At 44.8% G+C, this 71,899-nt stretch overlaps 1 long non-coding RNA gene across 2 annotated transcripts; it reads left to right on the plus strand.

Annotated features, from left to right (window-relative positions):
- The first annotated feature begins 5,713 nt into the window (after positions 1 to 5,713).
- Positions 5,714 to 54,470, plus strand: LOC140603340 (uncharacterized). 2 transcript variants are annotated; one of them, XR_012006317.1, is made up of 3 exons: positions 5,714 to 6,188; positions 25,000 to 28,067; positions 53,194 to 54,470. It is a non-coding gene; the product is annotated as an uncharacterized lncRNA (long non-coding RNA). The 2 variants fall into 2 exon arrangements; XR_012006316.1 differs by lacking the exon at positions 5,714 to 6,188 and adding an exon at positions 6,223 to 6,457.
- Positions 54,471 to 71,899: the final 17,429 nt, after the last annotated feature.

Here is a 71,899-nt window from a genome sequence, read left to right on the forward strand (position 1 = left end):
CTTCAAGGGCATTGAGCTCTCTTCTCATTCTAATAGGGGCTTCCAGCCCTTGGCTTCGGCTCAGTTTTTATTCTATTCTGGGGCATTCTAGGACATTAAGCTGTAAATTTTTGTTTTTTTCCTGTAACTGAAGTCATGTAAATTTCAGCTCTTCTTCACAGGGGACTGGGATTGCTGGACTTGTGCAAATGCTGAACTTAAAGTGGAATGGCCATAATGTTCTCGGCCTCCCCACGTCCCGTCCCATACTTTCTAGCTCCTGCCGCCCTCCCCGGAGCTCCTAAGAGAGCAATTGCAAATGACCTCAGCGTGGCAGCCTGTGTTGGGGGACAAACCCAGGGATTTGGGATCAGGAAGACCTGGAGATTGGGCATCTCGGCTATGCAGCGTGATTTGATGCTGCAGACTCTTATTCCCTAAGGCTATCTTGACAACTGACTTTGTACATAGAAAAGTTCTCCTTTGCCTTTAAAAGATGAGGAGCAATCAAAGCGTTTTTTTCTCTGCCCATCTGATTGCTCAGATTCCAATCTGAGACATATTGACTGTTAATATGGATAATGTACTATCCGAGGTAGTATTGTTAAAATATTCTGACACTAGTAATTCAGAGGGATGAGGCTTTCTCAACTATTTCTTCACAGCTCAGTCACTCATCAGAAAATGCATCTTTATGGATTTGGAAATAACTGAGAGACATTATTACCAATGGTCCTATTATTGTGTGAAGGATTCTTCCCTGAGTTTCTTCCCCTGTTTCAACTGACACTGAAACACTGTGAACTCTTTGGAAGACAAATGTCAAGGAGATAAATGTTATGCCTTGCTAATTTTAAATGCACTTGCAATATGGTGTCTATTATAATAGAAGTATTTTTAGGTGATTTTTGCTATTCATTATGCTTTCCTGCTTTTCAGGTTGAGGAAGCATTGTACGTGTTCATAAGTGTTTTTCTTTTCTTCTGATATAAAATTTTTACTTTGTTCCTAACGAAGGAACTCCTTAAGAATAAGGCAAATGTTAACTATTCTTGAAATGTCTTCACACTTGGAGTCTGATTTATTTAATTTTCAAAATAAATCTTATTTATTAGAAAATAAAACAAAGATTTGTAGGGAAATTGAGAAGATACTAAGAGAATTCTCATGCACTTGCACTCAATATTTCCAATTATGGATATGTTATATTAGTACGGTTCAAATATTAGCTAATGAATCAATATTAAAATATTTGCATTAACCAGGGACAATACTTTATTCAGATTTCCATAGTTTTTGCTGAGTTACCATTCCTCATATCACACTCCATTTGTCCTCCTGTTTCCTTAGGCTCCTCTGGATTGTGACAGTCTTTCAGCCTTTCCTTGTTGTCGTTTAACTGGAACGCTTTGAGAAGTAGAGTAATTTGTAAAATTTCCCTCAGTTGGGACATGTCTGTTGTTTATCTCATGATTGAACTGTTTTTGTGGATTATATACAGAGATATATTGCTATTTTTATTATATAAAGGAGAGATACTATCAACATAATTTATCAGTCTTGGTATCGATCTGATCATTTTGCTGATGTAGTGTTTGTCAGCTTTCTCCGTAGTAAAGTGATTCTTTATTGTTCTTCTTCTTCTTATTATTATTATTATTATTATTACTATTTCATTATCATTATTTTTTTAAGTTTCTCATAATATATTTTGTAGAAGGAAGTTACTATGTGTATTGCACACATAAGAGTGGGAAGCTATGCTCATGAACTTGAGGGTGGAATGTCTGCACAAATTGTTTGAAATTCTTCTACATGGGTGATTTCTCTTCATTCTGGGTTTGTTTGTGTCTTTTTCAAAGACTTTATTTAATTAATTGAGAGAGGAGAGAAAAACCATGAGCAAGACGGGCAGAGAGAGAGGGAGAAGTAGGTTCCCTGCTGAACAGGGAGCCTTCCTTGGACCTGTATCATGATCTGAGCCTAAGTCAGAAGCTTAACTGACTGAGCCACCCAGGTGCCACTTTTTCTTCCTTCTTTTTTTTTTCTTAATAATAAATTTATTTTTTTATGTGTGTTCAATTTGCCCACATACAGAATAACACCCAGTGCTCATCCCGTCAAGTGCCCCCCTCAGTGCCCATCACACATTCACCCCCACCCCAGCCCTCCTCCCCTACCATCACCCCTAGTTCGTTTCCCAGAGTTAGGAGTCTTTTTATTAAATTTTTATTTATTTGTGATAGTCACAGAGAGAGAGAGAGAATGAGGCAGAGACACAGGCAGAGGGAGAAGCAGGCTCCATGCACCGGGACCCCGACGTGGGATTTGATCCCGGGTCTCCAGGATCGTGCCCTGGGCCAAAGGCAGGCGCCAAACCGCTGCGCCACCCAGGGATCCCAAGTTAGGAGTCTTTATGTTCTGTCTCCCTTTCTGATATTTCCCACACATTCCTTCTCCCTTCCCTTATATTCCCTTTCACTATTATTTATATTCCCCAAGTGAATGAGAACATACAATGTTTGTCCTTCTCCGATTGAGTTACTTCACTCAGCATAATACCGTCAAGTTACATCCACCTTGAAGCAAATGGTGGGTATTTGTCATTTATAATGGCTGATCAAGGCCCACCTTTTCTCTCTCTTCATCTTCTGAGTCTACTATGATATGAATGTTATTGCTTTAATAAGTGGCTGAGTTCCCAAGTCTGCCTCTGTGGTCCATAACCTTCCTTGTTTTTAAGGCTTCCACTTGGGACTGCATCTCAGTTATAGCATTTTTAACGTTGGCTTGACTAGATTTTAGTTCTTTTATTTCTACAGTAAGGGATTCTCTAGTTTTCTTCTGTGCTCTTTTTCCAGCCCAGCTGCTATCTTTATAATCATTGTTTTAAACTGTATTTAGACATCATATATGTGAATAGATGAACTTCCTGGCTTTGAGTACTACCTCATGTTATTTTATGAAGGTGAATTTCTCCATCTTATTATTTTTTTTCCAAAAAAGAAAGAAGGAAGAAAAAGAAAAACCAAGAAAAACAATAAAAACTGCCCTCCTAAAAGAACACCAGATTATTTTGGCCTGCTTGTTAAAAGATTCTAAATCCCAAAATAAGAAACACAATTAAAGTACCATGAAACTAAACATAAGAAACATATAAGGTACGTACATAAAAATTAAAATAAGGCAATTTATAAAATAGAATCAAAGAAAATACATGAAAATAAAGCACAAAGTACAAAGGAAGCTAGACCCTACTTTCCAGGCAGAGCTAAAGCTCTGCAGCCTCTGTGGTCCAACAGCTTGGTGGCAGCGAGTGGTCTGTGTGGGGTCTGGGAATGGGCCATGGCGCTGATTGTCAGGTGCACATCTGCCTGAGAGATGCACCTGCGGGGTCAGAGGTGGTGTGGGCTTTAGCGCCTCTGGCCTCCAGCGGGTCGCACTGTGCTGATCCCTGAGACTCAGCGCTGATGGGAGGGATACGGGTGGGGACGCTGGGTCCTCTTGCTCTGGGGCTGAGCATCCTGCCCCCCAGTCTGCAGGCCCACCACAGAAGAGCCGCGAAACCCCTGGGTCTCTGCCGCTTCTCTTAGAACCCTGCTTTCACTCTGCCTTCATCCAAGTTTCTTTTGGTTTTGTTTTTTTATCTCAGACTGTTGTGCCCAAGATTGCGAATATGAGAAACCACCGAGAAGTCGACACGAATGCAAACACACGAGGGTTAGTTTACAAGATCGAGCTTGTGTCCAAGTATACCCGACACAGCAGAGTAGGGACTTGGACCCCAAGGTGGGTTTTTGCTTAGTTTTAAGGGCTAGTCTCGGGGACCTCCAGAAGGGCTGGAGCTATTCCTCAAGTTCTGTTTACATTTTGATATGGGGCCTTCAAGGGCATTGAGCTCTGTTCTCATGCTAATAGGGCCTTCCTGTCCTAGTCCTGGGCTCAGTTTTGATTCTATTGTGGGGCTTTCTAGGACATTAAACTGTAAACAGCAAAGGTTCCACACCTGGAAGGGGGACGTCACACTCTCCCTATATGCTGAAGATGCGGTACTAGAAGCATGAAACCCGAGAGCCTCCACCAAAACCTGTTAGAACTAAGGAGTGCGTTCAGTAAAGTCACGGGACACAAACTTACCCTAAGAACAGAGTAGCCTTGCTGTGTCCCGACAATGAGCACTCAGGAAGGAAATGAAGGATATGACTCCCTTCTCCATTCTCAATTAATAATGAGACTGAACCAAAGGAGCACAAGACTTGTGCACTGAGCCATACCAGGCTCTGGGAGGCCATCCTAGGCTCATGGGGTGGGAGCCTCATCTTGTGAAAATGTCCGCAGTTCCTGAATCCACCCTCAGATTCAATGTCATTCCTATCAAAATCATGGTGGCAGATCCTATAAATAGGAAAAAAAAACCCATAACATCCATCCGCCCCCACAAATGACCCTGGACAGCAAATCAGTATTGGAGAGCCTGAGAGAGCGGGACGCAGCACTTTCCTATTTCAAATGATGTCACACAGACACAGGATAAAGCAGTGTGGTTCTCGGGCCCCCAGCTGGCTCCGTTGATTAAGCATCCAACTCCTGACCTCACCTCTGGTCCTGATCTCAGGGGTCCTGAGTTCTACCCTGGGCTGGGCCATGGACGAGGCATGGAGCCTATTTCGACAAACCAGACCCACAGTGGGTGGTCCCGGTATAAGCTGAATGAGCAAAACTGAGAGTCTAGAAGGAAATGTGCTCTGATACAAATGATTTTTTAACTTAAATTAATTTAAACCCAATTAATTAATGTATAGTGTGTTATACTTTCAGAGGAAGAATTCAGGGATTCACCAGTTGGAGATAACAGCAGTGCACGTGACAACACCTCCCCTGTTATCCCCAAACTCCAGCGGCCCTCAGTTTGTTTCCTTTCATTAAGAGTCTGTATTTCCTGCATCTGTTTTTATCATATTTGTTTTTCCTTCCCTTTACAGTTGTTATCTGCTTTGCTTCTTTAATTCCACCTATGAATGACACCACACGGTCATTCTCTTTCCCGACTGATTTATTTCACTTAACATGATCCCTCTAGTTCTATCCACGTCATTGCAAATGGCAAGATTTCCTTCTCTTTGATAGCTGAGTACCATTCCTCTCTCTATGACCATCATCTATCTCCAATCCTCTTTATCCATCATCTGCCTGAGGGCACCAAGACTCCTCCCACAGTGTGGCTACTGTGGACCCGGCTGCTGTGGACACTGGGTGCAGTTGTCTGACGTCTCACTGCATCTGTATCTTCGGAGTGAGCTCCAGGCCATACACCTGCTGGTCGCAGGACGGCTCTATTTGTAACATCCTGAGGAGCCTCCACACTGTCCAGGGTGGCTGCACTAGCCCGCAGTCCCACCCACAGTGGAAGAGGGTTGAGTGAGTTTTGCAGGATGTGGTAAAAGTCTGGTCCACATTTCATTTCGTGTCCTGTGGGCTCCAATTCCTTGTCCTTAGGTATTTCTGGGGAAACCGGGTGTTGGGCTCCGTTTCAGTGAGATGTTTCCGATGTTAACAGGCCACAGCTGGAGCCTGGATGAGGCAGGTGCGGCCTCTGGAGCACCCGACTCCTCCTGCATGGCCTCCTGCAGCACCTGAGTGTCCTGCAGGGGGTACCCGAGCCCAGGCCCCACCCAGGGGTGCGCATGCGCAGTAGTCTTCCTCTGCCTTCACTAACAGGAGCCAGCCTGTGCTGGGGAGGCCTGAGGAGGACATGGGGACGTGTCCACGCTGATGAATCCCAGCCTCCTCAGGACCCGCGGGAAGTCTCAGGGGGAAATTGGGCCGCGTTCACACTGACAGGAGCCCTGGTCTCCTCAGGACCAGCGCTGAAGTTCAGGAAGATGTGGGCCCGCATCCACGCTGCCAGGAGCCCTGGGCCACCTCAGGTCCCGCGGGGAGGCTTCAGGAAATTGTGGGCCTGCATCTACGCTGACAAGAGCCCCTGAGCCGCCCCAGGACCCACGGGGACACTTCAGGAAGATGTGGCACCACTTCCACTCTGGCAGGAGCTCCCGGCGCCCTCAGGATATAAGTTGAGGCTTCTGGAAGCTGGGTGCCCCATTCACGGTGACAGGACCCCCATCCTCCTCAGCATCTGCACTTTGGCTTCGGGACGTATGGGGATGCGTCTATGCTGACAGGAGCCTACAGCCTCCTCAGGATTCGCGGTGAGTTTTCTGGGGGACATGGGGCCATGCCCAGGCTGACAGGAGCCCCGGCCTCCTGAGGACCTGCTGTGAGGGTTCCAGAGGATGTGAGGCATAGTCCACAGTGATAGGAGAATAGGCGTCCTCAGGACCTGCTGACTATGACTCAGGAACATGTGGGGCCACGTCCGCACTCACATGAGCCTGGATTATTCAGGACCCCGTGGAGGACTCTGGAGGCGCCATTGGGGGCCACGTCCACATCAGAAGGGACTACTCACAACCATAGGGTAAGTGAATGGGTAGAATAAATGGTAGGGTCAGGGGAGGGGAGGCAGTTGATGGTTAGGCTTAGGTTAGATGTTAGGAGTTATGATTATGCTTATGGTTACGGATTAGAGGTTAGGTGAGGCATAAGTGTAAGGGTCAGTAGTTAAGAGTTAGGATGGGGGTTAGGGTTAGGGACAGGATTTAGAGTTAGGGTTAGGGTTTAGGCTCTAGGGATTAGGGCAGGAGGTTTGGAGTTGGGGTTAGGGTTATGGTTAGAGTTAGGGTTGGGCTTAGGTTTGCATTTAAGGTTAGGGGTTAGGATGTGAGTTAGGGTTAGGGTTAAGGGTTAGGGGTTAGAGTTAAAGAAGGGCTAGGTTTAGGGTTAGGGCGAGGGTTAGGGTTAGGATAGGGATTAGGGCTAGGGTTAGGGTTAGTGTTTGGTTAGGGGTTAGGTTTAGGGTCAGGTCATGGTCAGGGTATGGATTTGGAAAGGGGTAAGAAATACGGTTAGGGAGTGGGAAAAGGGTTAGTTTTAGGGTACAGGTTAGGGTACAGTTTGGGATATGGGATAGAATTAGTATTAGAGTGTTAGGGTTAGGGTACTGGGTAAGGTTAGGAATAGGATTTGAGTACATTAAGTTAAGGTTAGGATTAGAGGGTAGGCTTAGGGTTAGATTTAAGGTAGGGGTCAGGCTTAAGGGTTTAGGATAGGTTTAGGAGTTAGGGTGAGGGTTGGCAGGAACATTAAGTGAATATGTTTCGGTCTTGGGGTTTGTGTTTGGCTTTTAATTAGTGATAGTTCTTGTTTAAGGGTTAGGTTAAAGTTAGGATTAAGTGTAGGGTTAGGGTTATGTCTGTGTATGGTTAGAGTTTGGGTCTTGGCATGTGCCTGCACTGGGACTCCTAGTGTCTTGGGCAGTTTAGTTTTATGCACTCTATTTAGGTTTTGGGTTCAAAGATAGCATGACTCCACCAAGTCAGTGGCCTCCCCAGAGAATCAAAATCCAGGCTTCTGCTGGGGTCAGAATAGACAGGGCAGGCTTCTCCCGAGCTGAGCTAAGGAGGGGATTTGTGCCTCTAAATAATCTATTTGGATTTTCAGTTGCCTTTCTGATTTTATCTCTCGTGTGCACATGTTTCATCAATCATACCAATTATCGTTTTAAAATTTTACTTGAATTCCTGTTTGTAAACACAGTATGATATAGTTTCAGGTTTACCACATAGTGATTCAATCCTTGGATACAACTCCTGGTACTGGTCACAGGTGCCCTCCAGTATCCGCATCCCCTGATTCCCCATCTCCCCCACCTTCCTTTGGTGTTGATTAGCTTATTCTCTGTGGTTAAGAGTGTGTATCTTGGTTTGCTTCTCTCATCCCCCCTCTGCCCCTTTGCCAGTTTGTTTGTTTTTTTAAAATTCACATGTGAATGCCATTGTATGGTATTTGGTATCTTTCTCTGACTGACTGAGTTCATTTGGCATAAGTCCTTTACACTTTTCCCACGTCATTTTAAATGGCTTCATTTCATCCCTTCTGATGACCCAGTGATGTCACAGTGTGTATATTTAGCACATCGTCTCTGCCCATTCTTCTGTTGATGGACATCTGGGCTGTATCCACTGATTGGCTTTTGTTGATAACACTGCTAGAAACACTGGGCTGCGTGTTCCTCTTCCAATCTACTAAACTACTTTTGTATCCTCGTGGAAAATACCTAGCTGTGCAATTTTGGAATCGTAGGGTAGCTCTATTTTTAACTTCTTTTTATTTTATTTTTATTTATGATAGTCACAGAGAGAGAGGCAGAGACGCAGGCAGAGGGAGAAGCTGGTTCCATGCACCAGGAGTCCGACGTGCGATTCGAACCCGGGTGTCCAGGATTGTGCCATAGGCCAAAGGCAGGTGCCAAACAACTGTGCCACCCAGGGATCCCCTATTTTTAACTTGTCGAGGACCCTCCAAACTGTTTTCCACAGTGGCTGCACCTGTTCGCATGCACACCAGGAGTGTAACAGGGCTCCCTCTTCTGCATAGCCTCACCAACACCTGTTGTTTCTTGTGTTGTTAATTTTAGCCATTCTGATGGCTGTCAGGTGACATCTCATTGTGGTTTGCATTTCCCTGATGATGGGTGACGCTGAGTGTCTCTCCGTGTGTCTGGTGGCCATCTGGATGTCTTGTCAGAGACAAAGTCCATTCACCTCTTCTGCCCATCTGTAGTTGGATAATTTGTATTTAGGATGCTGAGATTTATATTTGCTTTATGTATTTTGCATACTAACTGTTTATTGGATGTGTTGTTTACAAATATCTCCTTTCATTTTGTATGTTGCCTTTTAGCTTTGGTTGTTTCCTTCACTTTGCAGAAGCTTTTAAATTTGATGAAGTCCCAATAGTATTTTTGCTTTTGTTTCCCTCACGTCAGAGGCATATCTAGAAAGAAGACCCAATGGCCAATATCAAAGATGTTGCTGCCTATCTTTTCTTCTTTGTATATGGTTTCAGGTCTCACATTTAGGTCTTTCATCCATTTTGAATTTATTTTATATATATATGGTGTAAGAAAGTGGTCCAGTTTGATTCTTCTGCATTTGGCTACCTGGTTTTCCCAACACCATTTGTTCTTATCCTGGGGTCAGTGTTAGGGTTTGTTGAAGAGACTGTCTTTGTGCCATTGGATATTCCTTCCTGCCTTGTTGTCGATTAATGCATCATAGAGTTACAGGTTTGTATCTTGTTTTGGCTTTCCATTCTGTTCTATTGATCTAAGCATCTCCTGTTGGGAGATTCTTGATTGATGATTCAATTTCTTTGCTGGTTATCTGCCTGTTCAAGTTTTTTATTTCTTCTTTTTCATTTTTGCTATCTTATATATTTCTAGGAATTGATCTATTTCTTCCAGGTTCGAGGTTGCTGGCATATAATTTTTCATAATGTTCTCTTATAATCGTTTGTATTTCTGTAGTGTTGGTTGTTATTTCTCTTTTCTCATTTGTGATTTTATTTGGGTCCTTTCTCATTTTTTATATTTTTTCTTTTTTAAATATTTTATTTATGTATTCATGTGAGACACAGAAAGGCAGAGGTAAAGGCAGAGGGAAAATGAGGCTCCAGCTGGCCCTGATGGTGGACATGATTCCCCTGGACCCCGGGATCATGATCTGAGCCAAAGCAGATGCTCAACCCCTGATACACCAAGGTACCTTGCTGATTCAATTCCTTTGCAAATTATGGGTCTGCTCACATTTTCTATTTCTTCCCATTTCAGTTTTGCTCATTAGCACATTTCTAGGTATTTGTCCATTTCTTACAGGTCCCCCAGTTTGTTAGTGTATAATCATTCATAGTATTCCCTTATAATTGTCTAATTTTTCTGGTGTTGATTGTGATCTCTTCTCTCATTTGTGATTTTATTTATTAAGTCTTTTCTCTTTTCTCATTGATAAGGCTGGCTAGGGCTTGATCCATTTTCTTAATTATTTTGAAGAACCATCTCTTTGTTTCATTATTCCATTCTACTGCTCTGTTGTTTCTGTATTGTTTATTTCTGCTCTCACCTTTTTTTCCCCTTATTCTGTAGTCTTTAGGCTTTTTTTGCTATTCTTTTCCAGACTCTTTAGGTGTAGTGTTAGGTAGTGTATTGGAGACTTCTTGTTTCTTGAGGTAGGCCTGTATTGCTATTCTACTTCCCCCTTAGGACTGCCTTTTCTACATCCTAGAAGTTTGGAGAAACATGTTTTCATTTTAATTTGTTTTAAATTTCCTCTTTAATTTCCTGTTTGCTCCATTCATTCTCTAGTAGGATGTTCATAATCTCCACGTATTTTTGGTCTGTCCAAATTTTTTCTTACTGTTGACTTCGAGTTTCATAGCGTCGTGGTCGAAAATGTACAGGGTGTGATATCAACCTTCTTGTACCTGTTGTACCTGTTGAGGGCTGATTTGTGGCCCATGATATGACCTGTTCTGGAGAATGTCCCATGTGCACTTGAAAGGAATGTGTATTCTGCTTTAGGTTGAAATGTTCAGACTATATCTGTTGAGTCCCTGTGGTCCAGTGTGTCAAGGCTATTGTTCCCCTGTTGATTTAATGCATAGATGATCGGTCCATTGATGTAAGTGGGTGTTAACATCTCCTGTCATTGTATTATTATCAGTGAGTTCCTGTATGTTTGTTGTTAATTGGTTTGTATATTTAGGTACTCCCATGTTGGCAGCATAAATATTTATTTGTTGGAACTTTTTTTTAAAATAAATTTATTTTTTATTGGTGTTCAATTGACCAACATACAGAATAACACCCAGTGCTCATCCCGGCAAGTGTCCCCCTCAGTGCCCGTCACCCATTCACCCCCAACCCCCGCCCTCCTCCCCTTCCAGCACCCCTAGTTCATTTCCCAGAGTTAGGAGTCTTTATGTTCTGTCTCCCTTTCTGATATTTCCCACAGGTTTCTTCTACATTCCCTTATATTCCCTTTCACTATTATTTATATTCCCCAAATGAATGAGAACATACACTGTCGTTCTCCGATTGACTTACTGCACTCAGCATAATACCCTCCAGTTCTATCCACGTTGAAGCAAATGGTGGGTATTTGTCGTTTCTAATGGCTGATTAATATTCTATTGTATACATAAACCACATCTTCTTTATCCATTCATGTTTAATGGACACCAGGCTCCTTCCACAGTTTGGCCATTGTGGACATTCCTGCTATAAACATCGGGGTGCAGGTGACCCGGCATTTCATTGCATCTGAATCTTTGGGTAAATCCCCAACAGTGCAATTGCTTGATTGTAGGGAAGGTGTGTTTTTTCTTTTTTTTTTCTTTTTTTAATTTATTTATGATAGCCACACTGAGAGAGAGAGAGATAGGGGGGGGCAGAGACATAGGCAGAGGGGAAGCAGACTCCATGCACTGGGAGCCCGACGTGGGATTCGATCCCGGGTCTCCAGGATCGCGCCCTGGGCCAAAGACAGGCGGCAAATTGCTGCGCCACCCAGGGATACCTTAGTTCTAATTTCAAGGCATTATGGTCTGAGAATATGCAGGGGACAATCCCAATCATTTGGTATCGGTTCAGACCCGATTTGTGACCCAGTATGTGGTCGATTCTGGAGAAAGTTCCGTGTGCACTTGAGAAGAATGTGTATTCAGTTGAGTTTGGATATACAGATCTGTAGATTTCTGTGAAATCCATCTGGTCCAGTGTATGATTTAAAGGTATCGTTTCTTTGGAGATGTTTTGCTTAGAAGACCTATCGAGGGTAGAAAGAGCTAGATTGAGGGGATCCCTGGGTGGCTCAGCGGTTTAGCGCCTGCCTTCAACCCAGGGTGTGATCCTGGAGTCCCAGGATCAAGTCCCACATCGGGCTCCTTGCGTGGAGCCTGCTTCTCCCTCTGCCTGTGTCTCTGCCTCTCTCTCTCTCTGTGTCTATCATGAATAAATAAAATCTTTTAAAAAAAAGAGCTAGATTGAAGTAACCAAGTGTAAGTGTATTATTATCTAAGTATTTCTTCACTTTGTTTATTAATTGGTTTAAATATTTGGCAGCTCCCACATTCGGGGCATTTATATTGAGGATTGTTAAGTCCTCTTATTGGATAGATCGTTTAAGTATGATTTAGTGTCCCTCTTCATCTTTCACTACAGTCTTCGGGGTAAATTTTAGATTATCAGGTATAAGAATGGCTACCCCTGCTCTCTTTTGAGGACCCTTTGAATGGTAAATTTTTCTCCAACATTTCATTTTCAGGTTGTAGGTGTCCTTCTGTCTAATATGAGTCTCTTGTAGACAGCAAATAGATGGGTCCTGCTTTTTTATCCAGTCTGAAACCCTACGCCTTTTGATGGGGTCATTAAGCCTGTTCACGTTCAGAGTTACTATCGACAGATATGAGTTTAGTGTCATCATGATATCTTTTCAGCTCTTGTTTTGTGGATTGTTCCACTGAACTTCTTCTTAAAGGGGAATTTTAAGAGTCCCCCATAAAATTTCTTGCAGAGCTGGTTTGGAGGTCACATATTCTTTCAGTTCCTGCCTGTCTTGGAAGCTCTTTATCTCTCCTTCCATTTTAAATGAGAGCCTTGCTGGATAAAGTATTCTTGGTTGCATGTTCTTCTCATGGAGGACCCTGAATATATCCTGCCAGCCCTTTCTGGGCTGCCAGGTCACTGTGGAGAGGTCTGTTGTTACCCTAGTGCTCCTTCCCATAAAGGTCAGGATTTTCTTGTCTCTTGCTGCTTTAAGGATCTTCTCTTTATCTTTGGAATTTCAAGCTTCACGATTAAATGTCGAGGTGTTGGACAGTTTTTATTGATTTTAGGGGGGATCTATTTCCTGGATCTGAATGCCTGTTTCCCTTCCCAGATTAGGAATGTTTTCAGTTAGGATTTGTTCAAATACATATTCTGGCCCTCTGTCTATTTTGGCACCATCGGTAACCCCAATTCCACGTAGGGTTTTCTTCCTCAGGCTGTCGTTTATTTCCCTTAATCTGTCTTCCTTGTCTTTTAATTGTCTGTCTCTTTTTTCCTCAGTTTCTCTCTTTGCCATCAACTTGTCTTCTATGTCACTCATTCGTTCTTCCACCTCGTTATCCCTCGTCGTTAGGACTTCTAGTTTGGATTGCATCTCATTCAATTGATTTTTCATTTCGGCCTGATTGGATCTAAATTCTGCAGTCATGAAGTCTCTTGAGTCCTTTATGCTTTTTTCTAGAGCCACCAGTAGCTATATAATAGTGTTTCTGAATTTGCTTTCTGACATTGAATTGTAATCCAGATTTTGTAACTGTGGGAGAGACGACTGTTTCTGATTCTTTCTTTTGAGGTGAGGTTTTCCTTCGAGTCATTTTGCTGAGTGCAGAGTGGCCAAGACAAATTGTATTGGGAAAAGGAGAAAAAGAGAGGAGAGAAGGAAGGAAAGAAAAGAGAAAAACGAAAAAGAATAAAGGAAAAAAGAAGGAAAAAAGAGAATAAAAAGAGAAAGAAAAAGAAAGAAAGGGAGGAAGTGGAGGGCGAAGCAATCATAAATAAAAAAAACATGGGGGGTATCTTCTGATTCTGTATACTTTAAGTTCCTTGACTTCCCCTGGAACTTGTCCGTCTAGCCGGTCTTCTGGGGTAGGGGCATGTTGTGCTGATTTTCAGGTGTTAGCACGTGGGGGAGCTGCTCTGTCCCCTGCCTGGTGCAGGGCTCAGTGGGGGTAGTTTACCCCGTGAGGCCCCAGGAGGAACAACCCCAGTGTCAGCGACCAGCTCTGGAATCCTGTATTCAGCCCCCGCAGTAACATGGGAGCAGTCCATCTGCAAGTCCTGGAGGCTCTGGGGCTGGGCCGCTGATCTGCTCAGCTCTGGACAGGAGCGTCCTTGGTGTCCTAGGCCCTCTGGGCCTCTGTCTGTCCCGGGGGAGACCGAATCCTGGGCTGTGTCCGGCGCCCTGTGCTCCGGGGCCTGCACTGTTGGATTCTCGCTCCCAGCTGTACAGCCACCTCACTGTGGAGCCACCGCCCGAGCTCCTCCAAGTTGCTCCCAGAGCTCCAAATCCCCCTCTGAATGGAGCCTCTTCCGTTGCAGGAGGCGCCGCTGCCAAGCTGCTCCTGGGCCGTGCAAACACCTCTGTGCAGAGCTGCCACCTGAGCCCCTCAGAGCTGCTCCCCAGTCAATGCATGTGCCCTGCAGCCCTTAGGGAGCTCGCTGCACTCTCCTGGGAGTGCATGTTTCTATTAGTGTCCCAGGGTGCCCTAGGGCATCCCCGCCTTCCTGGGGTCCTGCTCTGACTCCTTGAAGGGGCCATTCTGCCCTGGAAGATTGGTGAAGCTCCTCCTTCTCCCAGGACAGAGCTCTTCTGCCCTGTGAGCACTCACCCCGGCCATAGCCAGGCTCCTCACAGGGCCCCTCACCCTTGGATGCCTTTTGTTTCTTTATTTCTTTTTCCTGTCTTCCTACTTTTATAGAATCACGAACTTTTCCACTGTAGCATTCAAACTGGTCTCTGTTTAAATCTCAGGCTGAATTCGTAGATTTCCAGGATGATTTGAAGGTTATCTAGGTAATTTCGTGGGGACAGGTGATTTGGGGACCCTACAATTCCGCCATCTTGCCCCTCCTCCTGTATGTTGCCTTTTAGCTTTGGTTGTTTTCTTCATTGTGCGGAAGCTTTTCAATTTGATGAAGTCCCAATAGTATTTTTGCTTTTGTTTCCCTCACCTCAGAGGCATATCTAGAAAGAACATCCAATGGCCAATGTCAAAGATGTTGCTGCCTATCTTTTCTTCTTTGTATGGTTTCAGGTCTCACATTTAGGCCTTTCATCCATTTTGAATTTATTTTTTATATACATGGTGTAAGAAAGTGGTCCAGTTTGATTCTTCTGCATGTGGTTGCCTGGTTTTCCCAACACCATTTGTTCTTATCCTGGGGTCAGGGTTAGGGTTTGTTGAGGAGACTGTCTTTGTTCCTTTGGATATTCCTTCCTGCCTTGTTGTCGATTAATGGATCATAGAGTTACAGGTTTGTATCTTGTTTCAGATTTCCATTCTGTACTATTGATCTAAGCGTCTCCTGTTGGGAGATTCTTTTTTTTTTTATGATAGTCACACACACAGAGAGAGAGAGAGAGAGAGAGAGGCAGAGACACAGGCAGAGGGAGAAGCAGGCTCCATGTACCGGGAGCCCGACGTGGGATTCAATCCTGAGTCTCCAGGATCACGCCCTGGGCCAAGGCAGGCGCCAAACTGCTGTGCCACCCAGGGATCCCCCTGTTGGGAGATTCTTGATTGTTGATTCAATTTATTTGCTGGTATTCTGTCTGCTCAAGTTTCTTATTTCTTCCTTTATCATTTTTGCTATGTTATATATTTCCAGGAATTGATCTATTTCTTCCAGGTTCTAGGTTGCTGGCATATAATTTTTCTTTTTTTTGGCATATAATTTTTCATAATGTTTTCTTACAATCGTTTGTATTTCTGTAGTGTTGGTTGTTATTTCTCTTTTCTCATTTGTGATTTTATTTGGGTCCTTTCTCATCTTTTTATCTTTTTCTTTTTTAAAGATTTTATTTATAGATTCATGAGAGACACAGAGAGGCAGAGGGATAGGCAGAGGGAAAATGAGGCTCCATGCGGGGAGCCTGATGTGCGACTTGATCTCCCAGGTCCCTGGGATCATGACCTGAGCCAAAGCAGATGCTCAACCCCTGAGGCACACAGGTGCCTTGCTGATTCAATTCCTTTGCTAGTTATGGGTCTATTCACATTTTCTATTTCTTCCTATTTCAGTTTTGCTCGTTTGCACATTTCTGGGGATTTGTCCATTTCTTCCAGGTCTCCCAGTTTGTTAGCGTATAATTTCTTTGTATTCCCTTATAATTGTCTAATTTTTCTGATGTTGATTGTGATCTCTCGTCTCTCATTTGTGATTTTATTTATTTAGGTCATTTCTCTTTTCTCATTGATAAGGCTGGCTAGGGCTTGATCTATTTTATTAATTATTTTGAAGAACCAGCTCTTAGTTTTGTTATTCCATTCTACAGTTTTGTGGTTTCTGTACTGTTTATTTCTGGTCTCATCTTTACTTTTTCCCTTATTCTGTAGTCTTTAGGCTTTGTTTGCTATTCCTTTTCCATCTCCTTTAGGTGTAGTGTTAGGTTGTGTATTGGAGACTTCTTGTTTCTTGAGGTAGGCCTGTATTGCTATGTATTTCCCTCTTAGGACTGCCTTTGCTACATCCCAGAGGTTTGGAGAAACATGTTTTCATTTTCATTTGTTTTTTTTTTATTTTTATTTATTTATGATAGTCACAGAGAGAGAAAGAGAGAGAGGCAGAGACACAGGCAGAGGGAGAAGCAGGCTCCATGCACCGGGAGCCCGACGTGGGACTTGATCCCGGGTCTCCAGGATCATGCCCTGGGCCAAAGGCAGGCGCCAAACCACTGCGCCACCCAGGGATCCCCCTCATTTTCATTTGTTTTAAATTTCCTCGTTAATTTCCTGGTTGCTCCATTCATTCTCTAGTAGGATGTTCATAATCTCCACGTATTTTTGGTCTGTCCAATTTTTTTTCTAACTGTCGACTTCAAGTTTCATAGCGTCGTGTTCTGAAAATGTATATGGTGTGATATCAACCTTCTTGTACCTGTTATACCTGTTGAGGGCTGATTTGTGGGCCATGATATGATGTGTTCTGGAGAATGTCCCATGTGCACTTGAAAGGAGTGTGTATTCTGCTTTAGGATGAAATGTTCAGACTATATCTGTTGAGTCCCTGTGCTCCAGTTTGTCAAGGCTATTGTTCCCCTGTTGATTTTCTGCGTAGACGATTGGTCCATTGACATAAGTGGGTGTAAAAATCCCCTTTCATTGTATTATTATCAGTGATTTCCTGTACGTTTGTTGTTAATTGGTTTGTATATTTAGGTACTCCCATGTTGGCAGCATAAATATTTAGTTGTTTGATCTTGATAGAGAGTCTTTTTAATTATGAAAAAATGCCCTTCTTCATCTCTTGTTACACTATTTGTTCTTTCTTTTTTGAAATTTAAATGTTTTATTTATTTATTCGTGAGAGATACACAGAGGAGCAGAGGAAGAAACATAGCAGAGTGAGAGGCAGTCTCCCCTAAGGGAGGCCGATGATGACTGGATCCTGGGATCCCAGGATCACACCCTGAGCTGAAGGCAGATGCTCAAACACTGAGCCAACACGTGTCCCCCAGGGTTTGGTTTCAAATCTCGTTTGTCTGATATAAGTATGGGTCCTCCACCTTTCTTTTGATATCCATTAGCGTGATAGACGATTTTCCATCCCCTGCCTTTCAATCTGTTGGTGTCTATAGGTCTAAGGTGAGCATCTTGTTGGCAGCGTACAGATGGATGTTGTTTTTTTAATAATAATTTTATTTATCAGAGAGACAGAGAGAGAGAGGAGAAAATTATGCAGAGAGAGAAGCAGGCTCCCCACCAGGAGCCCAATATGGGACTCAATCCCAGACTCCAGGATCACACCCTGAGTTAAAGGCAGAGGCTCAACCCCTGAGCCACCCAGGCATCCCGGATCCTGTTTTTTAACTACTCCATACCCTATATCTTTTTTTTTAAAGATTTATTTATTTATTTATTCATGATAGTCACACAGAGGGAGACAGAGAAGCAGAGACACAGGCAGAAGGAGAAGCAGGCTCCATGCACCGGGAGCCCGACGTGGGACTCGATCCAGGGTCTCCAGGATCGTGCCCTGGGCCAATGGCAGGTGCCAAACCGCTGCGCCACCCAGGGATCCCACCCTATATCTTTTTATTGGAGCATTTAGTCCATCATCATTCAGAGTGACTATTCAAAGATATGAACTTTGTGCCTCTGTGTTACTGGAAGAGTTGGTATTTCTGGTGACGTTCTCTGGTCCTTTCTCATATTTGTTGCTTTTGGTCTCTTTCTTCCCCCACTAGAAGAGTCCCTCTTAAAATTCCTTACTGGACTGGTTAAGTGGTCATGAACTCCTTTATATGTTGCCTGTCTGGGAAAATCTTTATCTCTCCTGAATGACACCCTTGCTGAAGAAAGAATTCATACAAATTGGATGGCAATAAAAAGAAATTTAAAAACATAAAGTAAATTCTTGCTAATATAATTGAGGAAAATGTATTTAGGATGAAAACCAGAAGCAGAAAGAGAGGAGGACGGATTTCACCTTCCGTAGCCTTCACAGGGACCTGGTTTCCTTTCCTAGGAGTGGCCCCCCCCTCAGGATGATGCTTCCTGCCCCTCTGCCCTCCTTGTTGGAACACAGCCGGTACAGCTCCAGCACCTCTACAGTCGTGGTTTATAGCGTTTTCCATGTATCCTATTGGGGACCACAGCGTTGTGTATGTAACCATCTGGCTGCTGTCTGACAACATTGGGGGGATTCTGACTTTTGTTGCTTTTGAGGTGTGTGTGTCTCTATCACATGCAGCTATCCCATGCAGCAATCGGATCCTCTGGCTGGGTCACCAAAAAACCCCGAAATGGTTGGCACAAAATCATTTCTGGTCCTGTCTCTGGGCAGTTAGCTGGGCTCTCCTGGCAGTGCCGGGGCTCGCTCGTGCAGTGACTTTCAGCTGGAGGGTCAGCTGAGCTTGAAGTTCCAGCTCGGCCACATTCCCATGTCTGGCAGTGGGTCTGGCCACTCCTGGAAGGTACGTGGGGACTTCAGCTGTGTGTGCCTGGTGGCGCCCCTGCAGGGGCTTGTTGGGGCCAAGGTGATGCCCCCTCCTCTCTCTGGGGGTCTCTACACGCTCCGTGCACAGAGTTCTGGGAGACACAGAAACGGGCTGGCAATGCATTTTGGCACCACAACACTTTATTGACTTTCTACAGCAAACGGGCTCAGAGCCGTGGTTTTGTGTCTTCCCCTGGGGAGGGAGACCTTTCTGTCCTTTAAGGGGAGGGCAAGAATCACACAGGGTGGGGGGGCAGGTGCTGGAGTCCCCCACCTGGGAGCATGTGTGGACTCCGGGTGGGGGCATGTGTCCTGAGGTTTCAGCCTGAGTGATGGTACTGAGGATATCAGAGCTGACCTGAACCTGCAACTCATGGGCTCCTGTGCTGGGTCCCTGAAGGGCAGCTGGATCCCGGCCTTGGAGCCTCTTTGGGCCCCAGCACCTGGAGGAGCCTGCCTCCTGGTGTGGGTGTGGGTGGGGCCCACCAGCTTGCCCCTCCTCTCCCCACACTGGGGTGTCCCAGGATCCCCAGGGCTTCCCTAGATCAGCGACCTGGATCTGTGGGGCACGCCCAGGGCCCTGCAGGCCACATCCAGCTGTGAGAGGGCTTGCTCAGCCTGGGGCCAGAATCCAGGGCTGGCCAGGGCCATGGGGATCTGATTCCATTAGTCTTTGTGTTGAGACTGGTGGGGGCTCAAGTCAACCCAGCCCCCACAGAGCCTGGGCCCAATCAGCCCAGGTACCTCTGGTTTAGGGCCTGGTGTCCTGTGCAGGGTGTCCTGCCCTCTAGGAGTGACATTGGTTGGAGGCAGGGCACAGTGGTTCCTCTGATTCACTCATCTGCTCACACACTGTCAGGGGCTCCCTGCCGTCCCTCCTCCCTGCAACCCCTGGGTACTCTATGGGACACCCGGGATTCTGATGGGAGCAGGGTATCCAGAGAACCCCAGGGAGGCTGATCATGTCCCACAGGGGGCAGCTAGATTGGGTCCTTGCTCGGGGCCGATGGTGTGGTGGTGGATGGTGTGGGGGCATGGGTATGATGGTGCTGGAATGTGGGGAATGGTGTAGGGGGGATGGTGTTGGGGTATACTGTGGTTGGGTATTGTGTGAGGCTGTGTGTGTTTGAGGGGGATGGGGTAGGGGCGATGCCATGGGGGATGATGATGTTAGGGGATGGTGTGGGTCTGGGGAATGGGGGGATGGCGTGGGGGCCGGCAGACAAAGGGCATCCCCTTTCTCTAAGATGCACACAGAGACGTCTACAAATAAAGGCGACCCCATTCTGGGGTTTGTTGTAACACCTGCCCCTGTGGCCCCATGTGGTGAGTGCAGGGCCCTGGCTGTACCAGGGGCATTATCTGGGGGTCATCATAATATGTATGTTTTCAAATTGCAAATTGTCTCAAATTAAATGCACAGAATTTTGAAATATATAAAACACTGAGAGTGGGTGTCACTCTGAACCGTCCGACCCTCATGGGATCGATGTGTGTCCTGCTCCAGCCGCGGACATGCCGTTCAGACCCCAGGTCCGGTTCCTATCCCCCATGTCTCCCACCCCATCCCCTGCTTCTCAGGGGGCCGTCCCTCTCCCCTTTGGTGTTCAGCTCCCATGGGTACCCCTGGAGGCCACATCCTTGTGGCCTCCTCATCCCTGAGGCCCCGGAGGTGTGGTCATCCCCATCACCCTACCATGGAGCTGTGTGTTGTTGGCTGCTATTGCTCCCCCTGGCCTCAGAGGCCCCATTTACCTTACCCAAAAGCCTCTGAGGCCCGGAAGCCCCCTGGCCCAGCAGCCTCACCCGTCCGCCTAGCAGTCCTAAAACATTATGTGGCTGCTGAACTTCCTGATGACGTCCAGGTCTACCTGCGTGATGTCCCTGGAGGAGACCAGGGCATCCTGCTTCATTTCCTGTGGGAAAACCGGGGAGGAGGAGCAGGCGTCAGGAACAGAGACCCGACCTGTCACGAGGTGCCGTGCTGGGCAGGGAGCCCTGGGGCCACCATGGGAGTGTGTCCGGCCGAAACCTCCTTCCTTCCTCTGGGAGGCCAGGGAAGGCAGGAGTGCCCACCGTGCCCGTGGGACCTGTGTGACGGCCTGTGCCCAGCTGTTGTAGGCAGGGAGGTGACTGAGTTTCACCCTGGGTGGGAGGGGATAGGGGTTCAGTCAAGGTGGGAGGGAACATGGAGGTGTTGTGCCCAAGATTGCGAATCCGAGAAACCACTAAGGAGCTGACACCAATGCAAACACACAAGGGTTGATTTCCAAACTCGAGCTTGCGACCAAGTACACCCAACACAGCGGAGCAGGGACTTGGACCCCGAGGTTGGTTTTAACTTAGTTTTAAGGGCTTGTCTTGGGGTCCTCCAAAAGAGCTGGAGCGATTCCTCAAATTCTGTTTACATTTTGATATGGGGCCTTTAAGGGTATTAAGCTCTGCTCTCATTCTAATAGGCACTTCCAACCCTTGGCAGGGGCTCGGTTTCATTCTGTTGTGGGGCTTTCAAAGACATTAAGCTGTAAACTTTGTTTTTTTCCTGTAACTGAAATAATGTAAATTTCAGCTCTTCTTCACAGGGGCCTGGGATGGCTGGACTTGTTCGAACACGGAACTTAAAGTAGAAAGGCCTTCATTTTCTCGGCCTTTTTGCATTCCGTCCCATCCTATCTAGCTCTTTCCCCCTTCCCCGGAGCTCCTAAGAGAGCAAATGACCTCAGCTTGGCAGCGTGTGTTGGGGGACAGGCCCAGGGATTTGGGATCAGGAAGACCTGGCTCGTGGGCGTCCCAGCTGTGCAGCGGGATTCCATGCTGCAGACTCTTATTCCCTAAGGCTATCTTGACAACTGACTTTGTACATAGAAAAGTTCTCCCTTGTCTTTAAAAGATGAGGAGCGAGTCAAAGCGTTTTTACTCTGGCCATCTAATTGCTCAGATTCCAATCTGAGACATATTTCCTGTTAATAAGGATAATTTACTATCCGTAGTACTATGGTTAAAATATTCTGACACGAGTAATTCAGAAGGATGAGGGTTTCTCATCTCTTTCTTCACAGCTCAGTCACTCCTCAGGAAATGCATCTTTATGGATTTGGAAAGAACTGAGAGTCATTATTACCAATGGTCCAATTATTGTGTGAAGGATTCTTCCCTGAGATTCTTCCCGTTTCAACTGACACTGAAACACTGTGAACTCTTTGGAAGACAAATGTCAAGGAAATAAATGTTATGCATTGCTAATTTTAAATTTTTTTTTAATTTTTTATTTATTTATGATAGTCACAGAGAGAGAGAGAGAGAGGCGCAGAGACACAGGCAGAGGGAGAAGCAGGCTCCATGCACCGGGAGCCCGACGTGGGATTCGATCCCGGGTCTCCAGGATCACGCCCTGGGCCAAAGGCAGGCGCCAAACCGCTGCGCCACCCAGGGATCCCTGCATTGCTAATTTTAAATGCACTTGCAATATGGTTTCTATTATACTAGAAGTATTTTTATCTGATTTTTGCTATTTATTATCTGTTCCTGCTTTTCAGGTTGAGGAGGCATTATACGTGTTCATAATTGTCTTTCTTTCCTTCTGATATGAAATTCTTACTTTGTTTCCATCAAAGGAACTCTTTAAGAATAAGGCAAAAGTTAATTCAACGATTCTTAAAATGTCTTCACACTTGGAGCCTGATTCATTTAAGTCGATTTTCATAATAAATCTTATTAATTAGGAAAAAAAACAAAGATTTATAGAGAAATTGAGAAGATATTACAGTGCATTCACATGCACTTGCTCTCAATTTCTCCAATTATTGATATCTTATATTACTACAGTACAAATATTACCTAAGGAATCAAATTTAAAATAGTCGCATTAACCAAAGACCATAGTTTATTCAGATTTCCTTAGTTTTTGCTAAGTTACCATCCCTCATATCACATTCCATTTGTCCTCCTGTTTTCTTAGGCTCCTCTAGATTGTGACAGTCTTTCAGCCTTTCCTTGTTGTTGTTGCACTGGAACACTTTGAGAAGTAGAGTATTTTGTAAACTTTCCCTCAGTTTGGACATGTCTGTCATTTATCTCATAATTGAACTGTTTTGTGGATTATATACAGAGATATACTGCCATTTTCATTATATTATATAAAGGATAGATACTATCAACATGATTTAGCAGTCTTGGTATCAATCTGGTCACCTTGCTGTGGTAGTGTTTGTCAGCTTTCTCCACAGTAAACTGATTCTTTATTATTATTAATTATTATTTTTATTATTATTATTATATTATCAATATTATCAATATTGATCATATATATTGATCAATATATCAATATCAATATAATATATTATCAATATTATTTTAACTTTTTCATATTATATTTTGTAGAAGGAAGTTACTATGTGTATTCCACACTTAAGAGTGGGAAGCTATGCTCATGAACTTGACGGTGCAATGTCTGCACAAATTGTTTAAAATTCTTCTACATGGGAGATTTCTCTTCCTTGTGGGTTTGTTTCTTCTGCAAAGATGTTTTTTATTTATTTGAGAGAGAGAGAGGAGAGAAAAAGCATGAGCGAGAGGGGCAGAGGGAGAGAGAAAAGCATGTTCCCTTCTGAGCCTGCCTTGGGACCTGGATCATGATCTGAGTTTAATGCAGAAGCTTAACTAACTGAGCCACACAAGTGCCACTCCTTTCTTTCTTTCTTTCTTTCTTTCTTTCTTTCTTTCTTTCTTTCTTTCTTTCTTTCGTTTTTTATAATAATTTTATTCTTGAATTGGTGTTCAATTTGCCAACCTACAGAAAAACACCCAGTGCTCATCTCGTCAAGTGTCCCCCTCAGTGCCCATCACACATTCACCCCCACCGCCCGCCCTCCTCTCCTTCCATCACCCTTAGTTCGTTTCCCTAAGTTAGGAGTCTTTATGTTCTGTCTCCCTTTCTGATATTTCCCACACATTTCTTCTCCGTTCCCTTATATTCCCTTTCACTATTATCTATATTCCCCAAATGAATGAGAACATACAATGTTTGTCCTTCTCTGATTGACTTACTTCACTCAGCATAATACCTTCCAGTTACATCCACGTTGAAGCAAATGGTGGTTATTTGTCGTTTCTAATGTCTGAGCAAGGCCCACCTGTTCTCTCTCTTCAGCTTCTGAGTCTCCTAAGATATGAATGTTATTTTTTAATAAGTGGCTGACTTCCCTACGTCTGTCTCTGTGGTCCATAACTTTTCTTGTTTTTATGGCTTCCACGTGGGACTGCATCTCAGTTATAGCATTTTTAACTTGGCCTGACTAGATTTTAGTTGTTTTACTTCTACAGTAAGGGATTCTCTAGTTTTCCTCTGTGCTCTTTATCCAGCCCAGCTGCTATCTTTATAATCATTGTTTTAAAATGTAGTTAGACATCATATATGTGTATTGATGGACTTCCTGGCTGTGAGTACTATCTTATGTTATTTTATGGAGGTGAATTTCTCCATCTCATTATTTCTTCCAGAAAAGAAAGAAGGAAGAAAAAGAAAAACCAAGAAAAACAATAACAACTGCCCTCCCCCCCCACAAGAAAACCAATAGATTATTTTGGCCTGCTTGTTAAAAGATTCTAAATCCCAAAATAGAAACAATTAAGGTGGTCCGTGGGTGGCGCAGCGGTTTAGCGCCTGCCTTTGGCCCAGGGCATGATCCTGTAGACTCTGGATTGAATGCCACGTCGGGCTCCCAGTGCATGGAGCCTGATTCTCCCTCTGCCTCTCTCTCTCTCTCTCTCTCTCTTTTTCTCTCTGTTTGTGACTATCATAAATAAATTGAAAAAAATTAAAAAAAAACACAATGAAGTACCATGAAAGTAAAAATTAGAAATATCTAAGGTACATACATAAAAATTAAAATAAGGCAATTAATAAAAAAAGTCAAAGAAAATGATTGAAAATAGAGCACAAAGTACAAAGGAATCTAGACCCTACTTTCCAGGCAGAGCTGAAGCTCAGCAGCCTCTGTGGTCCGACAACTTGGTGGCAGCGAATGGTCTGTGTGGGTGTGCAGATGGGCCGTGGTGTTGATTGTCAGGTGCACATCTCCCTGGGAGTTGCACCTGCGGGGGCAGAGGCGTGGTGGGCATCAGCGTCTCTGGGCTCCAGCGGACAGCGCTGTGCTGCTCCCTGAGACCCGGCCCTGATGGGCGGGATGTGGGTGGGGACGCTGGGTCCTCTAGCTCTGGGGCTGAGCATCCCGCCCCCCAGTCTGCTGGGGCCTCCACAGAAGAGCCCCCAAGCCTCCGGGTCTCCGCCTCTTCTCTCAGAACCCTGCATTCACTCGACTTGTGTCCGAGCTTCTTTTTTTTTTTTTTTATCTCAGACTGTTGAGCCCAAGATTGCGAATCCGAGAAACCATCGAGAAGCCGACACTGATGCAAACACACAAGGGTTTATTTACAAGCTCGAGCTTGTGTCCAAGTATACCCGACACAGTGGAGCAGGGACTTGGACCCCCAGGTGGGTTTTAGCTTAGTTTTAAGAGCTGGTCTCGGGGAACTCCCGAAGGGTGGATCAATTACTAAAGTTCTGTTTACATTTTGATATGGGGCCTTCAAGGGCATTGAGATCTGTTCTAATAGGACCTTCCTGCCCTTGGCCTGGGCTCAATTTTTATTCTACTGTTGGGCTTGCTGTGTCCTGACAATGAGCACTCAGGAAGGAAATGACGGACATGACTCCCTTCTCAGGAGCATCACAGAGAATAAATAATGAGACTGAACCAAAGGAGCACAAGACTTGTGCACTGAGCCACACCAGGCTCTGGGAGGCCGTCCTGGGCTCGTGGGTTGGGAGCCTCATCTTGTGAAAATGTCGGTAGTTCCTAAGGCACCCTCAATTTCAATGTCATTCCTGTAAAATCATGGTGGCAGATCCTATAAATAGGAAAAAAAAAAAAAAAACCTGTGACATCCATCCGCCCCCACAAATGACCCCGGACAGCAAATCAGTATTGGAGAAGCAGGACAGAGCAGGACGCAGCACTTTCCTATTTCAAACGATGTCACAGAGACACAGGATAAAGCAGTGTTGTCCTCGGGATCCCACCTGGCTCTGTAAGTTAAGTATCCGGCTCCTGACCTCACCTCCGGTCCTGATCACGGGGTCATGAGTTTTAACCCTGGGCTGGTCCATGGATGAGGCCTGATGCCTACTTAAACAAACTAGACCCACGAGGGTTGGTCCCAGCATAAGCTGAAGGAGCAGAACAGAGAGTCCAGAAGGAAACGTGCTCTGATACAACTGATTTTTTAAAATTAATTTAATTTAAACCAAATTAATTAACGTATAGTGTATTATACTTTCAGAGGAAGAATTCAGGGATTCACCAGTTGGAGATAACCGCAGTGGTCGTGACATCACATGCCCTCCTTCATGCTGGTCCCCTGTTATCCCCTCCCCCATCCCCTCCCCTGCAGCAACACTCAGTTTGTTTCCTATAATTAAGAGTCTGTATTTCCTGCATCTGTGTTCATCTTATTTGTTTTTCCTTCCCTTCACAGATGTTCTGTTTTGCTTCTTTAATTCCACCTATGAATGACACCACAGGGTCATTCTGTTTTCCGAATGACCTATTTCACTTAGGATGATCCCTCTAGTTCTATGCATGACATTGCAAATGGCAAGATTTCCTTCTCTTTGATAACTGAGTACCATTCCTTTCTCTATGACCATCATCTATCTCCCATCCTCTTTATCCCTCATCTGCCACAGGGCACCGAGGCTCCTCCCACAGTGTGGCAATGTGGACCCCGCTGCTGTGGACATTGGGTGCAGTTGTCCCACATCTCACTGCATCTGTATCTTCGGAGTGAGCTCCAGGCCATACACCTGCTGGTCGCAGGGCGGCTCTATTTGCAACTTCCTGAGGAGCCTCCACACTGTTTCCAGGGTGCCTGCAGCAGCCCACGGTCCCGCCCACAGTGGAAGAGGGTTGAGTGAGTTTTACAGGACATGGTAAAAGTCTGGTCCACATTTCGTTTCGCGTCCTTTGGGCTCCAATTCTTTCTCCTTAAGTATTTTTGGGGAAGCCGGGTGTTGGGCTCTTTTTCAGACAGATGTTTCCGAAGATAACAGGCCACAGCTAGAGCCTGGAAGGAGGCAGAGGTGGGCCCAGAGACAGGCAAGCTGCCTCCTGCACAGCCTCCTGTAGCGACTGAGCATCCCGCAGTGGGTGCCCAGCCCAGGCACTGCCCAGGGGGCATGCATGTGCAGTAGGCCTCCTTTGCCTGCACTAACAGGAGCCAGCCTGTGCTGGGGAGGCCTGAGGAAGACGTGGGGACATGTCCACGTGGATGAGCCACAGCCTCCTCAGAAACTACGCAGAGTCTTCAGGGGGATATTGGGCAGCGTTCATGATGACAGGAGCCTCAGTCTCTTCAGGACACACGGTGAGGCTTCAGGAAGATGTGGGCCAACATCCACCCTGACAAGAGACCCTGGGCCGCTTCCGGCCCTGCGGGGAGGCTTCAGGAAATTGTGGGCCTGCACCCACCCTGACAGGAGCCCCTGGGCTGCCTCAGGACCCGCGGGGAGGCTTCAGTAAGATGTGGGCCTGCATCCACGCTGACAGGAGCCCCTGGGCCACCTGAGGACATGCCTGGAGGCTTCTGAAAGATGTGGCGCTGTGTCCACTCTGGCAGGAGCTAACTGGTTCCTCAGGTCATAAGTTGAGGCTTCTGGAAGCTGGGGGCAGCATCCACAGTGACAGGAGCCCCAGCCATTCAGAACCTGTGGTGTCGCTTTGGGAGGACGTGGGGCCACGTCCACACAACAGACACTGATGTCCTCAGGACACCCGGTGTAGTCTTCAGGAAATATGGAGATGCGTCCATGCAGACAGAAGACCCCAGCCTTGTCAGAGCCTGTGGTGAGGCCTAAGGAAGATGTGGATGCTGAATCCACACTGACAGGAGTCTCCAGCCTCCTCAGGATGCACTGTGAAGGATCGGGATGATTTGGGGCCACGTCCGTGCTGACAGGAGCTCCCAGGCTCCTCAAGTCTTATGGTGAGGCAGAGGAAAATGTGGGGCCATGTCCTCCTCAGGACCTGCACTTTGGCTTCGGGACACATGAGGCTGCGTCTAGGCTGACAGGAACCCACAGCCTCCTCAGGACCCACTGTGAGTTTTCTGGGGGACGTGGGTCCATGTCCAGGCTGACAGGAGCCTCCAGCATCGTGAGAACCTGCTGTGAGGCTTCCAGAGTATGTGAGGCATAATCCAGGTTGACAGGAGACCCGGGTCCTCAGTACCCGCTGACTATGACTCAGGAACACGTGGGGCCACGTCCCCACTCACAGGAGCCCGGCTTCCTCAGGACCCCCTGGAGGACTCTGGAGGCGCCGTTGGGGGCCACGTCCATGTCAGAAGGGACTCCTCAGAACTCTGGGTAAGTGAATGGGTAGAATGAATGGTAAGACAGGGGAGGGGAGGCAGTTGGTGGTTAGTCTTAGGTTAGATGTTAGGGGTTAGTGATTATGCTTATGGTTATGGATTAAAGGTTAGGGTGAGGGATAAGGGTAAGGTTCAGTTGTTAGGAGTTAGGATCGGGGTTTGGATTAGGGACAGGAGTTAGATTTAGGGTTAGGGTTTAGAATTTAGGGATTAGGGCAGGAGGTTACAAGTTGGGGTTTGGGTTATGGTTAGAGTTAGGTTTAGGCTAGGTTTGCAGTTGGGGTTAGGGGTTAGGGTGTGAGTTAGGGTGCCTCCAGTTAGTTTTAGGGTTCAGAGTTAAAGTTAGGGCCAGGTTTAGGGTCAGGGCGAGGGTTAGTTTTAGGGTAGGGGTTAGGGCTAGGGTTAGGGTTAGTGTTTGATTAGGGGTTATGGTTAGGGTTAGGTCAGGGTCAGGGCATGGTTTTGGAAAAGGGTAAGAGAGGGTTAGGCAGTGGGTTAGGGATTTCTTTTAGGGTAGGGTTAGGGTACACTTTGGGATATGAGATAGGATTAGTATTAGAGGGTTAGGGTTAGGGTACAGGTTAAGGTTAGGAATAGGATTTGAGTACATTAAGATAAGGTTAGGGTTAGAGGTTAGGGTTAGGGTTAGATTTAAGGTAAGGGTCAGGGTTAAGGGTTTAGAATAGGTTTAGGAGTTAGGGTGAGGGTTGGCGTGGAAGGTTCAGTGAATGTGTTTCGGTCTTGGGGTTTGTGTTTGGTTTTTGATTAGTGATATTTCTTGTTTAAGGGTTAGGTTAACATTAGACTTAAGTGGAGGGTTAGGCTTATGTCTGTGTATGGTTAGAGTTTGTGTCTTGGCATGTGCCTGCACTGGGACTCCTAGCATTTGGGCAGTTTAGTTTTATGCACTCTATTTAGGTTTTGAGTTCAAAGATAGCCTGACTCCACCAAGTCAGTGGCCTCCCCAGAGAATCAAAATCCATGCTTCTGCTGGGGTGAGAATAGGCATGGCAGGATTCTCCTGAGCTGAGCTAAGGAGGGGATTTGTGGCTCTAAAGACTCTTTGTTTGGATTTTCAGTTGCCTTTCTGACTTTATCTCTTTTGCGCACATGTTTTCTCTATACTACCAATTATTATTTTAAAGATTTATTTGAATTCCTCTTTATAAACACAGTATGATGTAGTTTCAGGTTTACACATAGTGATTCAACCCTTGAATCCAACGCCTGGTTCTGGTCAGGGGTGACCTCCACTATCCCAATCCCCTGATTCCCCATCCCCCCCTCCTTCCTCTGGTATTTATTAGTTTATTCACTGTGGTTAAAATGTGTTCCTTGGTTTGCATTTCTCATCCCTCCCTTGGCCCCTTTGCCAATTTGTTTGGTTTCTTAAAATTCACATGTGAATGCAATTGTATGGTATTTGGTATCTGTCTTTCTCTGACTGACTGAGTTCATTTAGCATAGGTCCCTTCCACTTCTCCCACGTCATTGTAAATGGATTCCTTTCATCCCTTCTGATGACCGAGTGATGTCGCAGTGTGTATGTTTACCACATCGTCTCTGCCCATTCATCTGTCAATGGACATCTGGGCTGTATACACAGTTTTGCTGTTGTTGATAACGCTGCTACCAACACTAGGCTGTGTGTTCCTCTTCAAATCTACTAAACTACTTTTGTATCCTCAGGGTAAATACCTAGCTGTGCAATTTTGGTATCGTAGGGTAGCTCTATTTTTAACTTCTTTTTTTTAAGTTTTTTTATGATAGTCACAGAGAGAGAGGCAGAGACACAGGCAGAGGGAGATGCAGGCTACATGTACCGGGAGTCTGATGTTGGATTCGATCCCGGGTCTCCAGGATCACGCACTGGGCCAAAGGGAGGTGCCATATGGATTCGCCACCCAGGGATCCCCTATTTTTAACTTCTCGAGGACCCTCCAGACTGTTTTCCACAGTGGCTGCACCTTTATGTATTCATGAGAGACACAGAGAGGCAGAGGTATAGGCAGAGGAAAAATGAGGCTCCATGCGGGGAGCCTGATGTGGGACGTGCTCCCCCAGGACCCCGGGATCATGACCTGAGCCAAAGCACATGCTCAACCACTGAGGCACCCAGGTGCCTTGCTGATTCAATTTCTTTGCTAGTTATGGTTCTGTTCATATTTTCTATTTCTTCCTATTTCAGTTTTGCTCGTTTACACATTTCTAGGGATTTGTCCATTTCTTCCAGTTTTCCCAGTTTGTTAGCGTATAATCTTGCATAGTATTCCCTTATAATTGTCTTATTTTTCTGGTGTTGATTGAGATCTCTCTTCTCTCATTTGTGATTTTATTTATTTAGGTTTTCTCTTTTCTCGTTGATAAGGCTGGCTAGGGCTTGATCCATTTTATTAATTATTTTGAAGAACCAGCTCTTAGTTTCGCTATTCCATTCTACTGTTTTGTTGTTTCTGTATTGTTTATTTCTGCTCTCATCTTTATTTTTTCCCTTCTTCTGTAGGCTTTAGGCTTTGTTTGCTATTCCTTTACCAACTCCTTTAGGTGTAGGGTTAGGTTGTGTATTGGAGACTTCTTGTTTCTTGAGGTAGGCCTGTATTGCTATGTACTTCCCTCTTAGGACTGCCTTTGCTACATCCCAGAGGTTTGGAGAAACATGTTTTCATTTTCATTTGTTTTAAATTTCCTCTTTAATTTCCTGGTTGCTCCATTCATTCTCTAGTAGGATGTTCATAATCTCCACGTATTTTTGGTCTGTCCAAATTTGTTCTTACTGTCGACTTCGAGTTACATAGCCTCATTGTCCAAAAATGTATATGGTGTGATACCAACCTTCTTGTACCTGTTGTACCTGTTGAGGGCTGATTTGTGGGCCATGATATGATCTGTTCTGGAGAATGTCCCATGTGCACAGGAAAGGAATGTGTATTCTGCTTTAGGAATAAATGTTCAGACTATATCTTTGAGTCCCTGTGGTCCAGTGTGTCAAGGCTGTTGTTCCCCTGTTGATTTTCTGCATAGACGATCGGTCCATGACATAAGTGGGTGTTAAAATCCCCTATCATTGTATTATTATCAGTGTGTTCCTGTACTTTTGTTGTTAATTGGTTACTATATTTTGGTACTCCCATGTTGGCAGCATGAATTTTTAGTTGTTTGGTCTTTTTTTTAATAAATTTTTTTATTTTTATTTATTTTTATTTACTTATGATAGGCACACAGTGAGAGAGAGAGAGAGAGAGAGGCAGAGACACAGACAGAGGGAGAGGGAGAAGCAGGCTCCATGCACTGAGAGCCTGATGTGGGACTCGATCCCGGGTCTCCAGGATCGCGCCCTGGGCCAAAGGCAGGCACCAAACTGCTGCGCCACCCAGGGATCCCAAATTTATTTTTTATTGGTGTTCAATTGACCAACATACAGAATAACACCCAGTGCTCATCCCGGCAAGTGTCCCCCTCAGTGCCCGTCACCCATTCACCCCCACCGCCCACCCTCCTCCCCTTTCAGCACCCCTAGTTCATTTCCCAGAGGTAGGAGTCTTTATGATCTGTCTCCCTTTCTGATATTTCCCACACGTTTCTTCTCCATTCCCTTATATTCGCTTTCACTATTATTTATATTCCCCAAATGAATGAGAACATACAGTTTGTCCTTCTCCGATTGACTTACTGCACTCAGCATACTACCCTCCAGTTCCATCCACTTTGAAGCAAATGGTGGGTATTTGTCGTTTCTAATGGCTGAGTAATATTCCATTGTATACATAAACCACATCTTCTTTATCCATTCATCTTTCGATGGACACCATGGCTCCATCCGCAGTTTGGCTATTGTGGACATTCTGCTATAAATATCGGGGTGCAGGTGTCCCAGCTTTGAATTGCGTCTGAATATTTGGGATAAATCCCCAACAGTGCAATTGCTGGGTCGTAGGGCAGGTCTATTTTTAACTCTTTGAGGAACCTCCACACAGTTTTCCAGAGTGGTTGCACCAGTTCACATTCCCACCAACAGTGTAAGAGGGTTCCCTTTTCTCCGCATCCTCTCCAACATTTGCGGTTTCCTGCCTTGTTAATTTTCTCCATTCTCACTGGTGTGAGGTGGTATCTCATTGTGGTTTTGATTTGTATTTCCCTGATGGCAAGTGATGCAGAGCATTTTTTCATGTGCATGTTGGCCATGTCTATGTCTTCCTCTGTGAGATTTCTCTTCATGTCTTTTGCCCATTTCATGATTGGATTGTATGTCTCTTTGGTGTTGATTTTAAGAAGTTCTTTATCGATCTTGGAAACTAGCCCTTTATCTGATACGTCTTTTGCATATATCTTCTCCCATGCTGAAGGTTGTTTTTAGTTTTGGTGACTGTATCCTTTGCTGTGCAAAAGTTTCTTATCTTGATGAAGTCACAATATTTCATTTTTGCTTTTGTTTCTTTTGCCTTTATGGATGTACCTTGCATAAACTTGCTGTGGCCAAGTTCAAACCGGGTGTTGCCTGTGTTCTTCTCTAGGATTTTGATGGACTCTTGTCTCACATTTAGATCTTTCATCCATTTTGAGTTTATCTTTGTTTATGGTGAAAGAGAGTGGTCTAGTTTCATTCTTCTGAAGTTGGATGTCCAATTTTCCAAGCGCCATCTATTGAAGAGACTGTCTTTCTTCCAATGGATAGTCTTTTCTCCTTTATCGAATATTAGTTGACCATAAAGTTCAAGGTCCACTTCTGGGTTCTCTATTCTGTTCCATTGATCTATGTGTGTTTTTGTGCCAGTACCACACTGTCTTGATGACCACAGCTTTGTAGTACTTCCTGAAATCTGGCATTGTGATGCCCCCAGATATGGTTTTCTTTTTTAAAAACCCACTGACTGGGCAGCCCCAGTGGCGCAGCAGTTTAGTGCTGCCTGCAGCCCAGGGCGTGATCCTGGAGACCTGGGATCGAGTCCCACATCAGGCTCCTGCGTGGAGCCTGCTTCTCCCTCCTCCTGTGTCTCTGCCTCTCTCTCTCTATGTCTATCATAAATAAATAAATCTTAAAAAAATAAAATAAAATCCCACTGACTATTCGGGGTCTTTTCTGATTCCACAGAAATCTTAAAATAATTTGTTCTAACTCTCTAAAGAAAGTCCATGGTATTTTGATAGAGATTGCATTAAACGTGTAAATTGCCTGGGTAACATTGATATTTTCACAATATTAATTCTGCCAATCCATGAGCATGGAATATTTTTCCATCTCTTTGTGTCTTCCTCAATTTCTTTCAGAAGTTTTCTATAGTTTTTAGTGTATAGATCATTTACCTCCTTGATTAGGTATATTCCTAGGTATCTTATGGTTTGGGTGCAATTGTAAATGAGATTGACTCCTTAATTTCTCTTTCTTCAGTCTCATTGTTAGTATATAGAAATGCCATTGATTTCTGGGCAGTGATTTTGGTATTCTGCAACGCTACCAAATTGCTATGAGTTATAGCAATCTTGTGGGGGAGGGCTTCGGGTTTTCTAGGTAGAGTATCATGTCATCGGTGAAGAAGGAGAGTTTGACTTCTTTGCCAATTTGAATGCCTTTAATGTCTTTTTGTTGTCTGATTGCTGAGGCTAGGACTTCCAATACTACGTTGAATAGCAGTGGTGAGTGTGGACATCCCTGTCTTGTTCCTGATCTTAGGGGAAAGGCTCCCAGTGCTGCCCCATTGAGAATGATATTTGTAGTGGGCTTTTCATAGATGGCTTTTAAGATGTCGAGGATTGTTCCCTCTACCCTACGCTCTGAAGTGTTTTGATCAGGAATGGATGCTCTATTTTGTCACATGCTTTCTCTGCATCTAATGAGATGATCATATGGTTCTTGGTTTTTCTCTTGCTGATATGATGATCACATTGATTGTTTTACGAGTGTTGAACCAGCCTTGTGTCCCGGGGATAAATCCTACTTTGTCATGGTGAATAATTTTCTTAATGTATTGTTGGATCCTATTGGCTAGGATCTTGTCGAGAATTTTTGCATCCATGTTCATCAGGGCTATTGGTCTGTAATTCTCCTTTTTGGTGAGGTCTTTGTCTGGCTTTGGAATTAAGGTGATGCTGGCTTCATAGAACGAATTTGGAAGTACTCCATCTCTTTCTATCTTTCCAAACAGCTTTAGTAGGAGAGGTATGGTTTCTTCTTTAAACATTTGATAGAATACCCCTGGGAAGCCATCTGGCCCTGGACTTTTGTGTCTTGGGAGGTTTTTGATGACTGCTTCAATTTCCTTCCTGGGTATTGGCCTGTTTAGTTTTTCTATTTCTTCCAGTTCCAGTTTTGGTTGTTTGGGGCTTTCCAGAAATGCGTCCATTTCTTCTAGATTGCCTAATTTATTGGCGTATGGCTGTTTATAATATGTTTTTAAAATCGATTGTATTTCCTTGGTGTTGGTAGTGATCTCTCCTTTCTCATTCATGATTTTATTAATTTGAGTCTTCTCTCTATTCTTTTTAATAAGACTGGCTAATGGTTTATGTATGTTATTAATTCTTTCAAAGTACCAACTCCTGGTTTTGTTGATCTGTTCCACATTTCTTCTGGTCTCGATTTCCTTGAGGTCTGCTCAAATTTTCATTAACTCTCTTATTCTGTTGGGTGTAGGATCTAGCTGCTGTTTTTTTCTCTAGCTCCTTTATGAGTAAGGTGAGCTTTTGTATTTGAGTTCTTTCCAGTTTTTGAATGGATGCTTGTTTTGTGATGTATTTCCTCATTAGGACTGCTTTTGCTGCATGCCAAAGATTTTGAACGTTTGTGTCTTCATTCTCATTAGTTTCCATGAATCTTTTGAATTCTTCCTCAATTTCCTGGTTGACCCTTTCATCTTTAAGCAGGATGGTCCTTAACCTCCAATGTGTGAAGTCCTTCCACACTTCTTGTTGTGATTTAGTTCTAATTTTAAGGCATTATGGTCTGAGAATATGCAGGGGACGATCTGAATCTTTTGGTATTGGTTCAGATGCGATTTGTGACCCAGGATGTGGTCTATTCTGGAGAAAGTTCCATGTGCACTTGAGAAGAATGTTTATTCAATTCAGTTTGGATGTAAAGTTCTGTAGATATCTGTGAAATCTATTTGCTCCAGTGTATCATTTAAAGATCTCCTTTCTTTGGAGATGTTTTGCTTAGAAGACGTATTGAGGGTAGATAGACCTAGATTGAAGTCACCAAGTATAAGATAATAATTATCTAAATATTTCTTCACTTTCGTTATTATTTGGTTTAAATATTTGGCAGCTCCCACATTCGGGGCATATATATTGAGGATTGGTAAGTCCTCTTGTTGGATAGATCCTTAAATATGATTTAGTGTCCATCTTGATCTCTCACTACAGTCTTCGGGGTAAATTTTAGTTTATCTGATATAAGGATGGCTAACCCTGCTCTCTTTTGAGGACCATTTCAATGGTAAATGGTTCTCCGACACATTATTTTCAGATTGTAGGTGTCCTTCTGTCTAATATGAGTCTCTTGTAGACAGCAAATAGTTGGGTCCTACTTTTTTATCCAGTCTGAAACCCTGCGCCTTTGAAGGGGTCATTAAGCCCATTCACGTTCAGAGTTACTATCGACAGACATGAGTTTAGTGTCATCATGATATCTATTCAGTCCTTGTTTTTGTGGATTGTTCCACTGAGCTTCTTCTTAAAGGAGAATTTTAAGAGTCCCCCTTAAAATTTCTTGCAGAGCTGGTTTGGAGGTCACATATTCTTTCAGTTCCTGCCCTTCCTGGAAGCTCTTTATCTCTCCTTCCATTTTGAATGAGAGCCTTGCTGGATAAAGTATTCTTGGTTGCATGTTCTTCTCATGGAGGACCCTGAATATATCCTGCCAGCCCTTTCTTGCCTGCCAGGTCGCTTTGGAGACATCTCCTGATACCCTAATGCTCCTCCCCATAAAGGTCAGGATTTTCTTGTCTCTTGCTGCTTTAAGGATCTTCTCTTTATCCTTGGACTTTGCAAGCTTCACTATTAAATGTCGAGGTGTTGGATGGTTATTATTGATTTTAGCGGGGGATCTCTCTATTTCCTGGATCTGAATGCCTGTTTCCCTTCCTTGATTAGGAAAGTTTTCAGGTATGATTTGTTCAAATACACATTCCGGCCCGCTGTCCCTTTCAGCGCCCTCAGGAAACCCATTTACACATAGGTTTTTCTTCCTCAGGCTGTCGTTTATTTCCCTTAATCTGACTTCCTGGTCTTTTAATTGTCTGTCTCTTTTTTCCTCAGTTTCTCTCTTTGCCATCAACTTGTCTTCTATGTCACTCACTCATTCTTCCACCTCGTTATCCCTCATCATTAGGACTTCTAGTTTGGATTGCATCTCATTCAATTGATTTTTAATTTCGGCCTGATTGGATCAAAATTCTGCAGTCATGAAGTCTCTTGAGTCCTTTATGCTTTTTCCTAGAGCCACCAGTAGCTGTATAATAGTGCTTCTGAATTGGTTTTCTGACATTGAATTGTAATCCTGATTTGTAACTCTGTGGGAGAGAGGACTTTTTCTTTCTTTTGAGGTGAGCATTTCCTTCTAGTCATTTTGCTCAGTGCACAGTGGCCAAAAACAAGTTGTATTTGGCTTAAGAGAAAAAGAGAGGAGAGAAAGAAGGAAAGAGAATAGAAAAAGAAAAAAGTAAAAAGGAAGAAAAAAAGCAAAAAAGAATAAAAGGAGAAATTATAGAAAGAAAAGGGGAGAAAAAGGGTGGGGGAAACAATCAGAAATAAAAAAAAAACATGGGGGAATATCTTCTGATTCTGTATACTTTACGTCCCTTGACTTTCCCTGGAAGTTGTACGTCTAGCTGGTCTTCTGGGGGAGGGGCCTGTTGTGCTGATTTTCAGGTTGTTAGCCCTTGGGGGAGCTCCTCTTCCCCTGCCTGGTGAAGCACTCAGTGGAGGTTGTTTACCCCGTGAAGCCCAAGGAGGAACGACCCCAGTGGCAGTGGCCAGGTCTGAAAACCGGTATTCAGCCCTGCAGTAACTCCGGAGAAATCCATCTGCAGGGCCTGGAGGTTCCAGGGTGGGCTGCTGGTCTGCTGAGCTCTTGGCAGGAGCGTCCTTGCTGTCCTGGGCCCTCCGGGCCTCTGCCTGTACCGGGGGAGGCTGAATTCTGGGCTGTGTCTCGGCGCCCTGTGCTCCGGGGCCAGCGCTGTTGGATTCTCGCTCCCCGCCGTGCAGCCACCTCTCCACAGAGCCGCCGCCCTAGCCCCTCAGAGCTGCTGAAGGAGCCGCGCAGCCCCCTCCACACGGCGCCTCTTCCTTTGCCTTAGGTGCTGACACCTAGCTCCTCCCAGGGACCCACAGCCCCCTCTGCACAGAGCGGCCACCCGAGCCCCTCAGAGCTGCTCCTGGGTCAATGCATGTGCCCTGCAACCCTTAGGGAGCTCGGTGCACTCTCCTGGGAGTGCAGGTGTCTGTTAGTGTTCCATGGACCCCAAGGGTTCCCCATCCTCCTGGGGTCCTGCTCTGAATTGTTGCGAGCGCCATTCCACCCTGGAAGATTGGTGCAGCTCCTGACTCTCTGGGACAGAGCTCTCCTGACCGGGGGACACTTGCCCTGGCCTTAGCCCGGCTCCTCGGTGGCCTCTCCCCCTTAGATGCCTTTTGTTTATTTCTTTTTCCCATCTTCCTACCTTCATAGAAGCACAAACTTTTCTCACTGTAGCATTCCAGCTGGTATATGTTTAAATCTCAGGTCAAATTCCTAGATTTTCAGGATGATTTGAAGGTTATCTAGGTAATTTGGTGGGGACAGGTGACTTGGGGACCCTTCTCTTCCGCCATCTTGCCCCTCCTCCTGTATGTTACCTTTTAGCTTTGGTTGTTTCTTTCACTTTGCAGAAGCTTTTCAATTTGATGAAGTCCCAATAGTATTTTTGCTTTTGTTTCCCTCACCTAAGAGGCATATCTAGAAAGATGATCCAATGGCCAATGTCAACGACGTTGCTGCCTATCTTTTCTTCTTTGTATGGTTTCAGGTCTCACATTTAGGTCTTTCATCCATTTTGAATTTATTTTTTATACAGATGGTGTAAGAAAGTGGTCCAGTTTCATTCTTCTGCATGTGGCTGCCTGGTTTTCCCAACACCATTTGTTCTTATCCAGGGGTCAGGTTTAGGGTTTCTTGAAGAGACTGTCTTTGTGCCATTGGATATTCCTTCCTGCCTTGTTGTCCATTAATGGATCATAGAGTTACATGTTTTTATCTTTTTTTGCTTTCCATTCTGTTCTATCGATCTAAGCATCTCCTGTTGGGAGATCCCTTATTGCTGATTCAATTTCTCTGCTGGTTATCTGTCTGTTCAAGTTTCTTGTTTCTTCCTTTTTCATTTTTGCTATGTTATATATTTCCAGGAATTGATCTATTTCTTCCAGGTTCTAGGTTGTTGGCATATAATTTTTCATCATATTCTCTTATTATCGTTTCTATTTCTCTAGTGTTGGTTGTTATTTCTCTTTTCTCATTTGTGATTTTATTTGGGTCCTTTCTCATCTTTTTGTCTTTTTGTCTTTTTTAAAGATTTTATTTATGTATTCATGAGAGACACAGAGAGGCAGAGGTATAGGCAGAGGAAAAATGAGGCTCCATGCGGGGAGCCTGATGTGTGACTTGATTCCCCAGGGCACCGGGATCATGACCTGAGCCAAAGCACATGCTCAACCACTGAGGCACCCAGGTGCCTTGCTGATTCAATTCCTTTGCTAGTTATGGGTCTGTTTATATTTTCTATTTCTTTCTATTTCAGTTTTGCTCGTTTGCCCATTTCTAGGGATTTGTCCATTTCTTCCAGGTCTCCCAGTTTGTTAGCGTATAATCTTGCATAGTATTCGCTTATAATTGTCTTATTTTTCTGGTGTTGATTGTGATCTCTCTTCTCTCATTTGTGATTTTATTTATTTAGGTTTTCTCTTTTCTCGTTGATAAGGCTGGCTAGGGCTTGATCCATTTTATTAATTATTTTGAAGAACCAGCTCTTAGTTTCGCTATTCCATTCTACTGTTTTGTTGTTTCTGTATTGTTTATTTCTGGTCTCATCTTTATTTTTTCCCTTCTTCTGTAGGCTTTAGGCTTTGTTGCTATTCCTTTACCAGCTCCTTTAGGTGTAGGGTTAGGTTGTGTATTGGAGACTTCTTGTTTCTTGAGGTAGGCCTGTATTGCTATGTACTTCCCTCTTAGGACTGCCTTTGCTACATCCCAGAGGTTTGGAGAAACATGTTTTCATTTTCATTTGTTTTAAATTTCCTCTTTAATTTCCTGGTTGCTCCATTCATTCTCTAGTAGGATGTTCATAATCTCCACGTATTTTTGGTCTGTCCAAATTTGTTCTTACTGTCAACTTCGAGTTTCATAGCCTCATTGTCCGAAAATGTATATGATGTGATACCAACCTTCTTGTACCTGTTGTACCTGTTGAGGGCTGATTTGTGGGCCATGATATGATCTGTTCTGGAGAATGTCCCATGTGCACTTGAAAGGAATGTGTATTCTGCTTTAGGATGAAATGTTGAGACTATATCTTTGAGTCCCTGTGGTCCAGTGTGTCAAGGCTGTTGTTCTCCTGTTGATTTTCTGCATAAACGATCGGTCCGTTGCCATATGTGGGTGTTAAAATCCCCTGTCATTGTATTATTATCAGTGAGTTCCTTTACATTTGTTGTTAATTGGTTTCTATATTTCGGTACTCCCATGTTGGCAGCATAAATATTTAGTTGTTTGGACTTTTTTTTTAAATTATTTTTTATTGGTGTTCAATTTACCAACAAGCAGAGTAACACCCATGCTCATCTAGGCAAGTGCCCCCCTCAGTGCCCATCACCCATTCACCCGCACCTCCTGCCCTCCTCCCCTTCCAGCATCCTTTGTTTCTTTCTCAGAGTTAGGAGTCTTTATGTTCTGTCTCCCTTTCTGATATTTCCCACACATTTGTTCTCCATTCCCTTCTATTCCCTTTCACTATTATTTATATTAACCAATTGAATGAGAACATATGTTTGTCCTTCTCCGATTGACTTCTCTCAGTGTAATACCCTCCAGTTCCATCCACGTTGAAGCAAATGGTGGGTATTTGTCATTTCTAATGGCTCAGTAATATTCCATTGTATACATAAACCACATGTTCCTTATCCATTCATCTTTCAAAGGACTCCAAGCCTCCTTCCACATTTTGGCTATTGTGGACGTTGCTGCTATAAACATCGGGGTGCAGGTGTCCCCACGTTTCATTGCATCTGAATCTTTGAGGTAAATCCCCAACAGTGCAATTGCTGGGTCGTAGGGCAGGTCTATTTTTAACTCTTTGAGGAACCTCCACACAGTTTTCCAGAGTGGTTGCACAAGTTCCCATTCCAACCAAAAGTGTAAGAGTCTTCCCTTTTCTGCGCATCCTCTCCAAAATTTGTTTTTTCTTGCCTTGTTAATTATCCCCATTCAGTAGTGTGAGGTGGTTCTCATTGTGGTTTTGATTTGTATTTCCCTAATGGCAAGTGATGCAGAGCACTTTTTCATGTTCATGTTGGCCATGGCAATGTCTTCCTCTGTGAGATTTCTCTTCATGTCTTTTGCCCATTTCATGATTGGATTGTTTGTCTCTTTGTTGTTGATTTTAAGAAGTTCTTTATTGATCTTTGAAACTAGCCCTTTATCTGATACGTCATTTGCAAATATCTTCTCCATTCTTTAGGTTATCTTTTAGTTCTGTTGACTGTATCCTTTGCTATGCAAAAGCTTCTTATCTTGATGAAATAACAATATTTCATTTTTGCTTTTGTTTATTTTGCCTTTGTGGATGTATCTCCAAGAAGTTACTGTGGCCAAGTTCAAAAAACTTATTGCCTGTGTTCTCCTCTAGGATTTTGATGGACTCTTGTCTCACATTTAGATCTTTCATCCATTTTGCGATTATCTTTGTGTAGGCTGAAAGAGAGTGGTCTAGTTTCATTCTTCTGCATGTGTATGTCCATTTTCCCAGCACCATTTATTGAAGAGACTGTCTTTCTTCCAATCGATAGTCTTTACACCTTTATTGAATACTAGTTGACCATAAAGTTCAGGGTCCACTTCTGGGTTCTCTCTTCTGTTCCATTGATCCATTTGTCTGTTTTTGTGCCAGTACCACACTGTCTGAACCAGAGCTTTGTCGTACACCCTGAAATCTGGCATAGTGAAGCCCCAGATATGGCTGTCTTTTTTAAAATTCACCTCGCTATTCAAGGTCTTTTCTGATTCCACACAAGTCTTTTTTTATTATGATAGTCACACACACACACACACACAGAGAGAGGCAGAGACACAGTCAGAGGGAGAAGCAGGCTCCATGCACCGGGAGCCTGACATGGGATTCTATCCCAGGTCTTCATGATCGTGCCCTGGGCCAAAAGCAGGTGCCAAATGGCTGCGCCATCCAGGGATCCTGATTACACACAAATATTAAAACAATTAGTTCTAACTCTCTGAAGAAAGTCCATGGTATTTTGATAGGGTTTGCATTAAAGGTGAACATTGCCTTGGTAAAATTGACATTTTCACAATGTTAATTCTGCCAATCCATGAGCATGGAATATTTTTCCATCTCTTTGTGTCTTCCTCAATTTCTTTCAGAAGTGTTCTATAGTTTTTAGGGTATAGATCCTTTAACTCCATCGTTAGGTTTATTCCTAGGTATCTTATGCTTTTGGGTGCAATTTTAAATGAGATTGACTCCTTAATTTCTCTTTCTTCAATCTCATTGTTAGTGTATAGAAATGCCATTGATTGCCAGGCATTGATTTTGTATCCTTGAATGCTACTAAATTGCTGTATGAGTTCTAGCAACCTTGGGGTGGAGGCTTTTGGGTTTTCTATGTAGAGTATCATGTCATTGGTGAAGAGGGAGAGTTTAACTTCTTCTTTGCCAATTTGAATGCCTTTATTTCTTTTTGTTGTCTGATTGCTGAGGCAGGACTTCCAGTACTATGTTGAATAACCGTGGTGAGAGTGGACATCCGTGTATTGTTCCTGATCTTAGGGGAAAGGCTCCCAGTGCTGCCCCATTGAGAATGATATTTGTAGTGGGCTTTTCATAGATGGCTTTTAAGATGTCGAGGAATGTTCCCTCTATCCCTATGCTCTGAAGTGTTTTGACCAGGAATGGATGCTCTATTTTGTCAAATGCTTTCTCTGTATCTAATGAGATGATCACATGGTTCTTGGTTTTTCTCTTGCTAATGTGATGAATCACATTGATTGTTTTACGAGTGTTAAACCAGCCTTGTGTCCCAGGGATAAATCCTACTAGGTCATGGTGAATAATTTTCTTAATGTACTGTTGGATCCTATTGGCTAGTATCTTGTTGAGAATTTTTGCATCCATGTTCATCAGGGCTATTTATCTATAATTCTCCTTTTTGGTGGGGTCTTTGTCTGGTTTTGGAATTAAGGTGATCCTGGCTTCATAGAACGAATTTGGAAGGACTCCATCTCTTTCTATCTTTTCAAACAGCTTTAGTAGGATAGGTATGGTTTCTTCTTTAAACGTTTGATAGAATTCCCCTGGGAAGCCATCTGGCCCTGGACTTTTGTGTCTTGGGACGTTTTGGATGACTGCTTCAATTTCCTTCCTGGTTATTGTCCCGTTTAGGTTTTCTATTTCTTCCTGTTGCAGTTTTGGTAGTTTGTGTCTTTCCAGGAATGCGTCCATTTCTTCTAGATTGCCTAATTTATTGGCGTATGGCTGTTCATAATGTTTTTAAAATCGTTTGTATTTCCTTGGTGTTGGTAGTGACCTCTCCTTTCTCATTCATGATTTTATTAATTTGAGTCTTCTCTCTCTTCTTTTTAATAAGGTTGGCTAATGGTTTATCTATCTTATTAATTCGTTCAAAGAACCAACTACTCGTTCTGTTGATCTGTTCCACAGTTCTTCTGGTCTCGATTTCCTTGAGTTCTGCTCGAATTTTAATTAACTCTCTTCTTCTGTTGGGTGTAGGAGCTATCTGCTTTTTCTTCCTCTAGCCCCTTTATGTGTAAGGTTAGCTTTTGTATTTGAGTAGTTTCCTGTTTCTGAATGGATTCTTGTATTGTGATGTATTTTCCCCTTAGGACTGCTTTTGCTGCATCCCAAAGATTTTGAATGGTTGTATGTTCATTCTCATTAGTTTCCATGTATCTTTTTAATTCTTCCTTCATTTCCTGGTTGACCCTTTCGTCTTTTAGCAGGATGATCCTTCACCTCCACATGTTTGAGGTCCTTCCAAACTTCTTGTTGTGATTTAGTTCTAATTTCAATTCATTATGGTCTGAGAATATGCAGGGGACGATCCCAAACCCTTGGTATTGGTTCAGACCCTATTTGTGACCCAGTATGTGGTCTATTCTGGAGAAAGTTCCATGTGCACTTGAGAAGAATGTGTATTCAGTTCAGTCTGGATGTAAAGTTCTGTAGATTTCTATGAAATCCTTCTGCTCCAGTGTATCATTTAAAGCTCTCGTTTCTTTGGTGATGTTGTGCTTAGAAGACCTATCGAGGGTAGAAAGAGCTAGATTGAAGTCACCAAGTATAAGTGTATTATTATCTATGTATTTCTTCACTTTCGTTATTAATTGGTTTAAATATTTGGCAGCTCCTACATTCTGGGCATATATTGAGGATTGTAAAGTCCTCTTGTTGGATAGATCCCTTAAGTATGATTTAGTGTCCCTCTTCATCTCTCTCTACAGTCTTCGGGGTAAATTTTAGTTTATCTGATATAAGGATGGCTACCCCTGCTCTCTTTTGAGGACCCTTTGAATGGTAAATTTTTCTCCAACATTTCATTTTCAGGTTGTAGGTGTCCTTCTGTCTAATATGAGTCTCTTGTAGACAGCAAATAGATGGGTCCTGCTTTTTTATCCAGTCTGAAACCCTGCGCCTTTTGATGGGGTCATTAAGCCTGTTCACGTTCAGAGTTACTATCGACAGATATGAGTTTAGTGTCATCATGATATCTTTTCACCTCTTGTTTTGTGGATTGTTCCACTGAACTTCTTCTTAAAGGGGAATTTTAAGAGTCCCCCATAAAATTTCTTCCAGAGCTGGTTTGGAGGTCACATATTCTTTCAGTTGCTGCCTGTCTTGGAAGCTCTTTATCTCTCCTTCCATTTTGAATGAGAGCCTTGCTGGATAAAGTATTCTTGGTTGCATGTTCTTCTCATGGAGGACCTGAATATATCCTGCCAGCCCTTTCTGGGCTGCCAGGTCACTGTGGAGAGGTCTGCTGTTACCCTAGTGCTCCTCCCCATAAAGGTCAGGATTTTCTTGTCTCTTGCTGCTTTAAGGATCTTCTCTTTATCTTTGGAATTTGCAAGCTTCACTATTAAATGTCGAGGTGTTGGACAGTTTTTATTGATTTTAGGGGGGATCTCTCTATTTCCTGGATCTGATTGCCTGTTTGCCTTCCCAGATTAGGAATGTTTTCAGCTAGGATTTGTTCAAATACATATTCTGGCCCTCTGTCCATTTTGGCACCCTCGGGAACCCCAATTACACGTAGGTTTTTCTTCCTCAGGCTGTCGTTTATTTCCCTTAATCTGTCTTCCTTGTCTTTTAATTGTCTGTCTCTTTTTTCCTCAGTTTCCTTCTTTGCCATCAACTTGTCTTCTATGTCACTCACTCGTTCTTCCACCTCGTTGTCCCTCGTCGTTAGGACTTCCAGTTTGGATTGCATCTCATTCAATTGCTTTTAATTTCGGCCTGATTGGATCTAAATTCTGCAGTCATGAAGTCTCTTGAGTCCTTTATGCTTTTTTCTAGAGCCATCAGTAGCTGTATAGTAGTGCTTCTGAATTGGCTTTCTGACATTGAATTGTAATCCAGATTTTGTAAATTTGTGAGAGAGACGACTGTTTCTGATTCTTTCTTTTGAGGTGAGGTTTTCCTTCTAGTCATTTTGCTGAGTGCAGAGTGGCCAAAAACAAATTGAATTGGGAATAGGACAAAAAGAGAGGAGAGAAAGAAGGAAAGAAAAGAAAAAAAGGAAAAAGAATAATGAAGAAAGAAGGAAAAAAGAGAATAAAAAGAGAAAGAAAAGAAAGAAAGTGGAGAAAGAGGGTGGGGGTAGCAATCAGAAATAAAAAAAAACATGGGGGAGTATCTTCTGATTCTGTATACTTTAAGTCTCTTGACCTCCCTTGGACTTGTCCGTCTAGCTGGTCTTCCAGGGGAGGGGCCTGTTGTGTGGATTTACAGGTGTTAGCACGTGGGGGAGCTGCTCTGTCCCCTGCCTGGTGCTGGGCTCAGTGCAGTTAGTTTACCCCGTGAGGCCCCAGGAGGAACAACCCCAGTGGCAGCGGTCAGCTCTGGAAACCTCTATTCAGCCCCCGCAAAACTCGGGAGCAGTCCATCTGCAGGGCCTGGAGGCTCTTGGGCAGGGCCGCTGATCTGCTCAGCTCTGAGCAGGAGCGTTCTTGCTATCCTGGGCCCTCCGTGCCTCCGCCTGTCCCAGCAGAGGCCAAATCCTGGGCTGTGTCCTGGCGCCCTGTGCTCCAGGGCCTGCGCTGTTGGATTCTCGCTCCTGGCTATACAGCTGTCTCACTGCAGAGCCACCACCCAAGCCTGTCCGAGTTCCTCCTGGAGCCGTGCAGCCCCTCCACACGGCGCCTCTTCCTTTGCAGGAGACGCCACCGCCAAGGTGCTCCCGGGGCCGCTCAAATCCCTACACACAGAGCCACTGCCGGAGCCTCTCAGTGCTACTCCCTGGTCAATGCATGTGCCCTGCAGCCCTTAGGGAGCTCGGTGCACTCTCCTGGTAGTGCAGGTCTCTGTTAGTGTCTCAGGGAGCCCTACGGCATCCCCGCCCTCCTGGGGTTCTTCTCTGACTCCTTGAAGGTGCCATTCCGCCCTGGAAGATTGGTGCAGCTCCTCCTTCTCCCAGGACAGAGCTCTTCTGTCCTGTGGACACTCACCCCGGCCTCAGCCGGGCTCCTCTCAGGGCCCTTCACACTTGGATGCCTTTTGTTTCTTTATTTTTTTCCCGTCTTCCTGCCTTGATAGAATCACGAACTTTTCTCACTGTAGCATTCGATCTGGGCTCTGTTTAAATCTCAGGCTGAATTCGTAGATTCTCAGGATGATTTGAAGGTTATCTAGGTAATTTGGTGGGGACAGGTGATTTGGGGACTCTACACTTCCGCCATCTTGCCCCTCCTCCTGTATGTTGCCTTTTAGCTTTGTTTGTTTCCTTCACTTTGCAGAAGATTTTCAATTTGATGAAGTCCCAATAGTATTTTTACTTTGTTTCCCTCACCTCAGAGGCATATCTAGAAAGAAGATCCAATGGCCAATGTCAAAGACATTGCTGCCTATCTTTTCTTCTTTGTATGGTTTCAGGTCTCACGTTTAGCTCTTTCATCCATTTTGAATTTATTTTTTATATAGATGGTGTAAGAAAGTGGTCCAGTTTCATTCTTCTGCATGTGGCTGCCTGGTTTTCCCAACAACATTTGTTCTTATCCTGAGGTCAGGGTTAGGGTTTCTTGAAGAGACTGTCTTTGTGCCTTTGGATATTCCTTCCTGCCTCGTTGTCGATTAATGGATCATAGAGTTACAGGTTTGTATCTTGTTTCGGCTTTCCATTCTGTTCTATTGATCTAAGTGTCTCCTGTTGGGAGATTCTTGATTGTTAATTCAATTTCTCTGCTGGTTATCTGTCGGTTCAAGTTTCTTATTTCTTCCTTTTATATTTTTGCTGTTATATATTTCCAGGAATTGATCTATTTCTTCCAGATTCTAGGTTTCTGGCATATAATTTTTCTTAATGTTCTCTTATAATCGTTTGTTTTTCTGTAGTGTTGGTTGATATTTCTCTTTTCTCATTTGTGATTTTATTTGGGTCCTTTCTCATCTTTTTATCTTTTTTCTTTTTTAAAGATTTTATTTATCTATTCATGAGAAACACAGAGAGGCAGAGGTATAGGTAGAGGGAAAATGAGGCTCCATGCAGGGAGCCTGATGTGTGATGTGATCCCCTAGGACCCTGGGAACATGACCTGAGCCAAAGAAGATGCTCAACCACTGAGGCACCTAGGTGACTAGGTGCAATTCCTAGCTAGCAATTCCTTTGCTAGTTATGGGTCTGTTCACATTTTCTATTTCTTCCTATTTCAGTTTTACTCATTTGCACATTTCTAGGGATTTGTCCATTTCTTCCAGGTCTCCCAATTTGTTTGCGTATAATTTCATAGTATTCCCTTATAACTGTCTAATTTTTCTGCTGTTGATTGAGATCTCTCTTCTCTCATTTGTGATTTTATTTATTTAGGTCTTTTCTCTTTTCTCATTGATAAGGCTGCCTATGGTTTGATCCATTTTATTAATTATTTTGAAGAACCAGCTCTTAGATTCATTATTCTATTCTACTGTTTTGTTGTTTCTGTATTGTTTATTTCTGCTCTCATCTTTATTTTTTCCCTTCTTCTGTAGGCTTTAGGCTTTGTTTGCTATTCCTTTACCAGCTCCTTTACGTATAGGGTTAGGTTGTGTTTTGGAGACTTCTTGTTTATTGAGGTAGGCCTGTATTGCTTTGTACTTCCCAGTTAGGACTGCCTTTGCTAAATCCCAGAGTTTTGGAGAAACATGTTTACATTTTCATTTGTTTTAAATTTCCTCTTTAATTTCCTGGTTGCTCCGTTCATTCTCTAGTAGGATGTTCATAATCTCCAAGTATTTTTTGTCTGTCCGATTTTTTTCTTATTGTTGGTTTCGAGTCTCATAGCGTCGTGGTCCGAAAATGTACAGCATGTGATATCAACCTTCTTGTACCTGTTGAGGGCTGATTTGTGGGCCATGATATGATCTGTTCTGGAGAATGTCCCATGTGCACTTGAAAGGAATGTGTATTCTGCGTTAGGAAAATATATTCAGACTATATGTGTTGAGTCCCTGTGGTCCAGTGTGTCAAGGCTATTGTTCACCTGTTGATTTCCTGCATAGACGATCGGTCCATTACCATAAGTGGGTGTTAAAATCCCCTGTCATTGTATTATTATCAGTGAGTTCCTGTATGTTTGTTGTTAATTGGTTTCTATATTTTGGTACTCCCATGTTGGCAGCATAAATATTTAGTTGTTGGATCTTTGTTTTAAATAAATTTATTTTTTATTGGTGTTGAATTGACCAACATACCGAATAACACCCAGTGCTCATCCCATCAAGTGTCCCCCTCAGTGCCATCACCCATTCACCCCCACTTCCCGTCCTCCCCCCCTTCTAGCACCCCTAGTTCATTTCTCAGAGTTAGGAGTCTTTATGTTCTGTCTCCCTTTCTGATATTTCCTACACAATTCTTCTCCTTTCACTATTATTTATATTCCCCAAATGAATGAGAACATACACTGTTTGTCCTTTTCCGATTGACTTACTTCACTCAGCATAATACCTTCCAGTTCCATCCATGTTGAATTAAATGGTGGGTATCTGTCATTTCTAATGGCTGAGTAATATTCCATTGTATACATAAACCACATCTTCTTTATCCATTCAATTTTCAATGGACACCGAGGCTCCTTCCACAGTTTGGTTATTGTGGACATTCCTAATATAAACATCGAGGTGCCAGTGTCCCGGCGTTTCATTGCATCTGAATCTTTGGGGTAAATCCCCAACAGTGCAATTTCTGGGTCGTTATGCAATTCTATTTTTATCTCATTGAGGAACCTCACAGAGTTTTCCAGAGTGGCTACACCAGTTCACAGTCCCACCAACAGTGGTTTCTATATTTAGGTACTCCCATGTTGGCAACATAAATATTTTGTTGTTTGATCATGATAGAGAGTCTTTTTAATTATGAAATAATGCCCTTCTTCATCTCTTCTTACAGTATTTGTTCTTTCTTTTTTGAAATTTAAAATCTTTATTTATTTATTCATGAGAATTACACAGAGAAGCAGAGGAAGGAACATAGAGTGAGAGGCAGGCTCCCCAAAGGGAGGCTAATGTGGGACTTGATCCTGGGATCCCAGGATCACACCCTGAGCCGAAGGCAGATGCTCAACCACTGAGCCACCAGGTGTCCCCCAGGGTTTGGTTTCAAATCTCATTTGTCTGATATAATTATGGGTCCTCCAGCTTTCTTTTGATATCCATTAGCTTCATAGATTATTTTCTATACCCTGACTTTCAATCTGTTGGTGTCTATAGGTCTAAGGTGAGCATCTTGTAGGCAGCGTACAGATGGATGTTGTTTTTTTAATAATAATTTTATTTATGATAGTGTGAGAGAGAGCGAGAGAGAGAGAGAGAGGCAGAAAATTAGGCAGAGAGAGAAACAGGCTCCCCACCAGGAGCCCAATATGGGACTCGTTCCAAGACTCCAGGATCACACCCTGATTCAAAGGCAGAGGCTCAACCCCTGAGCCACCCAGACATCCCGGATCCTGTTTGTTAAGCCCCTCTGATACCCTATATCTTTTTATTGGAGCATTTAGTCTATCAGCATTCAGAGTGATTATTCAAAGATATGAACTTTGTGCATTTGTGTTACCAGAAGAGTTGGTGTTTCTGGTGATGTTCTCTGGGCCTTTCTTGTCTTTGTTGATTTTGGTCTCTTTTTTTCCCCCACTAGGAGAGTCCATCTTAAAATTCCGTACTGGACTGGTTAATTGGTCATGAACTCCTTTATATGTTGCCTGTCTGGGAAAATCTTTCTCCCTCCTTCTCTCCTGTATGACACCCTGGCTGAAGAAAGAATTGATACAAATTGGACTACAATAAAAAGAAATTTAAAAACATAAAATAAATTTTTGCTATTTTTTTAAATTTATTTATGATAGTCACAGAGAGAGAGAGAGAGAGAGGCAGAGACAGCAAGCTCCATGCACCGGGAGCCCGACGTGGGATTCGATCCCGGATCTCCAGGATCGCGCCCTTGGCCAAAGGCAGGCGCCAAACCGCTGCGCCACCCAGGGATCCCATTTTTTTTGCTATTTTGATTGAGGAAAATGGCATTTAGGTGGAAAAGCAGAAGCTGAAAGAGAGGAGGACAGATTTCACCCTCCGTAGCCTTCATAGGGACCTGGTTTCCTTTCCTAGGAGGGCCCCCCACCTCCGGAGGATGCTTCCTGCCCCTCTGTCCTCCTTTTTAGAAGACAGCAAAGACATCTCTGTACCTCCAACACCTCTGCAGTCATGGCTTATAGCGTTTTCCAAATATCCTATTGGGGACCACATTGTAGTGTATGTAACCATCTGGCTGCTGTTTGACAACATTGGGGGGATTCCGACTTTTGTGGCTTTGAGCTGCGTGTGTGTCTATCACATGCAGCTATCCCGTGCAGCCATCAGATCCTCTGGCTGGGTCACCCAAAACCCCGAAATTGTTGGCAGAACATCATTTCTGGTGCTGGCGCTGGGCGGCTAGCTGGGCTCTCCTGGCCATGCTGGGGCTCACTACTGCAGGAACTTTCAGCTGGAGGGTCAGCAGAGCTGGAAGTTCCAGCTCAGCCACATTCCCATGTACAGCAGTGGATCCGGCCTCCCCTAGAAGGCACGTGGGGAGGTCAGCTGTGTGTGCCTGGAGGTGCCCCTGCAGGGGCTGGTTGGGGCCTAGGTGGTGCTCCCTCCTCCTTTCTGGGGGACTCTCCATGCCCCAAGCACATAGTTCTGGGAGACACAGAAATGGGTTGGCTCTGAATTTTCACACCACAACACTTTATTGACTTTCTACAGCAAAGGCTCAGAGCCATGAGTTCGTGCCTTCCCCTGGGGAAGGAGACCTTTCTGTCCTTTAAGGGGGGGCAAGAATCACACGGGGTGTGGGGGCGGGTGCTGGAGTCCCCACCCGGGAGAATGTGTGGACTCCGGGTGGGGGCAAGTGTCCTGAGTTTCACCCTGATTGACGGTTCTGAGGACAGCAGAGCTGACCTGGACCTGTCGCTCATGGCCTCCTGCTCTGGGTCCCCACAGGGCAGCAGGACCCCGGCTTCAGGCTCTCTGGCGCTGGAGCACCTGGAGGAGTCTGCCTCCTGGTGTGGGTGTGGGTGGGCCCCACTGGCTTACCCCTCCTCTCCCCACACTGGTGTGTCCTGGGATCCCCAGGGCTGCCCTAGATCAGCGACCTGTATCTGTGGGGCACGCCCAGGGCCCAGGAGGCCACACCCAGCTCTGAGAGGGCTCACTCAGTCCAGGGCCAGAATCCAGGGCTGGCCAGGGCCATGGGGGCCTGATTCCATTAGTCTTTGAGTTGGGACTGGTGTGGGCTCAAATCAACGCAGCCCCCAAAGAGCCTGGGCCCAAGTCAGCCCAGGTCCCTCTGGGTTAGGGGCTGGTGTCCTGTGCAGGTTGTGCCGCCCTCCAGGAGGAAGAGTAGGAGGAGGCAGGGCACAGTGCTTCCTCTGCTCCATGCACCTGCACCCACCCTGTCGGGGGCTCCCTGTCTTTCCTCCTCCCTGCAACCCCTGGATACACTATGGGACACCGGGCTTCTGATGGTAGCAGGCTGTCCAGAGAACCATGGGGAGGCTGACCATGATCCACAGGGGGCAGCTGCACCGGGTCCTTGCTGAGGGGCAGTGGTGTGTGAGTGGATGGTGTGGGGGCAGGGGTATGATGGTGTTGGATTGAGGGGGATGGTGTAGGGGGGATGGTGTTGGGGTATAGTGTGGGTGGGGTTTGTTTGGGGTTGTGTGGGTTTGAGGGGGATGGTGTAGGGGGGATGCCATGAGGGATAATGATGTAGGGGGATAGTGTGTGGGTGGGGAATGAAGGGGATGGCGTGGGGGGCCTGCGGACACAGGGCATCCCCTTTCTCTAAGATGCACACCGAGACATCTACAGATAAAGGCGACCACAGTCTTAGGTTTATTGTGACACCTGTCTCAGGGGCCCGGTGTGGTCAGTTCAGGGCTCTGGCTGGACTGGGCGCATTATCTGGGGGTCATCATACTATGTATGTTTACAAATTGCAAGTTGGCTCAAATTAAATGCATAGAATTTAGAAATATATAAAGCACCGAGGGTGGGTGTCACTCTGACCCTTCAGACCCTCATCGGATCAATGTGTGTCCTCCTCCAGTCACAGCCATGCAACCTGCCCCCAGGTCCCCTTAATGCCCCCCATGGCCCCCACCCAGGCACCTGGTTTCAGGGTGCCGTCCGTCACCCCTTTGGGGATCAGCTCACATGGCAACCCCTGGAGGCCCCATCCTAGTGGCCTCCTCATCCCTGAGACACCAGAGGTAGAGACACGGAGGTCATCCTCAGCACCCTACCATGCCGCTGTGTTTTGTTGGCTGCTGTTCTTCCCCCGGCCTCAGAAGCCCCATGTTCCCTTCCCAGAAGCCACCAGTCCTCCCCCGGGTCCCAATCCCCCCTGGCACCTCAGCCTCACCCTACCCCGTAGTAGTCCCAAAACATGATGTGACTGCTGAACGTCATGTTGATGTCCAGGTCCACATGCTTGATGTCCCTGGAGACCAGGGCCTCTTATTTCATTTCCTGTGTGAATACCATGGAGGAGGAGCCAGCGTCAGGGACTCAGACCCCGACATGTCACCAGGTGCCATCCTGGGCAGGGAGCCCAGGGGCCACCACGGGATTGTGTCCTGCCGAATCCTCCTTCCTTCCCCTGGGAAGCTGGGGATGGCGGGAGTGCCCAGCATGCCCATGGACCTGTGTGAGGGCCTGTGCCCGCTGTTGTGTGCGGGGAGGTGACTTAGGGTCAGCCTGGGTGGGAGGGGACAGGGGGTCAGTCCAGGTGGGAAGGGGACATGGGGGTGTTGTGCACAAGATGGCGAATCCGAGAAACCACTAAGGAGCCGACACTGATGCAAACAACGAGGGTTGTTATACAAACTCGAACATGGGTCCAAGTATACCCCACAGAGTGGAGCAGGGTGTTGGACCCCGAGGACGGTTTTAACTTAGTTTTAAGGGCCTGGTCTCGGGGACCTCCAGAAGGGCTGGAGCAATTCCTCAAGTTCTGTTCACTTTTTGATATGGGGCCTTCAAGGGCATTGAGCACTCTTCTCATTCTAATAAGGGCTTCCAGCCCTTGGCTTCGGCTCAGTTTTTATTCTATTCTGGAGCATTCTGGACATTAAGCTGTAAATTTTTGTTTTTTTCCTGTAACTGAAGTAATGTAAATTTCAGCTCTTCTTCACAGGGGCCTGGGATTGCTGGACTTGTGCAAATGCTGAACTTAAAGTGGAATGGCTGTAATATTCTCGGCTTCCACGCGTCCCGTCCCATACTCTCTAGCTCCTGCCGCCCTCCCCGGAGCTCCTAAGAGAGCAATTGCAAATGACCTCAGCGTGGCAGCCTGTGTTGGGGGACAAGCCCCGGGATGCGAACAGGAAGACCTGGAGATCGGCGTATCGGCTATGCAGCGTGATTTGATGCTGCAGACTCTTATTCCCTAAGGCTATCTTGACAACTGACTTTGTACATAGAAAAGTTCTCCTTTGCCTTTAAAAGATGAGGAGCAAGTCAAAGCGTTTTTTCTCTGCCCATCTGATTGCTCAGATTCCAATCTGAGACGTATTGACTGTTAATATGGATAAAGTACTATCCGTAGTAGTATTGTTAAAATATTCTGACACTAGTAATTCAGAGGGATGATGCTTTCTCAACTATTTCTTCACAGCTCAGTCACTCATCAGAAAATGCATCTTTATGGATTTGGAAATAACTGAGAGACATTTTTACCAATGGTCCTATTATTATGTGAAGGATTCTTCCCTGAAATTCTTCCCCTGTTTCAACTGACACTGAAACACTGTGAACTCTTTGGAAGACAAATGTCAAGGAGATAAATTTTATGCCTTGCTAATTTTAAATGCACTTGCAATATGGTGTCTATTATAATAGAAGTTTTTTAATCTGATTTTTGCTATTTATTATCCTTTCCTGCTTTTCAGGTTGAGAAGGCATTGTACGTGTTCATAACTGTTTTTCTTTCCTTCTGATATAAAATTTTTACTTTGTTCCCAACGAAGGAACTCTCTAAGAATAAGGCAAAAGTTACTTCAACTATTCTTGAAATGTCTTCACACTTGGAGCCTGATTTATTTAACTCAATTTTCAAAATAAATCTTATTTATTGGAATAAAAACAAAGATTTATAGGGAAATTGAGAAGATAGTAAGAAAATTCTCATTCACTTGCACTCAATTTTTCCAATTATTGATATATTAGTATGGTTCAAATATTAGCTAATAAATCAATATTAAAATATTTGCATTAACCAAGGACAATGCTTTATTCAGATTTCCATAGTTTTTGCTAAGTTGCCATTCCTCGTATCACACTCCATTTGTCCTCATGTTTTCTTAGGCTCCTCTGGATTGTGACAGTCTTTCAGCCTTTCCTTGTTGTCATTGAATTGGAATGCTTTGAGAAGTAGAGTAATTTGTAAAATTTCCCTCAGTTGGGACCTGTCTGTTGTTTATCTCATGATTGAACTGTTTTTGTGGATTATATACAGAGATATACTGCTTTTTTATTATATCATATAAAGGATAGATACTATCAACATAATTTATCAGTCTTGGTATACATCTGATCATCTTGCTGATGTAGTGTTTGTCAGCTTTCTCTGTAGTAAAGTGATTCTTTATTGTTATTGTTATTATTATTATTAATATTATATTATTATTTTTTAAGTTTTTCATAATATATTTTGTAGAAGGAAGTTACTATGTGTATTGCACACATAAGAGTGGGAAGCTATGCTCATGAACTTGAGGGTGGAATGTCTGCACAAATTGTTTGAAATTCTTCTACATGGGAGATTTCTCTTCATTCTGGGTTTGTTTGTGTCTTTTTCAAAGACGCTATTTAATTAATTGAGAGAGAGAGGAGAGAAAAACCATGAGCGAGAGGGACAGAGGGAGAAGGAGAAGCAGGTTCCCTGCTGAACAGGGAGTCTTCCTTGGGACCTGGATCATGATCTGAGTCTAAGTCAGAAGCTTAACTGTCTGAGCCACCCAGGTGCCACTTTTTCTTCCTTCTTTTTTTTTTCTTAATAATAAATTTATTTTTTTGTGTGTGTTCAATTTGCCCACAAACAGAATAACACCCAGTGCTCATCCCATCAACTGCCCCCCTCAGTGCCCATCACACATTCACCCCCACCCCAGCCCTCCTCCCCTACCATCACCCCTAGTTCGTTTCCCAGAGTTAGGAGTCTTTATGTTCTGTCTCCCTTTCTGATATTTCCCACACATTCCTTCTCCCTTCCCTTATATTCCCTTTCACTATTATTTATATTCCCCAAGTGAATGAGAACATACAATGTTTGTCCTTCTCTGATTGACTTACTTCACTCAGCATAATGCCTTCCAGTTACATCCACGTTGAAGCAAATGGTGGGTATTTGTCATTTATAATGGCTGAGCAAGGCCCACCTTTTCTCTCTCTTCATCTTCTGAGTCTCCTATGATATGAATGTTATTGCTTTAATAAGTGGCTGAGTTCCCTATGTCTGCCTCTGTAGTCCATAACCTTCCTTGTTTTTAAGGCTTCCACTTGGGACTGCATCTCAGTTATAGCATTTTTAACGTTGGCTTGACTAGATTTTACTTCTTTTATTTCTACAGTAAGGGATTCTCTAGTTTTCTTCTGTGCTCTTTTTCCAGCCCAGCTGCTATCTTTATAATCATTGTTTTAAACTGTATTTAGACATCATATATGTGAATGGATGAACTTCCTGCCTGTGAGTACTACCTCATGTTGTTTTATGAAGGTGAATTTCTCCATCTCATTATTTTTTCCAAAAAAGAAAGAAGGAAGAAAAAGAAAAACCAATTAAAACAATAAATTTGCCCTCCTAAAAGAACACTAGATTATTTTGGCCTGCTTGTTAAAAGATTCTAAATCCCAAAATAAGAAACACAAAGTACCATGAAACTAAAGATAAGAAATATATAAGGTACATACATAAAATTTAAAATAAGGCAATTTATAAACTAGAATCAAAGAAAATACATGAAAATAAAGCACAAAGTACAAAGGAAGCTAGACCCTACTTTCCAGGCAGAGCTGAAGCTCTGCAGCCTCTGCGGTCCAACAACTTGGTGGCAGCAAGTGGTCTGTGTGGGGTCTGGGAATGGCCCGTGGCGCTGATTGTCAGGTGCACATCTGCCTGGGAGATGCACCTGTGGGGTGAGAGGTGGGGTGGGCTTCAGCGCCTCTGGCCTCCAGTGGGTGGCACTGTGCTGCTCCCTGAGACTCCTTTCTAATGGGAGGGATGCGGGTGGGGACACTGGGTCCTCTAGCTCTGGGGCTGAGCATCCCGCCCCCCAGTCTGCAGGCCCACCACAGAAGAGCCGCCAAGCCCCCGGGTCTCTGCTGCTCTTCTCAGAATCCTGCTTTCACTCTGCTCTCATCCGAGTTTCTTTTGGTTTTGTTTTTTATCTCAGTCTGTTGTGCCCAAGATTGCGAATTCGAGAAACCACTGAGAAGCCGACACGAATGCAAACACATGAGGGTTTATTTACAAGATCAAGCTAGTGTCCTAGTATACCCGACAGAGTGGAGCAGGGACTTGGACCCCGATGTAGGTTTTTGCTTAGTTTTAAGGGCTGGTCTTGGGGACCTCCAGAAGGGCTGGAGCAATTCCTCAAGTTCTGTTTACATTTTGATATGGGGCCTTCAAGGGCATTGAGCTCTGTTCTCATTCTAATTGGGCCTTCCTGTCCTTGTCCTGGGCTCAGTTTTGATTCTATTGTGGGTCTTTCTAGGACATTAAACTGTAATCAGCAAAGGTTCCACACCTGGAAGGGGGACGTACACTGTCCCTATATGCTGAAGATGCGGTGCTAGAAGGAAACCCGAGAGCCTCCACCAAAACCTGTTAGAACTAAGGAGTGAGTTCAGTAAAGTCACGGACACAAACTGACCCTACAGAGCAGAGTAGCCTTGCTATGTCCTGACAATGAGCACTCAGGAAAAAAATGATGTGACTCCCTTCTCAGGAGCATCAAGGAGAATTAATAATGAGACTGAACCAAAGGAGCACAAGACTTCTGCACTGAGCCATACCAGGCTCTGGGAGGCCGTCCTGGGCTTGTGGGGTGAGAGCCTCATCTTGTGAAAATGTCCACAGTTCCTGAATCCACCCTCAGATTCAATGTCATTCCTATCAAAATCATGGTGGCAGATCTTCGAAATAGGAAAAAAAAAACCCCATAACATCCATCCGCCCCCACAAATGACCCCGGACAGCAAATCAGTATTGGAGAAGCAGGAGAGAGCAGAACGCAGCACTTTCCTATTTCAAATGATGTCACAGAGACACAGGATAAAGCAGTGTGGTTCTCGGGCCCCCAGCTGGCTCTGTTGGTTAAGCATCTGACTCCTGACCTCACCTCCGGTCCTGATCTCAGGGGTCATGAGTTCTAGCCCTGGGCTGGGCCATGGATGAGGCATGGAGCCTATTTAGACAAACCAGACCCATGGTGGATGGTCCCGGTATAAGCTGAATGAGCAAAACTGAGAGTCTAGAAGGAAATGTACTCTGATACAAATGGTTTTTTAACTTAATTTAATTTAAACCCAATTAATTAATGTATAGTGTATTATACTTTCAGAGGAAGAATTCAGGGATTCACCAGTTGGAGATAACAGCAGTGCACGTGACATCACGTGCCCTCCTTCATGCCGGTCCCCTGTTATCCCCAACCTCCAGCGGCCCTCAGTTTGTTTCCTATCATTAAGAGTCTGTATTTCCTGCATCTGTTTTTATCATATTTGTTTTTCCTTCCCTTTACAGTTGTTATCTGCTTTGCTTCTTTAATTCCACCTATGAATGACACCACACGGTCATTCTCTTTCCCGACTGATTTATTTCACTTAACATGATCCTTCTAGTTCTATCCACATCATTGCAAATGGCAAGATTTCCTTCTCTTTGATAGCTGAGTACCATTCCTCTCTCTATGACCATCATCTATCTCCCGTCCTCTTTATCCATCATCTGCCTGAGGGCACCAAGGCTCCTCCCACAGTGTGGCTACTGTGGACCCGGCTGCAGTGGAAATTGGGGTGCAGGTGTCCTGAGTCTCACCGCATCTGTATCTTCGGAGTGAGCTCCAGGCCGTTCACCTGCTGGTCGCAGGACGGCTCTATTTGTAACTTCCTGAGGAGCCTGCACACTGTCCAGGGCGGCTACACTAGCCCGCAGTCCCACCCACAGTGGAAGAGTGTTGAGTGAGTTTTGCAGGACGTGGTAAAAGTCTGGTCCACATTTCATTTCGTGTCCTGTGGCTGCAATTCCTTGTCCTTAAGTATTTCTGGGGAATCCGGGTGTTGGGCTCCATTTTAGCGAGATGTTTCCAAAGCTAACAGGCCACAGCTGGAACCTGGATGAGGCAGGTGTGGCCTGTGGAGCACCCGACTCTTCCTGCATGGCCTCCTGCAGCGCCTGAGCGTCCCGCAGGGGGCGCCCGACCCCAGGCCCCACCCAGGGGTGTGCATGTGCAGTAGGCCTCCTCTGCCTTCACTAACAGGAGCCAGCCTGTGCTGGGGAGGCCTGAGGAGGACATGGGGACGAGTCCACGCTGATGAATCCCAGCCTCCTCAGGACCCGCGGGAAGTCTCATGGGGAAATTGGGCCACGTTCACGCTGACAGGAGCCCTGGTCTCCTCAGGACCAGCAGTGAGGTTCAGGAAGATGTGGGCCGGCATCACGCTGCCAGGAGCCCTGAGCCGCCTCAGGTCCTGCGGGGAGGCTTCAGGAAATTGTGGGCCCGCATCTACGCTGACAGGAGCCCCTGAGCTGCTTCAGGACCCACGGGGACACTTCAGGAAGATGTGGCACCGCTTCCACTCTGGCAGGAGCTCCAGGCCCCCTCCGGACATAAGTTGAGGCTTCTGGAAGCTGGGTGCCCCATTCACAGTGACAGGACCCCCATCATCCTCAGCACCTGCACTTTGGCTTTGGGACGTATGGGGATGTGTCTATGCTGATAGGAGCCCTTCCTCAGGACTTGCGGTGAGTTTTCTGGGGGACGTGGGGCCATGCCCAGGCTGACAGAACCCCCCGGCCTCCTAAGGATCTGCTGTGAGGGTTCCAGAGGATGTGAGGCATAGTCCACAGTGATAGGAGACCCAGCGTCCTCAGGACCTGCTGACTATGACTCAGGAACATGTGGGGCCACGTCCACACTCACATGATCCTGGATTACTCAGGACCCCGTGGAGGACTCTGGAGGCGCCATTGGGGGCCACGTCCATATCAGAAGGGACTACTCACAAGCATAGGGTAAGTGAATGGGTAGAATAAATGGTAGGGTCAGGGGAGGGGAGGCAGTTGGTGGTTAGGCTTAGGTTAGATGTTAGGAGTTATGATTATGCTTATGGTTACAGATTAGAGGTTAGGTGAGGCATAAGTGTAAGGGTCAGTAGTTAAGAGTTAGGATGGGGGTTAGGGTTAGGGACAGGATTTAGAGTTAGGGTTAGGGTTTAGGCTCTAGGGATTAGGGCAGGAGGTTTGGAGTTGGGGTTAAGGTTATGGTTAGAGTAAGGGTTGGGCTTAGGTTTGCATTTAAGGTTAGGGGTTAGGGTGTGAGCTAGGGTTAAGGGTTAGGGGTTAGAGTTAAAGAAGGGCTAGGTTTAGGGTTAGGGCGAGGGTTAGGGTTAGGATAGGGATTAGGGCTAGGGTTAGGGTTAGTGTTTGGTTAGGGGTTAGGTTTAGGTTCAGGTCAGGGTCAGGGTACGGATTTGGAAAAGGGTAAGAGATATGGTTAGAGAGTGGGTTAGGGGTTAGTTTTAGGGTACGGGTTAGGGTACAGTTTGGGGTATGAGATAGGATTAGTATTAGAGTGTTAGAGTTAGGGTACTGGTTAAGGTTAGGAATAGTATTTGAGTATATTAAGTTAAGGTTAGGGTTAGAGGGTAGGCTTAGGTTTAGATTTAAGGTAGGGGTCAGGCTTAAGGGTTTAGAATAGGTTTAGGAGTTAGGGTGAGGGTTGGCAGGAAGGTTTAGTGAATGTGTTTCGGTCTTGGGGTTTGTGTTTGGTTTTTGATTAGTGATGGGTCTTGTTTAAGGTTTAGGTTAACATTAGGATTAAGTGTAGGGTTAGGGTTATGTCTGTATATGGTTAGAGTTTGGGTCTTGGCATGTGCCTCACTGGGACTCCTAGTGTCTTGGGCAGTTTAGTTTTATGCACTCTATTTAGGTTTTGGGTTCAAAGATAGCCTGACTCCACCAAGTCAGTGGCCTCCCCAGAGAATCAAAATCCAGGCTTCTGCTGGGGTCAGAATAGACAGGGCAGGCTTCTCCCGAGCTGAGCTAAGGAGGGGATTTGTGCCTCTAAATACTCTATTTGGATTTTCAGTTGCCTTTCTGATTTTATCTCTTGTGTGCACATGTTTCATCAATCATACCAATTATCATTTTAAAATTTTACTTGAATTCCTGTTTGTAAACACAGTATGATATACTTTCAGGTTTACCACATAGTGATTTAATCCTTGGATACAACTCCTGGTCACAGGTGCCCTCCAGCATCCCCATCCCCTGATTCCCCTTTCCCCCACCATCATCTGGTGTTGATTAGTTTATTCTCTGTGGTTAAGAGTGTGTATCTTAGTTTGCTTCTCTCAACCCCCCTCTGCCCCTTTGCCAGTTTGTTTGGTTTTTTAAAATTCACATGTGAATGCCATTGTATGGTATTTGGTATCTGTCTTTCTCTGACTGACTGAGTTCATTTGGCATAAGTCCTTTCCACTTCTCTCACGTCATTTTAAATGGCTTCATTTCATCCCTTCTGATGACCCAGTGATGTCACAGTGTGTATATTTAGCACATCGTCTCTGCCCATTCTTCTGTCGATGGACATCTGGGCTGTATCCACAGATTGGCTTTTGTTGATAACGCTGCTGCAAACACTGGGCTGCGTGTCCCTCTTCCAATCTACTAAACTACTTTTGTATCCTTGTGGTAAATACCTGGCTGTGCAATTTTGGAATCATAGGTTAGCTCTATTTTTAACTTCTTTTTATTTTATTTTTTATGATAGTCACAGAGAGAGAGGCAGAGACGCAGGCAGAGGGAGAAGCTGGCTCCATGCACCAAGAGTCCGAAGTACGATTCAATCCCAGGTGTCTAGGATTGCGCCATGGGCCAAAGGCAGGTGCCAATCTGCTGCGCCACCCAGGGATCCCCTATTTTTAAAATTTCGAGGACCCTCCACACTGTTTTCCACAGTGGTTGTACATTTTCGCATGCCCACCAGGAGTGTAAGGGGGCTCTCCTTCTCCATAGCCTCACCAACACCTGTTGTTTCTTGTGCTGTTAATTTTAGCCAATCTGATGGCTGTCAGGTGACATCTCATTGTGGATTGCATTTCCCTGATGATGGGTGACGCTGAGTGTCTCTCCGTGTGTCTGGTGGCCATCTGGATGTCTTGTCAGAGACAAAGTCCATTCATCTCTTCTGCCCATCTGTAGTTGGATAATTTGTGTTTAGGATGCTGAGATTTATATATGCTTTATGTATTTTGCATACTAACTCTTTATTGGATGGGTTGTTTATAAATATCTCCTCTCATTTTGTATGTTGCCTTTTAGCTTTGGTTGTTTCCTTCACTTTGCAGAAGCTTTTACATTTGATGAAGTCCCAATAGTATTTTTGCTTTTGTTTCCCTCACGTCAGAGGCATATCTAGAAAGAAGATCCAATGAACAATATCAAAGACGTTGCTGCCTACCTTTTCTTCTTTGTATATGGTTTCAGGTCTCACATTTAGGTCTTTCATCCATTTTGAATTTATTTTATATATATATGGTGTAAGAAAGTGGTCCAGTTTGATTCTTCTGCATGTGGCTGCCTGGTTTTCCCAACACTATTTGTTCTTTTCCTGGGATCAGGGTTAGGGTTTGTTGAAGAGACTGTCTTTGTGCCATTGGATATTCCTTGCTGCCTTGTTGTCGATTAATGGATCATAGAGTTACAGGTTTGTATCTTGTTTCGGCTTTCCATTCTGTTCTGTTGATCTAAGCATCTCCTGTTGGGAGATCCTTGATTGCTGATTCAATTTCGTTGCTGGTTATATGTCTGTTCAAGTATCTTACTTCTTCCTTTTTCATTTTTGCTATGTTATATATTTCCAGGAATTGATCTATTTCTTCCAGGTTCTAGGTTGCTGGCATATAATTTTTCATAATGTTCTCTTATAATCGTTTGTATTTCTCTAGTGTTGGTTGTTATTTCTCTTTTCCCATTTGTGATTTTATTTGGGCCCTTTCTCACTTTTTATCTTTTTTCTTTTTTAAATATTTTATTTATGTATTCATGTGAGACACAGAAAGGCAGATGTAAAGGCAGAGGGAAAATGAGCCTCCAGTGGGCCCTGATGTTGGACATGATTCCCCCAGACCCCGGGATCATGATCTGAGCCAAAGCAGATGCTCAACCCCTGATGCACCCAGATACCTTGCTGATTCAATTCCTTTGCTCATTATAGGTCTGTTCACATTTTCTATTTCTTTCTATTTCAGTTCTGCTCGTTTGCACATTTCTAGGGATTTGTCCATTTCTTCCAGGTCTTCCAGTTTGTTTGCGTACAATTTCATAGTATTCCCTTATAATTGTCTAATTTTGCTGGTGTTGATTGTGATCTCTCTTCTCTCATCTGTTACTTTATTTATTTAGGTCTTTTCTCTTTTCTCATTGATAAAGCTGGCTAGGGCTTGATCCATTTTATTAATTATTTTGAAGAACCAGCTCTTAGTTTCATTATTCCATTCTACTGTTTTGTTGTTTCTGTATTGTTTATTTCTGCTCTCATCATTATTTTTTCCCTCTTCTGTAGGCTTTAGGCTTTGTTTGCTATTTCTTTTCCAGCTCCTTTAGGTGTAGGGTTAGGTTGTGTATTGGAGACTTCTTGTTTCTTGAGGTAGTCCTGTATTGCTATGTACTTACCTCTTAGGACTGCCTTTGCTACATCCCAGAGTTTTGGAAAAACATATTTTCATTTTCATTTGTTTTAAATTTCCTGTTTAATTTCCTGGTTGATCCATTCATTCTCTAGTAGGATGTTCATAATCTCCACGTATTTTTTGTCTGTCCAAATTTTTTTTTCTTACTGTCGACTTCGAGTTTCATAGCATCGTGTTCCGAAAATGTACAGCATGTTATATCAACCTTCTTGTACCTGTTGTACCTGTTGAGGGCTGATTTGTGGCCCATGATATGATCTGTTCTGGAGAATGTCCCATGTGCACTTGAAAGGAATGTGTATTTTGCTTTAGGAAGAAATGTTCAGACTATATCTGTTGAGTCCGTGTGGTCCAGTGTGTCAAGGCTATTGTTCCCCTGTTGATTTTCTGCATAGACAATCGGTCCATTGCCATAAGTGGGTGTTAAAACCCCTGTCATTGTATTATTATCAGTGAGTTCCTGTATGTTTGTTGTTAATTCATTTCTATATTTAGGTACTCCCATTTTGCAGCATAAATATTTAGTTGTTGGATCTTTTTTTTTTTAAATAAATTTATTTTGTATTGATGTTGAATTGACCAACATTCCGAATAACACCTAGTGCTCATCCCATAATATGTCCCCCTCAGTGCCCATCACCCATTCATCCACACTTCCACCCTCCTCCCCTCCCAGCTCCCCTAGTTCGTTTCCCAGAGTTAGGAGTCTTTATGTTCTGTCTCCCTTTCTGATAATTCCTACACAATTCTTCTCCATTCCCTTATATTCCCTTTCAGTATTATTTATATTCACCAAATGAATGAGAACACACACTGTTTGTCCTTCTCCGATTGACTTACTTCACTCAGTATAATACCTTCCAGTTCCATCCACATTGAAGCAAATGGTGGGTATCTGTCATTTCTAATGGCTGAGTAATATTCCATTGTATACATAAACCACATCTTCTGTATCTATTTATCTTTTGATGCACAGCGAGGCTCCTTCCACAGTTTGTCTATTGTGGACATTCCTAATATAAACATCAGGGTGCAGGTGTCCCGGCGTTTCATTGCATCTGAATCTTTGGGGTAAATACCCAACAGTGCAATTTCTGGGTCGTTGTGCAGGTCTATTTTTTTCTCATTGAGGGACCGCCACAGAGTTTTCCAGAGTGGCTGCACCAGTTCACATTCCCACCAACAGTGGTTTCTATATTTAGATACTCCCATGTTGGCAGCATAAATATTTAGTTGTTTGATCTTGATAGAGAGTCTTTTTAATTATGAAATAATGCCCTTCTTCATCTCTTCTTACAGTATTTGTTCTTTCTTTTTTGAAATTTAAAATCTTTATTTATTTATTCATGAGAATTACACAGAGAAGCAGAGGAAGGAACATAGAGTGAGAGGCAGGCTCCCCAAAGGGAGCCTGATGTGGGACTCGATCCTGGGATCCCAGGATCACACCCTGAGCCGAAGGCACATGCTCAACCACTGAGCCACCAGGTGTCCCCCAGGGTTTGGTTTCAAATCTCGTTTGTCTGATATAAGTATGGGTCCTCCATCTTTCTTTTGATATCCATTAGCGTCATAGGTGATTTTCCATCCCCTGACTTTCAATCTGTTGGTGTCTATAGGTCTAAGGTGAGCATCTAGTAGGCAGCATACAGATGGATGTTGTTTTTTAATAATAATGTTATTTATGATAGTGTGTGTGTGTGTGTGAGAGAGAGAGAGAGAGAGAGAGAGAGGCAGAAAATTAGGCAGAGAGAGAAACAGGGTCCCCACCAGGAGCCCAATATGGGACTCGATCCCAGACTCCAGGATCACACCCTGAGTCAAAGGCAGAGGGTCAAACCCTGAGCCACCCAGGCATCCCAGATCCTGCTTTTTAAGCCCCTCTGATACCCTATATCTTTTGATTGAAGCATTTAGTCTATCAGCATTCAGAGTGATTATTCAAAGATATGAACTTTGTGCATTTGTGTTACCAGAAGAGTTGGTGTTTCTGGTGACGTTCTCTCGGCCTTTCTAGTCTTTGTTGCTTTTCGTCTCTTTTTTTCCCCCACTAGAAGAGTCCGTCTTAAAATTCCTTACTGGACTGGTTAAGTGGTCCTGAACTCCTTTATATGTTGCCTGTCTGGGAAAATCTTTATCTCTCTTTCCCTCCTGAATGACACACTTGCTGAAGAAAGAATTCATACAAATTAGACTCCAATAAAAAGAAATTTAAAAACAAAAAAAAATTCTTGCTAATATGATTGAGGAAAATGGCATTTAGGAGGAAAACCAGAAGCAGAAAGAGAGGAGGACAGATTTCACCCTCCGTAGCCTTCATAGGGACCTGGTGTCCTTTCCTAGGAGTGCCCCCAATCCGGAGGATGCTTCCTGCCCCTCTGCCCTCCTTGTTGGAACACAAGCAGGCACATCTACATGCCTCCAGCACCTCTGCAGTCATGGCTTATAGCGTTTTCCATGTATCCTATTGGGGACCACAGCGTTGTGTATGTAACCATCTGGCTGCTGTTTGACAACATTGGGGGGATTCTGACTTTTGTTGGTTTTGAGGTGCGTGTGTGTCTATCACATGCAGCTATCCCATGCAGCTATCGGATCCTCTGTCTGGGTCACCCAAAACCCCAAAATGGTTGGCAGAATATCATTTCTGATGCTGGCGCTTTGGCGGCTAGCTGAGCTCTCCTGGCTATGCCAGGGCTAACTCGTGCAGGAACTTTCAGCTGGAGGGCCAGCTGAGCGGAAGTTCCGGCTCGGCCACATTCCCATGTCCAGCAGTGGGTCAGGCCTTCCCTGGAAGGCACGTGGGGACGTCAGCTGTGTTTGCCTGGCGGTGCCCCTGCAGGGGCTGGTTGGGGCCTAGGTGGTGCCCCCTCCTCCTCTCTGGGGGTCTCTCCACGCCCCGTGCACAGAGTTCTATGAGACACAAAAATGGGCTGGCTGTGCATTTTCGCACCACATCACTTTATTGACTTTTTACAGCAAACGGGCTCAGAGCCATGGGTGCGTGCCTTCCCCTGGGGAAGGAGACTTTTCTGTCCTTTAAGTGGGGGCAAGAATCACACGGGGTGGGTGGGCTGGTGATGGAGTCCTCCACCTGGGAGCATGTGTGGACTCCGGGTGGGGGCGTGTTTCCTTAGGTTTCAGCCTGAGTGACGGTTCTGCGGACAGCAGAGCTGACCTGGACCTGTAGCTCATGGGCTCCTGTTCTGGGTCCCCGCAGGGCAGCTGGACCCCGGCCTTGGGCCCTGTAGGGTCCCAGCACCTGGAGGAGCCTGCCTCATGGTGTGGGTGTGGGTGTGGCCCACCGGCTTACCCCTCCACTCCCCACACTGGTGTGTCCTGGGATCCCCAGGGCTGCCCTAGATAAGCGACCTGTATCTGTGTGACATGCCCAGGGCCCAGTAGGCCACATCCAGCTTTGAGAGGGCTCGCTGAGCCCGGCGCCAGAATCCAGGGTTGTCAAGGGCCATGGGGGCCTGATTCCATTAGGTTTTGAGTTGGGACTGGTGTGGGCTCAAATCAACCCAGCCCCCACAGAGCCTGGGCCCAAGTCAGCCCAGGTCCCTCTGGGTTAGGGCCTGGTGTCCTGTGCAGGGTGTCCCACCCTCCAGGAGGGACAGAGGGTGGAGGCAGGGCACAGTGTGTCCTCTGCACCACTCTCCTGCACACACACTGTCCAGGGCTCCCTGCCTTCCCTCCTCCCTGCAACCCCTGGTACTCAATGGGACACCAAGGCTTCTGATGGGGCAGTGTATCCAGAAAACCCTGGGGAGTCTGAGCATGTCCCACAGGGTGCAGCTGCACTGGGTCCTTGCTCGGGGCCAATGGTGTGGGGGTGGATGGTGTGGGGGCATGGGTATGATGGTGGTGGGGTGTGGGGGATGGTGTAGGGGGTATGGTGTTGGGGTATAGTGTGGGTGGGGATTGTGTGAGGCTGTGTGTGTGTGAGGGGGATGGTGTAGGGGCTATGCCATGGGGGATGATGATGTTAGGGGATGGTGTGGGTCTGGGGAATGGGAGGATGGTGTGGGGGGCCGGTGGACACAGGGCATCCTCTTTCTCTAAGATGCATACTGAGACGTCCACAGACAAAGGTGACCCCAGTCTGGGGTATGCTGTGACACCTGCCCCTGGGGCCCCGTGTGGCGAGTACAGGGCCCTGGCTGGACCAGGGGCATTATCTGGGGGTCATCATACAATGTATGTTTACAAATTTCAAATTGTCTCAAATTTAATACATAGAATTTAGAAATATATGAAGTCCTGAGGGTGGGTATCACCCTGACCCGTCCGACCCTCATCAGATCGATGTGTGTCTTCCTCCAGTCACGGCCATGCACCCTGCCCCCAGGTCCCCTTACTGGCCCGACGGCCCCCACCCCAGCCCCCTGCTTTTCAGGGGGCTGTCCCTCACCCTTTTGGGGTTCAGCTAACATGGCAATCCCTGGAGGCCGCGTCCTAGTGGCCTCCTCATCTCTGAGACCCCGAGGGTGGGGGCACGGTGTTCATCCCCAACAACCTACCATGCAGCCATGTGTTGTTGGCTGCTGTTCTTCTCCCAGGCTCTGGTGCCCCATGTTCCCTACCCAGAAGCCCCCGGTCCTCCCGGGTCCCGATCCCCCTGGCCCCTCACCTTCACCCTAACCCATAGTAGTCCCAAACCATGACGTGACTGCTGAATATCCTGTTGACGTCCAGGTCCCCCAGCGTGATGTCCCTAGAGGAGACCAGGGCCTCTCCTTCATTTCCTGTGGGAAAACCGGGGAGGAGGAGCTGGCGTCAGGGACACAGACCCTAACCTGTCTGTCCTGGGCAGGGAGCCCTGGGGCCACCATGGAGTGGGTACTGCCAAAACCTCCTTCCTTCCTCTAGGAGGCCAGGGATGGTGAGAGTGCACACTGTGCCCATGGGACCTGTGTGACGGCCTGTGCCCAGCTGTTGTAGGGAGGGAGGTGACTGAGTGTCACCCTGGGTGGGAGGGGATAGCGGTTCAACCAAGGTGGGAGGGAACATGGGGGTGTTGTGCCCAAGATTGCGAATCTGAGAAACCACTAAGGAGCTGACACCAATGCAAACACACAAGGGTTGATTTCCAAACTCGAGCTTGCGTCCAAGTACACCCAACACTGCGGAGCAGGGACTTGGACCCTGAGCTGGGTTTTAGCTTAGTTTTAAGGGCTTGTCTCGGGGTCCTCCAGAAGGGCTGGAGCAATTCCTCAAGTTCTGTTTACATTTTGTTATGAGGCCTTCAAGGGTATTGAACTCTGCTCTCATTCTAATAGGTGCTTCCAGCCCTTGGCATGGGCTCAGTTTCATTCTATTGTGGGGCTTTCTAGGACATTAAGCTGTAAACTTTTGTTTGTTTGTTTGTTTGTTTTTCCTGTAACTGAAGTAATGTAAATTTCAGCTCTTCTTCACAGGGACCTGGGATGGCTGGACTTGTTCAAACACTGAACTTAAAGTAGAAAGGCCTTCATTTTCTCAGCCTCCTTGCATCCAGTCCCATCCTATCTAGCTCTTTCCCCTTCCCTGGAGCTCCTAAGAGAGCAATTGCAAATGACCCCAGCTTGGCAGCCTGTGTTGGGAGACAGGCCCAGGGATTTGGGATCAGGAAGACCTGGGGCATGGGCGTCCCAGCTGTGCAGTGGGATTCCATGCTGCAGACTCTTATTCCCTAAGGCTATCTTGACAACTGACTTTGTACATAGAAAAGCTGTCCTTTATCTTTAAAAGATGAGGAGCAAGTCAAAGTTTTTTTTCTCTGCCCATCTAATTGCTCAGATTCCAATCTGAGATGTATTTCCTGTTACTAAGAATAATTTACTATCCGTAGTACTATGGTTAAAATATTCTGACACAAGTAATTCAAAGGGATGAGGGTTTCTCATCTCTTTCTTCACAGCTCAGTCACTCATCAAGAAATGAGTCAATTTTCAAAATAATTCTTATTTATTAGGAAAAAAACAAAGATTTATAGGGAATTGAGGGAATTTATAAGGAAATTGAGAAGATAGTACAGAGCATTCGCATGCATTGGCACTCAATTTCTCCAATTATTGATATCTTATATTAGTACGGTACAAATATGAGCTAATGAATCAATATTAAAATATTCGCATTAACCAAAGACGATACTTTATTCAGATTTCCTTAGCTTTTGCTAAGTTACCATCCCTCATATCACATTCCATTTGTCCTCCTGTTTTCTTAGGCTCCTCTGGATTGTAACAGTCTTTCAGCCTTTCCTTGTTGTTGTTGAACTGGAACACTTTGAGAAGTAGAGTATTTTGTAAAATTTCCCTCAGTTGGGACATGTCTGTTGTTTATCTCATGACTGAACTGTTTTTGTGGATTATATACAGATATATACTGCCATTTTCATTATATCATATAAAGGATAGATACTATCAACATGATTTATCAGTCTTGGTATCGATCTGATCATCTTGCTGAGGTAGTGTTTGTCAGCTTTCTCCGTAGTAAAGTGATTCTTTTATTATTATTATTATTATTATTATTATTATTGTTATTATTATCATTATTATTTTAGGTTTTTCATAATATGTTTTGCAGAAGGAAGTTACTATGTGTTTTCCACACATAAGAGTGGGAAGCTATGCTCATGAACTTGAGTGTGGTATGTCTGCACGAATTGTTTGAAATTCTTCTACATGGGAGATTTCTCTTCCTTCTGAGTTTGTTTGTGTCTTTTTCAAAGATGTTATTTATTTATATGAGAGAGAGAGAGAGGAGAAAAAGCATGAGCGAGAGGGGCAGAGGGAGAGGGAGAAGCAGGTTCCCTGCTAAACAGGGAGCCTGCCTTGGGACCTGGATCATGATCTGAGCCTAATGCAGAAGCTTAACTGACTGAGCCACCCAGGTGCCACTCCTTCCTTCCTTCCTTTCTTTCTTTCTTTCTTTCTTTCTTTCTTTCTTTCTTTCTTTCTTTCATTCTTTTATCTTTCTTTCTTTCTTTCATTCTATTTCTTTCTTCTTTATTTCTTTCTTTCTTTTATTTTAATAATAATTTTATTTTTTATTGGTGTTCAATTTGCCAGCATACAGAATAACACCCAGTGCTAATCCCGTCAAGTGCCCCCCTCAGTGCCCATCACACATTCATCCCCACCACCCGCCCTCCTCCCCTTCCATCACCCCTAGTTCATTCCTTGAGTTAGGAGTCTTTTTTTAAAATTTTATTTATGATAGTCACACACACAGAGAGAGAGAAAGAGAGGCAGAGACATAGGCAGAGGGAGAAGCAGGCTCCATGCATCGGCAACCCGATGTGGGATTCGATCCCGGGTCTCCAGGATCGCACCCTGGACCAAAGGCAGGCGCTAAACCGCTGCGCCACCCAGGGATCCCCTGAGTTAGGAGTCTTTATGTTCTGTCTCCCTTTCTGATATTTCCCACACATTTCTTCTCCGTTCCCTTATATTCCCTTTCACTATTATCTATATTCCCCAAATGAATGAGAACATACAATGTTTGTCCTTCTCTGATTGACTTACTTCACTCAGCATAATACCTTCCAGTTACATCCACGTTGAAGCAAATGGTGGTTATTTGTCGTTTCTAATGTCTGAGCAAGGCCCACCTGTTCTCTCTCTTCAGCTTCTGAGTCTCCTAAGATATGAATGTTATTTTTTAATAAGTGGCTGACTTCCCTACGTCTGTCTCTGTGGTCCATAACTTTTCTTGTTTTTATGGCTTCCACGTGGGACTGCATCTCAGTTATAGCATTTTTAACTTGGCCTGACTAGATTTTAGTTGTTTTACTTCTACAGTAAGGGATTCTCTAGTTTTCCTCTGTGCTCTTTATCCAGCCCAGCTGCTATCTTTATAATCATTGTTTTAAAATGTAGTTAGACATCATATATGTGTATTGATGGACTTCCTGGCTGTGAGTACTATCTCATGTTATTTTATGGAGGTGAATTTCTCCATCTCATTACCTTTTCCAGAAAAGAGAGAGGGAAGAAAAAGAAAAACCAAGGAAAACAATAATAACTGCTCTCCAAAAAAAAAAAAAAAAAACACCAGATTATTTTGGCCTGCATTTCAAAAGATTCTAAACCCCAAATATGAAACACAATTAAAGTACCATGAAAGTAAAATTAAGAAATATATAAGGTACATACATAAAATTAAAATAAGAAATTAATAAAAAAATCAAGGAAAATAAATGACAGTAAAGCACAAAGTACAAAGGAAGGTATATCCTACTTTCCAGGCAGAGCTCAATCTCTGCATCCTCTGTGGTCCGACAACATGGTGGCAGTGAGTGGTCTGTGCAGGGTCTGGGGATGGGTTCTGGCGCTGATTATCAGGTGCACATCTGTGTGGTAGATGCACCTGCGGAGTCAGAGGTGGGGTGGGCATCAGCACCTCTGGCCTCCAGTGAGCGGCACAGTGCTGCTCCTTGAGACCCCCCCTGATTGGCCGGATGCGGGTGGGGTCTCTGGGTCCTCTGGCTCTGGGGCTGAGCATCCTGCCCCCCAGTCTGCATGGGCCTCCACAGAAGAGCTCCCAAGCCCCTGGGTCTCCACCGATTCTCTCAGAACCCTGCTTTTACTCTACCTGCGTCTGAGCTTCTTTTGGCTTTGTTTTTTTATCTCAGAGTGTTGTGCCCAAGATTGTGAATCCGAGAAACCACCGAGAAGCCGACACTGATGCAAACACATGAGGGTTTATTTACAAGCTAGAGCTTGTGTGCAAGTATACATGACAGAGTGGAGCAGGGACTTGGACCCCGAGGTGGGTTTTAGCTTAGTTTTAAGGGCTGGTCTCAGGGACCTCCAGAAGGGGTGGAGCAATTCCTCAAGTTCTGTTTACATTTTGATATGGGACATTCAAGGGCATTGAGCTCTGTTCTCATTCTAATAGAGGCTTCCTGTCCTTGGCCTTGACT

This window comes from Canis lupus, chromosome 14, assembly GCF_048164855.1.
Source record: "Canis lupus baileyi chromosome 14, mCanLup2.hap1, whole genome shotgun sequence".
Lineage (NCBI taxonomy): Eukaryota > Metazoa > Chordata > Mammalia > Carnivora > Canidae > Canis > Canis lupus.